The sequence below is a fragment of the Equus quagga genome, chromosome 3 (genome assembly GCF_021613505.1).
Source record: "Equus quagga isolate Etosha38 chromosome 3, UCLA_HA_Equagga_1.0, whole genome shotgun sequence".
NCBI classification, from domain to species: domain Eukaryota; kingdom Metazoa; phylum Chordata; class Mammalia; order Perissodactyla; family Equidae; genus Equus; species Equus quagga.
In genome coordinates, this window is record NC_060269.1 from 4,044,898 (window position 1) to 4,116,986 (window position 72,089).

The 72,089-nt window shown below is 42.4% G+C and overlaps 2 protein-coding genes across 8 annotated transcripts in view; both read right to left on the reverse strand.

The window, feature by feature from the left end:
- Window positions 1-13,619: 13,619 nt before the first annotated feature.
- Window positions 13,620-45,092, reverse strand: ETNPPL (ethanolamine-phosphate phospho-lyase). 3 transcript variants are annotated; one of them, XM_046657092.1, is made up of 13 exons: window positions 44,911-45,092; window positions 40,393-40,511; window positions 39,972-40,131; window positions 37,545-37,619; window positions 36,562-36,652; window positions 35,527-35,643; window positions 33,291-33,373; window positions 32,466-32,691; window positions 31,416-31,570; window positions 30,690-30,779; window positions 30,333-30,463; window positions 29,057-29,124; window positions 13,620-14,026 (listed from the first exon to the last, which is right to left on the reverse strand). In XM_046657092.1, the coding sequence occupies exons 1-13, from the start codon at window positions 44,964-44,966 to the stop codon at window positions 13,955-13,957; spliced, it is 1,443 nt and encodes a 480-aa protein (XP_046513048.1). In that variant the 5' UTR covers window positions 44,967-45,092; the 3' UTR covers window positions 13,620-13,954. The 3 variants fall into 3 exon arrangements, with proteins under 3 accessions (XP_046513048.1, XP_046513046.1, XP_046513049.1); XM_046657090.1 differs by lacking the exon at window positions 13,620-14,026 and adding an exon at window positions 27,361-27,917 and having other exon boundaries at window positions 44,911-45,090; XM_046657093.1 differs by lacking the exons at window positions 13,620-14,026; window positions 40,393-40,511 and adding an exon at window positions 27,361-27,917 and having other exon boundaries at window positions 44,911-45,059.
- Window positions 45,093-68,945: 23,853 nt separating this feature from the next.
- The window catches only part of COL25A1 (collagen type XXV alpha 1 chain), a 440,445-nt gene continuing 437,301 nt past the window's right edge, over window positions 68,946-72,089 (reverse strand). For all 5 annotated transcript variants that reach the window (XR_006887816.1, XR_006887815.1, XM_046655549.1 and 2 more), the window contains one exon: window positions 68,946-72,089. This exon is cut by the window's right edge. The gene's annotated coding sequence lies outside the window, so the exon portion shown is untranslated.

Genomic DNA, 72,089 nt, shown 5'->3' on the forward strand with positions numbered 1-72,089 from the left:
AAATTCCGACAATTACTTTGACAAACTGATTCTATAATGTATAGGGAAATACAAGGGGCCAGGAATCAGTGAGACCATCTAGAAGAAAAATAACAAGGTAGGAGACCCTGTTCTTCCAGATATGAAAATTTCTAAGCCATGCTGATTAAGACAGTGTAGTGTTGCCCCAGGGATGGACAAACAGACCAATGGAACAGAAGAGAGCCTGAAACAGGCTCACACTCACATGAGCACTTGATATGGGACAAAGTGACACCGTAGACCAGTGGAGAAAGGATGGATGTTTCAATAAATGTTCCTTAGACAATTGGGTATCCATATGGAAAAAAAACCAAACCCATATACAAAAATAAATTCTAAATTGATTAAATATTTAAATGTGAAAGGCTGTAAAGCCTTTAAAAAGTATATCGGCATATATTTTCACAACCGTAGGGTTGGGAAGGATTTTCTAAGACACAAAAGCAGAATCAGAACTCGACTGATTGGTTTCGAAGGCCGTTCTCTTTCGGCTGCGATATGTTTTAACAGAGGAACAAATACCCCTGTCCTGTGGCGTTCCTTGATCTTGCATTTCCATTCTTGGAGGAAAACAAGGATAGAGAGACTTGATGAGAAACCTGGCACAGCCTTGGCAATAAGACTATTCCTTAAAAACAATCACCATCAACTTTATCCCTATCTGACTAACTCCACAAAAGAGCTTCTCCTGTGTGCAATATCACGTGGGATGGGTTTAATTCTGCTCTCTGGCAGCTGCTGCTGAGTGGGGTGAGCACCGACATGAGTCGAGAGCTTCTAGAGCTCATCTCTCCTGGGTGTGGGGCTCTGTCTGGGGTCCGCCTATTTGAATGACTTGTCTTTGACTTTAGTTCATGTTGGACGACGCCAGGCCTGTGTAATAATGTCCCAAAGCCCAGGTGCAAGTGGGACAAGTAGGCCGTATAGACAGCGCTGGGCCCCGCGCGCGTCCCCTCGGACCTCACCTGAGTACGTGTGGAAGGTGTCCTACTGCTAGAAGCTGCGACTCTGCCCGAGGGCTTGCTCTCGGTCCAAGCATGCTGCCAGACAGCTGTGGCCAAATTAATCCCCCAGGAGCGGACATCAGCTAATGTTGCATGGGGATTGCAAGGTAAATAAATAGTGAACTTCCTTGCCCCTTAGGGTGGGAAACTCTGAGGCTTTTCTCACTGTCTCCCCAAGTTCCCGGCAGGACGGAGCCCCAGCTGCCCAGAGTGGTACCCGGCCCGTAACACGCACTTGACCGGCTGCCTTCCCTCCCCTTCCCCATTTCCTGCCTCCTTGGGATAAACTACTCGAAACAGTGGTTGTATCAGGGTCTCCTCCTGGGGAACCCAACCTAGGACCGGAGAGCAGAGGGCCCCTTGGAGATTAGGGCACAGGCAAAAGAAGGCAGGTGACTGTCCCGGCAATGTAGAACAAGGGACTGGAGGTCTGCAACCCTGGCTCTGTGCGGACAGCACAGGAACTGCAGTTAGAGGACACTTCTTCCCAAGGAGACCAGACTTAGCTGGACTCACAGAAATGACCATGAGGACGGAGCCGAGGAGACAGAGACTATGACAGCAAGAGGTCAGGATTAGATCTCAGAGAAAAGGAGAGAGCCACTGCTGGGCTGTCCCAAGGAGTACTGGGGTCAGCAATTCAGGTCGTCGGACGGCTAAGCTCTCATCCCTCCTGGTTTGTATGCATCCCCGTAATGTGGGCATCATAGTGCTCTTAGCAAAACCCTTCCATGCTACATCCTTCTGGGTTCAGAAAAGCAGTCCCAATTGTCCCTCTGTCAGTGTTTCTTCAGCAGTCTGTGGGAGAAGGCAGAATCAGGCAGGCCCCCTGCTTGATGCCTAGGAGCGAATGCAGAGAGTCACCCCGGCACCGTATCTATGCGCACCTCCTGTGAGAGGATGTTAGTGAGTATTCTTTGGTTGCACGTAATAGCAGCTAGTAACTTGAACTAACACAAGGGGAAAGGTGGGAATGGCAGGGACTTGACGTGGAGCCCAAGTGCAGGAATGCAGCTGGGCTTGGTGAGCCACTGGGCAAAGGGACTGGAAGGCCCCGGGCTCACACTCTCTTCATGTTTTTCTGCACAACTGCTTCCCTCTGCTGACTGTTTCTCTGCTCCTTGGTGCACAGGGACATGGCAGGGGAATATGGCTAATGTATTCACCACTTCTTTCCTGAATTTACACGTTAGGTATGGTTTCAAATACTGAAAGATCAATGACTGGCACAGCTGGGTATACACTCCTGGTCCAATCAGTGATGGCAAATGGGCTGAGTTTACAGAGCACAAACACGGCTATTAGGGATCCACCTGTGTTAACAAAAATTCCCAAAGAAGGTGGGGGGAGGTCATTAGCTTATACACTTGGAAGATCCACCAAAAGTCATCTGCTATAGACTGTGGGCACATCCCTTCACTTTCCTGGGTCTCTCTTTCTTCCCATTTAACAGGAGGTGTTGGGACTAAACACTTTTTTTCGTCAATTCCAGCCTCAAGCAGAGCATCTGTAAACTCAGTGTCCCTCCTTTTCACATTCTGTGGTATTTTCTGAGCCCAACAACTATTTCTGGTGACTCCGAGGGGAACATTTTACAGAAGAGCTGCCATGTTTTAGCCAAGACTCCTTTCTCTCTCAAATTGGCCCAAGTTATTTTCCTCGGAATTTGGAGCAGACTAGGGGAACTATGAGGGTGGCTCCGGGGCAGGGCAGGTCAGGCAGCCCGGTTTGAGCCCTTCTGTGTCTTTCACCTCTGGATGGAAGAGAGATTGCAGACATCCTGCAGGAGGCAGGTGGATGGTTAGAAATGGATGGGCCCTTCCTTGCAATGTGTCTTACCTCCCTGCCAGATGACAGTAGGTGGCTCATCCTCTTTAACTCTGAACTCTATCCTAGATACTAGGAGCAGACGGAAAGTGAATAAATAGCTTTTCCTCCGTTGACTTCTCATGTGGCTCCTCCCAGAGCTGTCTGTTATCCACTTACATGCCCTAGTGTGCATCAGATTGTTGTGAACACTGTCACGTCCAAGTTGCATCACACCTGGGGCTGCTCACCCTCAGGTGCAGCTGCGAGCCTGTCGCTGACTCTGTCACTGGGGCTTGGAGAAGTGGACGGGGCACTGGAGCTCCTCCCACTCTCCAGATGGCTCCACCCACCCTGGAGGCCGCCCCAGGCTCCTCCACCTTTAACAGCAGCTTCTGTGCCCTCAGGGGAATCCTTTCGGCAAGAACAACCACTGCTGGTCTTCTACGTCAGAAAGCTAACCATGGCTGTCCCAGTGTTTCCGCCAGAATTCCTGGGCCTGGGACAGTCAGACAATCCACCGCTGCATGAACAGGTGGACATATACTCCATTTGCAAGACCCGTGTCACTGCACCTGCTGTCAATAGTAGTAACCAGGCCATACCTCTAGAGCACTTCCTTCTTGCACACCCTCCCTTCCAATTTTCTCAGACAAGCCCTGTCAGATGAAGGACAGCTTGATGTGTGGAGACCTTACTGGAGAGCTCACGATAGCTAGAGGTGGCGGCTGGGCTGTTCTACCCATGGGGCTACGCATCCTCAAGATTCTCAAGGCGGTGAGCTTTCAGCTGGACTCCACTCCCTGTTAACAGGCAGCCCAGTGGTCATTTTCTTCTCTGCTCCGCCTCTCCTCTCCTCGCTCTCAGGGCGAGCCAGAATGGAGGAGGAGGAAGGCAGACTTTCTAACGCCTGCAAGGATACGGACTGTGGTGGACCGGAGAATGGCGGGGAGAGGAGACGCTCCGAGGGCCCCACTATTCTGCACACATCCCCATATGTACACAACACGTAGAACAATTAATGTGAAATGACATTGCTCCTAATACAGTTTGGGAATAATTCTCTACATAGCTATTTCAAAATAATTTTTTTTTAATTAAAAGATTTTACAAATAGATTTTTACATGATGGAATTTCTCAATCTTATCTTTTATGGTTTCTGAATTGTGTAACACATTTAGAAAGGCTTCCTGCTCGTCATGTTTATATATTTTAGAATTCTCCCATGATTTTTTCTATTTTATTTATTTTTTAACACTTAAATCTTTGACCTAAGGGAATTTAGCCAAGTATAAGGTGTGGACTGTGGATCTAACTTCATTTTTCTCCAAGAGGCTGCCTAGTTCTCTCAATTCTATTAAGAAATAGTCCACCAATTACGGACTGTTTGAAGACCAGATGTGTGTTGTCTATGGTTTGTAAGTGAGTTTTTGCGCGTGTTGTACCAGCTATATTTTATATTATCACTATGGGAGAGTAAAAACCAGGCTTACATACATATTACAGGAACTACTCAGAAAAAAAATTCATTCAATTTGCTTAGATATATTCATAGTTATTAAATTGTGCCTTTGGTGAGAAAATGCAGTGAGGACACAAGCATGACATAGGTACATTTAATGAAAATGTTTGAGACAGAGGTGGCAGTAGTTAGCATATATGAAAATTCAGCAGAGATTTTAAACCTCTAAAAAGCTATGTTTTGCACTTTCTTCTGAGAGTCAGTAGTGAGATAAATTGACAAATCAGGCAGAATAGCGGCACAGGGTCGAGTTTGGAGACATTTAAATGTTGGAGGGAGGCAACTTTGTAGGGGTTATCTTACGTCACCAAGTAGGTGGCTTCAGCCAATTCTATTGCTTTGGAAGGATCAAAAATGCTCAGTTCTCTGCCCCCTGTGGGTGTTCCTAGAAATGGAGGGAGTTAAGTTGAACTGGTGATGTGAGAAGGAGTTGGGGTAAGAGGGTGGAACACTCTACCCTTTACGTTTTCCTTCCTTTAAGATATTTTCTTTCAGCTGCCTTTTAAACATAATTATGAGTAACCTGGGGACTAGCTCCCTTTTCGGTTCTGCAATTGATTTTTACCATTTCCTTATTTAATGTTTAATTACACTACAAGATTTTTGGAAAAGGAGTGAGGAGCAATCTTTGAGCCAGTAAAGGCATCAAGGAGTGGCCTTGACACCCTCAGAAGCTCCATCTGCTCCCAAAGCAACCCCAAACTCAAATAAGCTACGGCAAAGCAAGGGGCTGACCTTGCAAAAGCTTCTCCAAGATCAGGATGCTAGCTGTCAGCAACCTGATTGGGATTGCTGCCCCTCAAACCCTCCGTCTAGAAAACCACGCCTATATAGCTCTCTTGATATATGTAATTCTAAAATTATGTGACCAGATTTTCCTAATTATGCCAAAGTCCAGAAAACAAAGCAGATATTTTAATGAGATCAACACTAAAAATGTTCTGAGTAGTGTTAAGAAGAGTTTGTAATGAAAGGCTTTTCTTGTTATTCATTTTTTCATTCATATTCATTCAGCGAGGAATAAATACGTACCCATTAAGAGATGTTAGCTTGCAAAAACAGAAAAGCCAATTTAAACCAGCTTAATGAACAAAAAGGATTTATTGGCTCATTTAACTGGAATATCCAGAGGAAGAGCAGACTTTAGGGTTGACGTTTTTCCAGTGGTTCCACAATGCACTTCTTTCCATAGAGGTCTTACTTTTATCCTCATACGGGTGAAGTGTCTATAGACGTCCAGATCCACATCCTCATGTCAGGAGAGCTCTTCTCTTCCAGCATTCACTCTGCTGGGAACAGCTTAGACCAATGGCGCATGGACTGTGAGCCAAGGAGTGGACAATGCTGATCGCACCAATGTGTGTGTGCGCGCGCGTGCGTGCATATGTTGGATATCCATTTGAAAATCTAGCATTGTTAAGATGAGGGAAGGAGGAAGGCATGCTGGCCAGCAGACAACAAATGTCTAGTACAGAATGTGTGCTTCACTCCGTGGGAGATGAAAATATGAATCAGAGCAACTGGTGTTCTCAAGGACCCCGAAGGGAAATAGTTGAGAAAAGATATATTCCCTGAATCCCCAGGCATCAATGTGCTTTCACTACAGTGTTACCTAACTTTGATGCTGTTATTAAAGTCTCATGAGAGAGAACCTTGTTATGTTTTGTGTGACTTGTGGGCCCTGCTGCCTTGGAATTGCAATACTTACGTAATGAAAACAAGCACACACACACGCACACACACACACACACACACAACGTAAAGAAAGCATTGGAGAAGAAGAGAGAAAAAACTAGAGCATCTAAGATACTAATTCCTTTTGCCTGAATATATTTGTTAATTGTCTGTTCGTGTGTAACAAATTTCTCATTCAGCACTGGGGAAAAGAGAATGAAACATTATATTCTTCCTTCCCAGAGCTCCCTTATTTTAAGACATTCCCATGGATTTTAGGGGTTCATTTGACTTATCTCTCACTTGGAAACTATCACTGTGGTGGACTGAATAATGGCTCCCCAGAGCTGTCCTGTCTGAATGCCTGGAACTGTGAGTGTTACCTTATATCCAAAGGGACTTTGCAGATGGGACTAAATTAAGGATTTTGAGATGAGGAGATGATCCTGGTTTATCCAACTGGGTCTGATGTAATCACAGGGTCCTAATAAGAGGAAGGCAAGAAGGTCAAGAAGGAGGAGATGGGACCACAGACACAGAAGTTGGAGTGATGAACTTGAAGGTCGAGGAAGTGGACGAGGAGCCAAGCAGTGCAGGTGGTCTCTAAAAGCTGGAAAAGACAAGGAAACAGATTCTCCCCTGGCCTCCAGAAGGAACCAACCCTGCCAATACCTTGCTTTTTAGCCCCTTAGGATTCATTTTGGACTTCTGACCTCTGGAATTCCAAGAGGATAAATTTATGTTTTAAGCCACGAAGTTTGTGACAATTTGTTACAGCAGCAAAGGAAACTAAGACTCACAGTACCTCTTCCGCTGCTTCCAGACCCACCTCTTTGCTCTCTACCCTGCAGCGACCTTAGAGAGATTTTTACAGAATGCAAATCTGTCTGCTTAAAGCTCTCCCCAGCCCCTTAGCCTAGGAGGTAATGTCCAGGTTCCATTACAAATTGCCTTTGCCTCCCGGCACGACACTTACCTTCTCTTCCTCCTCTTTTCTTCCCTCTTCCCTTTCACTGGTTCTCACTCTAGACCCTGCGCTTTTGCACATGCCATCTTCTCTCTGAAAAGGGTGTCTATCCTTCTCCGTCTGGTCAATTCCTTTCCTTCAGCATCTCCTGGACTATGAACTGGGCAGAGCTGACTGCTCCCTTTTCAATGTTCCCATCACACTCCCTAGGCACCTCAGTGATACCCTGCATTGTCATTGTGCTGTTTACGTAGGCTTCTCCTGGCAGGGACTAATCCGAGGCAGGAATACCAGAAGAGCCCAAGAAATATTTGACGAAGGCGAGGATGATCACACCTGTGTCATCCTGCCTCCAGGTCTCCAGTGAGCTGGGCCATCTCTCCTTCCTCCCCTGGCACAGCGCAGGTGGACTTAATGCTTCCTCTGGGCTGGCATTTACCAAAGGGACCTACATCTCAGTCACAGGCTTTCAAGCCAGAGAAAATGCCCAGGAGAGGCTGGGGCGGGAGGCCGGGCCAATGGACGCTTTTAGTTTGAATGCAACCCTCATACAGATGGACACAAATATGGAAGAACAGACCCAGCATGGGAATATTTTTGGAAGGAGAGATACACAAGAATTCCAAACCATGGGAAGTTAGTTAGAGTTAATATCTAGCCTCAAACTAATGATTTCAAAGTACTTTGGGAAAAACCCCATGTGAGGCTGGTGGCTCCCTCGTTATTGTTTCTCTCCCTCCCCTGTCTCCTGTTCAGCAGTTCCTCACTTGTGTTCCTGGGATTTTCTCCAAAGCAAACTATCTGCCCCCAGGTCCTTGTCTCCTGGTCGGCTGTAAGGAAACCCAAACGAAGGCATTGTTTAAAACCACACGGCTACACATTGGGGAAAGTCAGGACTTTGATGACTTAATTATGGGGATGGAGATAAGAAAATGTTCCTGCCCTTTCATTTTGAAGTCTCACTGCCTCTCCTAATCATCTGGTAACAGAGCACACTCTGCTTCTCTTCCCCTCAACTGGCAGCACCTCTCTCTCCAGGGACCGTGTCAGTCTACACTCCCAAATTATAACACCCAGAATCGAGCCAGATCAGATAGAACACCAATGTAGGGCTATCTAATGCAAACACGCCATTAGACGAAAGAGTCTGTTTTCTATCCCTCTCGGACGTGACCTGTGGCGCTTTCAAAAAGACACATGGAAACAATCACAATGAAAGGATTTCATGCACTTTTGGAGCAAAGCTTATTTATTCAAATTATATTTGGATCCCATCACATTAGAGGATTTTAGAGAAACTCTTAGGTTTTATTCTCAGAGCTGTAGCTTTTTTATTTAATAATTTATTATTATTTGGTAGAGCTAAAGTGACTCTGAGGGTTCAGTTAGAATTTTGTATTATTCACTGGAGGTTTTTCTCATTGAATATGTAAATTGATTCTTTTGTTTGAGGATCCCAAAGCGGTTCTTGGTAACAATGATAACCTTTCACAGTTTCATGGAAAGGCTAACTACATGTAAAGTACCAACTACAGAGGCTTTATTCTCTATTCTAATGCATCAGGGCCATCTTGACTTTTCTGAGTTTTATTGTTCTATCTTTGAATATCAGAGAAAATTCATCATCTTGCTCCTTTTAAAGCAGATGCATTGGAACCTCAATGGTTAGAATAAAGAGGGTTAAATTAACCTGAATTTATTGTGCCTCTGACTTTAGACTCTGAGGGTTGGGAAGACCCCCCATTTTCTGGAGAATACAATCCTTACCAAACCAGGCTTATTTTGCCCACCACACAGTATGCCAATCACTGAGATGACAAGTTTTGCAGCAAAGAAAGGATTTATTAACAAGGTAGCCAAGTGAGGAGATGGGAGAAGAAGTCTCAAATCTGCCTCCCTGAAAACGGGGATTAGTGAAATTTATGAGATAAAGAGGCAGGGTGGTCTGAAGTGTGGGAATAGATGATAGGAGGTGAGGAGAAGTGAGGTAATTGATGATCTGTGCAAGCCTAGTCAAGCTTCATGGCCCATCATAGGATGCATGTTCACAAAACGGTGGTATTAGCATGATCTGAGGGTGGAGTTTTCAGCTCCCTGTTGTCAGGAGGTCACCTGTGGGTCATCCATGTAGACCCAGTTGATGAGTCAGTGGTCTTAACTGGACAAGGAGTAAACTCTCAGTTCCTGAAAAACAACTTAAGCACGCATGGCCATGGCAACCCAAGTGTCAGAGAGGTTATCTATAGGATGGCCTTTACTAATGCATTATCCAACTACTTTTGCAAACAGACAATTAACTGAGTGTAGTTAAAGCAAGTTGGCCCCTAGCTTCACAGTCATGCACTGCATCATTATGTTTTGGTCACTGACGGACTGCGCATATGATGGTGGTCGCATAAGATTACTACTATAGAGCCTAGGCGTGTAGTAGGCTATACCATCTAGGTTTGTGTAAGTACACTCTGTGATGTTCACACAATGAAGAAATTGCCTAGCAAATGTATCCCAGTTGTTAAGTGACGTGCTGACTGTAGAACTTTGACTCTTGACTCACAAGTGATGACACTGAGGAGTAATGTGGAGTCTCAACATGACACCCTTTGACCCAAATGGGGGTAAAAAAACACCCAGCTCTTGTGTTTCCCATAGAAAGAGTTGATCCTCTGGTTTCCCCATTAAGATGTGATTACGAACGAAGAGTGACTCTGAGCACTTCTGTAGAAGTAGGAGAGTCTCCATCCCTCCCCCACCCATTGTAGGTCTGAAGCCTTCAGCCAGATACACACTCTGTGGGTACGCTATGGACTGACCTGGGTCCCCCCAGATTCATACGCTGAAGCCCTAACCCCCAGTGTGATAGTATTTAGAGATGGGGCCTTTGGGAGGTAAGTAGGTTTAGATGAGGTTATGAGGATGGGTCCCTCATGATGGGATTAATACCCTTCTAAGAAGAGACACCGGAGAGCTTTCTGTCTCTCTCCGTGTCATGTGAGGGCACAGTGAAAAGGCAGCTGTCTGCAAGGCAGGAAGAGAGTCTCACCAGAACCAACCCTTCTTGTACCCTGATCTCGTACTTCCAGCCTCCAGAACTATGAGAACTATGAGAACAGCCTACGTTAGGCTGCCTAGTCTACCATATCTTGTTATGGCAGCCCGAGCTGACTGATACACAATATAAGCTCCAGAAGCACCACTAGCCTCCGTAGAGGACTCAGGTAGCCTCCTTACCTCTCCCTGGATTAATCCTCCTGACAGCCGTGGCTCCTACAATCAAACACACATTGACCAGAGACCAGAAAGAAGGGGTTTTGGCTGCTTCCGTACTCTTCATAAGCCTGTCAAATGTGAAGTACCTGTTATCAATCTGTATATATACCTGAAAAGGGTGAATGTTATTGTGTATAAATTATACTTCATATAGAATTAACCTTGAATTTAAAAAAAGATCAATGCTTGGGAACAGATTTCTATGAGGAAAACCTGAAATATCTGGGTTTATTTAACTGAGAAAAGGTAAATTTGGGAGTAGTTTAATAATACCGGAAATCCAAATGCTGGTGTTCCCTTCCACTTAAGGGTCAGTCTGCACCATTATATTTGGTAAGAGGGGGAAAAAATTAGGTTCAACCATGAGTGGTTTACTTGGCTTCAGGATGGCGTGCAGTGGGCTTTGGCTGCTGTTCCAGAGGACCCACAGAGAGCTTGTTGGTCCACTCAAGTCCAATCCTTTTTAAGGACTCTGATGGGGTGAGTTCTGAAGAAATACCTATTTATCCTTTTAAGCATCCATGAGACACCTGTTGGCAAGTAAGCACAGACACATGCACACATGCTTATATGCATCTCCCAAGGAATGAGAGAAATTCCCAGAAGTAATACGTACTACACACATAAAAAGGAGGAGAATCATTTCCCTAACTGACTCGTAATTTATAAGGTTCGCTCTGTCCTTGATAAAATTGTCTCTTAATTGCTCCATTACTGACCCCTTAATGACAGCTTCCCTGGCTACATGAACACCCCTCTTGTTTCAAGTCTTTCTCTGTTTCCACTGGATATAGAGCAAGAGCCACCTCTGCGTGCCACAGTTTCATTTTGGAGGTTGTGAGGTCCCAGGAATGGGTTGCAAAATTGAGTAGTTCATGGGTTCTACAGAGTTTTGATGGAGGTTGATGCCCATCTTTTTGAAATGGTGAAGCCCTAAGGGAGACAAAGAAATAAATGGCACACAGCACCCAACCAGCCCCTGTGGGTAAGGCATTGGCTAACGTGCCACATTAACGATTTCTGGTTAGTTCTCTCTGAGTGCTTTCTTCCCACTATCCATGTTTCCTTCCCTCCTTTCTTCTATGTTTTAAAATTTATATGTATATGTATACAGAATTGAATTATCAAAATGCTTGGTTTGTAATAGAGCCTCATCATTGGTTCATGCATGGACTTTTACCTTACTCAGTTATCTAATTAGATATTTTAAACAATGCAATAAATACCTGAGAATGTAACACCTAAATTAAAAGCCAGGACCTTGACAGTAGCTGACAGTTAACCGCATGGTCCCTTCCATCAGACCATCCCTGTCATCCCTCACCATCATCCTGTGTTTAGCATGACCTTGTTTGGCTTTCTATATACTTTTTCTCTTAGGATATAAATGTATTGTTAGAAAGTTCATATGTGTGCACGTGTGTGTTGGTGTGTGCATAGCTTTTGACTTTACACAAAGTGGTACTGTGCTGTATGTAATCTTCCGGACTTATTTTTCACTTATTATTATATTGATAAGATTTATCCATATTATTTTGTGCATTGCAGTTCATAATTTTTGAATGCTGTATTATATGCCACTCTGTAATATCCCATAGGTTATTAGTCCACTGAACCACTGAGGGGCATTTGTGTGTTTCCAGGATTTTACCATTATGAACAGCACTGCTGACAAGATGAAATATTGGAGAGGACAGGGATCTCCAGGATCCTTTATAAGTTCCTGGTGAGAATATAAACTGGGGTAACTACTTTGGTAATAGTTTGGCCTTACCTACTAAAGTGGATCATTCACATATGCTAAGCACGCAGCAAGGCCACTCCTAAGTACGCACTCAACAGAAACCGTTGCAACGTGCAACAGAATATCCAAAGCAGTGGGACAATGTATCTGAGAAAAGTTCAGAACCCTCAAGCTCAGGGAATGGGGCTGGGGTGGCGCCTGGGGAAACAAGCAGCTGGCCTCAGAAATCTAGCCCAAAACTCCCACTCCTCCCCCAAGCCCCCAGGCTTTACACCCCAGCGAGAAGCAGCTAGACTGTAATTCCGAGCCCCCGGGGTCTGGAGGAGGAGGAGAGCTGCACAAAGCTGCCTGAGGTCAGTTAGTCCCCACCCACATCTCTCCTCCTGATCTTCTAGACTGTGATATCATGGCTGAGGACACCTGGAGCTGAGGTCTGAGGGCACTGTGTGTCCTCAGGCAACGGGAGGGTAGAGCTGGACAGAACCCAACAATTTCCCCTCCTATTTTCTCCTTTCACCCCCAAGCTGGACTGCCTCCTCCCTAGACCACCCTGCCCCAACTTCAGACACCAAGGTCAAAACACCTCCACCTGGGGAAGTCTCAGATTCCTCTGTTTTCTTCAACCTCACTCTTGGGGAAGGAATCAACAGTTGTTTAGGGTCCAGGTGGGATGTGCGGGTTTTCAAAGTTGGCACCAAGAGCTTACAGTAGCGTAGCCTGGGGCTTCCAAGCACTCTCCTACGTATTATCTCATCCTCTTCTGACAACCATACAGGAAGGAGCCAGCACAGGGGTGATATTCTTATTCTACAGATGAAGACAGATTCTGAAAAACAAGCCTGGTCTTCCCCTTGGTTCAGGGGACACTACCGTGGCCTCTGGGAGCAGGGACCCCCAAGTACCTTCCTCTGGAGAGTTGGCCTCTGCCCGAGGGAGCTGGCTGTCTAGAGATATCTGGAAACTTAGCCCCGACTTGGCCTGCAGCCAAGGACTGCCTGCTATAGTAAAGGCCAGGCCCCCTTGCCTGAAGGTGGGTTAATTGTATGGTGACACTCGTGTTCCTAAGATCCTGGTGGGTTCCTGCTAAGGATATCTTTGCTGCCTCTTTCCCTGACCTCTCCTTTCTCCTTACTTCCTTAATCCATTCCTCCTGAGAGCTCCTCCAATAAATCACTAGCACCAGAATCTGCTTGTAGGAACCCCACCTAGGATACCTTCAATTAATAGAGGGTACTAGTGCACTCCAGATGCTATGGGTGGCATCACAAACTCGGTATATTTGATATCCAACATTTACCATTTCTAATGTCCTTTGTGACTTCTTCTTTGACTCGTGATTTAGAAGTGTGTTGTTTAATTTCCTAATGTTTGGATATTTTCCTATAATCATTCTGTTATGGATTTGTAGATTATTCCATTATGATAAGAGGACATACTTTGTATCATATATCATCCAAAGTTCAGTAATAAAAGCAGAACCACGAGGATATGTATCTATGTATCTATATCTATATATCACTAGGTATGTGTGTATCCTAGCGAATCTGCTTTTCATATATACACACACATATATGTATGTTTAGGCTTATATTTTATTTATACAGATTTGTTACAGGGATTTGACCTTGTGCAACTCTGGTACAATCTCTGTAAGGCAGGACAAGCATTTGGAAAGAGAAGATGGACGTAAGGTGGGGAGAGCAAGAAGCTGGAATCCAAAGCACGGTGGGAGCCCAGGAGGACAGGCTAAAACCCACACCACTTTTTGTTGCCTCTGACCCTAGTGGTGTGGGTGTCATGCATTAGCTGGGCCCTTGATCATAGAACTCAACACGCACCTCAGGTCAGGAGCTGGAGGAACTGAGGGGACCCATGGGAACATGGGTCAGTTGCAGGCCAGTCACTGCCTCACACCAGGGAGGGGAGTCGGCACGCCAGTGATGATGTGTTAGCTGCGAAGTGACTTCTGCTTCACTTCCTCCCCCAAAGTCTCAAGCCCGAATCTCTCTTGTGGTCCACCCTGACGAAAAGCATATGGGAAAAGAGATTCTCAGAGACATAGTTCAGTCAAGGCCAGCTGACACACTCAAAACCACCACAGTCCTTCCTTCGTTGACTTGGAGCCTGTGCACATCTCCTTACACCGTCCTTAATCTCCAAATAAAGACAATAACCACCTCATGTTTCCACCTAACATGACACACTTACACCATACGCAATCAAAAACATACATCCCTTTCCCAGAAGAGAATACAAGGTCCCCTCCCACCTTTCTCAAATTGTTGGGTGATGTTTTTCTCTTGCATTCCAGATATACTTTTCCTTACCCCTAGTGTGTACTGGCAACATCATTTTCCCTTAATGATCAGGATCAGTTAGCCCGATGAGTTAAAGTAACCATCTCTTTGCCTGTTGATTCAGTGGCATGAGGGACCCAAAGTGGCCAGGTGGTGGTTTCAACTTCTAGGAGGAATCATTGTTGTGTCCTTTGGTGGAAGGGTTATTCTCTTTGGAACCAAGACTTCTAGACCAGCAGAGCCTAAAGTTGTTGGGGTAGGAAGCCGACATTTTCCTAGTGGATCACTGTGGTTTACTCCACTGGCTAGGACCTCCAATATGATCATCACTAAAACTGGTGAGAGCGGACCCTTGTCTGAGTGCAAAGGGGAAGCATTCAGCATTTACTCCAAGCAGGAGCTCTGCTGTAGGTTTGTGTGTGGGTGTGGACACATCGATAAGATCAAGGCTGAGGCCTCCAATTCCTGCCTTGTCGCAAGTATTTATCAAAGATATGGGGATCACCAGGGAATAAATAATGCTGTTATTCTTCTCAGATGATAGAATTATATATGTACAATCCAAAAGAATTGACAAACTTTTGGAATTTGCAAGTGAGTTTGCTCAAATCAAAGTCAATATGCAAAAATCAACTGAATTTCTAAACACCAACAGTGGTTGGCAATTTAAATTTTACAAATATGCTATTTACAGTGGCACCAAAATACATCACTATGTCTGAATAAATCTAATAAAATGTAGACTCACGAAGGCATAGATTCCTTGTTTCAGAACAATCAGGAGAAGGTCTTGGATTTTACTCGTTTCTACTTCAGCTGGATGTCCTATCTTGGAAACTGAGCTTTTTTTTCCTTGCTCTCCTTGAGGAACAACCCTCCGCCGCCTAGTCACAAAGAGCCCCATTCAAAGTCTCTATACCTTCTCGCCTCCACTGCCCCAAAGCAGCTTTTCCTGTTTGGTCAGGTGAGTGCCAAGCCTTCTTAGGAGGACGTAGGCAGGAAAACTCACTGCTCTTCAAGGCCACCTGTGATTGGTTCCCCATCCCCAGAAGCATGAGTGGGAAGGACATACTTGGCAGTTAGAGACATCCGCACAATGGGTCCTCAGCTTGGGGAGTAGGAGCTATCATAGTGCAGTGGCCAGGCAGAAGACTCTGAAACTGCCCTTCCACACACCTGGCCTCATCTCTGCAACCAAAATGATAAATCAAAGACAAGTTCACGTTCTGGGCATTGATGGTGGAGACTGGTGCCACTCTTAAAAATCTAAAAGAGTGGCTGTCCCTATCATCTCTCCTCTTAATTAGCTGACTTGAAAGTAGGGACAACTGGAAAATGACAACACACTATTGTAAGCTCAGCCAAGCAGTGGGCCCATTGTGGCCACAGCACTGGACGTGGTGGTGCTGCTGGAGCCAATTGATGAGGCCTCATGTGCACGATATGTGGTCATTAATTTGGAGAATATGCTTATTTTTAACTCAATCAGAAAAGAAAATCAGAAACAGTTTGCACTCCTATGAAACAGACAATATGCTTTACACTTTTGCTCCAAAGCTGTGTTAGCTCTCCTGCCTGTGTCATAACTTAGACTGAGGCCATCTGGCCAATCTGGGCATCCTGGAGAATATCACAGTGGTCTGTCATGTGGATGATGTCATCCTGACCCTATAGGAAGAGAGGTGGCTAGTCTATGGGAGGCCTCAGTAAGACATGTTTGCTCAAGAGGGTGAGAGATAAACCTATGAAGAATCAGGGACCTATCATTTCAGTATGGTGGATGATGGCCACACTACAGGCACACTCCCTGGTGGCCTTGAAAGACAGTGGCAAGGGGAAATCTTCCCCATGGTAGGACTTTGAGTGGCGCACCTGGTATCCACTTGGTGTGGAAGGAGAAGTGTATGGAATCATGAGCAGTGGGGAACGGCCTGCCTGGTTAGCTGGTCAGCAGCGTGAAAGCATCAGAAGGTCTGTGATAAAGGAGGTATTTGGTAGAGGCATATGAATGAATATATGGAGTAAATAGCACATATTAAGATTTTTTGTATCATGTGTTGGTGTCCACCAAAAAGTATCTACCACAGAAGAGGCACTGAACAGCCAAGTAGATAAAATGACTTAGCCAGTTGACACTAGCCAGCCTTTGACATTAGCCGCCTCATGGTAGGCATAATGGGTACATAAGCAGAGTGGCCACAGTGGCAGAGATAGAGGCAACGCATTGGCCCACAGCATGGACTCCCACCTACCAAGACAGATCCAGCTATTGCCTCCTCTGAATACCTAATCTGCCTGCAATAGAGACCAGCACTGAGTCCCTGATATCACACTGTTCCTTGAGATCAACTGGCTGCTTGGTGACAAGTTGACCACATTGGGCTCCTTACACTCTGGAAGGGCTAGTGGTTTGACTGCACAGGAATAGATGTCTATTTGGGGTATGGGTTTGCCTTTGCTTTTCCCACTTGCAGAGCCTGTAGGGGTTTGCACCACAATCCAGGGGCTTACAGAGTACCTGATCCACATGCATGGAATCCCACCCAAGATAGCATCCAAAGGGGGAACCCACTCGACAGTGAAGATGTGTAGGGTGGGCCCATCACCATGAGCTCAACTGGTTGTATTACACTCATACCGTCCAGAAGCTGCCACTCTGATAGGGCATTGGAACACTGTCCTGAACAAAGATGCAACTGAAGCACCAGCTCAGAGAGAATGCTCTGCAAGGATGAGATGCCATCATTCAGACTGCACTCAATCAGGGACCTCCATAAGGCAGTGTCCCCAGTTACCCCTGGATCGAAGGACTGAAAGCGGGAATGGCCCCACTTATCATCAATGACTTGGTGGACAATTTTGTTCTTCTCCTCTCTACAATTTTGGGCTCTGCAGGGTTGGAGGCCTTGGTCCCCAAAGGGTGCACTTCTGCCAAGAGACAGAGCACGAGTCCTGTTAAACTACAAGCTACCCCTGAGCATGTTGTTGTCTCGTGTCTAGGGAGCAGCAGGTGGAGTCACCATATTGGCAGGGTTTATTGACCTTGGTCAACAGGAGGAGGTAGAGCTGCTGTTCCACTGGGGAGAGGCAGGAATATGTGTGGAGCTCAGGTGACATGTTTTGGTGTCTCTTGGTCCTCCTGGCCTACTTGTAACTGAATGGACAAGTGTCGCAGCCCCGGCCTGAGAAGGGAATGGTCTCCAGGGGCTCACACTCCTTAGGATGAGGGTGAGTCACACCACTACTGGGATGTCCAGAAGTGATAGCTGAGGGCGAGGGGACTTTCAACGGTGAGGAGGGGGTGATGAGTACCAGTTGTGGCCCTGAGACTGTTTGCAGTGACAGCAGTTGTGGTTTGCTCCACTCGCCTCTCTCTTTAGGTCTCCCCTCAGGAAGCGAGACCCATGGGAACCAGTGAGGAGCACTCCCCCAACGTGTGGGGACATGGATCTGCGTGGCCCAAGGAGTGGACATGGCAGCTGTGGGAGCGTGTGGCTCAGCTCTCCATTTCCAAAGAGAACCTGTGGCGAGGAGTGCAGCCAGCTGACAGCCTTCAGCGACAACATCTTCAGGATCCACTGCAGCAGTTAAGCTGGATCTGCTCTCCTGGGAGCCCCCAGCCAAGGAGCGAGGTCAGCAGGTGACCAGGGGCCTGGTCGTTTCTGCCTAGCTCAGTTCTCCTGCATGGACAGCCTTGGCACAGAGGCTCCTGAGGTGCCGGCACAGACTTTCTCAGGGCGGTGCCTAGGTCTGACACTCCTCCCCCTCGATCCTCCTTTCTGGTTCTTCTCCTTTCACAGGTGTCAGACCTCAATGTCTCTGCTGATTCCTGCACTCTCGCTCTGTCCTCTCTCCCAGGCCTTACCCCTAATCAATCTTTTGCCCTTCTGACTATCTTGGTGTTAGAGCTATCTCGGGACTATCTTGAGTCCAGAGGACCCAAACTGACAGGGCCTCTATTGTGACGCCACAGACGTGCGGCCGCTCCCGGGAACATCACACACAGGTTGTCTCTGCTGCATTCGGGAAGGAGTAATTTATTTCTCTGTCTCTTTTCCTTGTTACGCAAACCTAACTTACAGATAATGAGGAAGAGTGGAGGGTACTGAAGAACGAAGTCTTAGTTTTCCGCTGGTTCATACTTGGAAACTCCTGACACAGGTCTGGGCTGTTTTCTCCTTCCTCCCTGGCACATATACACCAGCTCCAGTAAGAGGAGACAAGCACCTTCTGAGCACGCCAAGGAGAGATGCCCATAGGAGTGCTGATCTGCACCATGAAAGTTCTAGTTATCTTGTGATTATCTTGCTCCTCAGGAGCAAACCACAGAGGCCTCTGTTCCCTTTCCTCCTTGCTGGCTCCCGGAACCAACCTCAGCATTACCCAGCCAGGATTCTCAGAGTCAGGTATACTTTTTAGCAGTGAAAAGTATTTAGTAATGAGATCTTGCATTTTTATAGCATTTTTATTTGTGATGAACTCAGGAAGCTTTTTACAATTAATTTTCCTCCTAACATCCCTTTCAGTTATCATGAAACAGTCATAGCAAAATTACTCTCTTTTTTATGAAACAAAGAAACCACATAAAGTAACTATTAGGAAAGCAATAGGGAGATAATGGGAAGACAACACTAAAATAAAAGTTTGCCCCAGCCAGATCCTTAGCCTCCGAGTGGACGTCTCATGGCTCCAGTAGGTCACGAGCAGACTCTAGGTTCTAGGTCTCTCGCTTCTCTCTGCCAAAGTCTGTTTAGAAATGTGTGTGTGTGTATGTGTGTGCATGTGACCAGCACACAGTTACCCACTGATGATTAAGTAGCTAGGAACTAAAGTGTTTTTCCTTTTTGCAATTACTGACGATAGCTTTTGGCTGTTTAACCTGCCCATTGTTAACTGTGCTGTTTAGGGGATACGCTACCTGCCTCCCACCAGACTCCTATAGATGACATCTCCCTGGAGACTGGGTCACCATGGTAATGGGGGATTGAGCTGCTTTTCAGGAATTAGGTTCTAATTCCCCTTTGTCCACTCCAGGTTGATTGAGACGACCAACTCATCAACTGGGCCCTTGCAGATGTCCAATAGGTGACCTTTTGACATTAAGAGGCTAAAAACTCCACCCTGAGATCATGCTAATGCCACCATTTTGTGACCATGGATCCTATGAAGAGGCGTGGAGTCCTACTATGCTTGTGCACATCATCAATTACTTCACCTCTCCTCACCTCCAATCACCCACCTCCACATTTCAGACCACCTTGCCACCCATCCCATAAATATCCCTGAGTCCCTATTTTCAGGGAAGCGAATTTGAGGCTCATGTTCTCGCTATCTCACATGGCTGCCTTGTGATTAAACCCTCTCTCTGCTGCAATCTCGTCATCTCGGTGTTTGGCTTTCCGGGCAGTGAGCAAGAATGAACCTGGTGCAGTAAAAATTTGGTGAGCCAGCCAGGAGCTCAGTCCAGACGGACCTTTTTGCCTGAGATTCATCAGCCCCTTGACAGTGTGGAGAACCTGTGGACAAGTCCAGCAGCTGTCAGGAGGGTTTCTCCTGGGGCTGTTCCGGGATTCTTTCCTGGCTTGGCACTGCCGAGTCCTTGGCACATACTTTCACTTTGCAGTAGAGAGATGGTTTCTTGGTTTGGAAGATGTCTTTTTGGTGAGTGACTTCGGTACAAGTGACCACATTCTTATTTCTTCTTCCTTTGGTCTGACTTCCAAACAGGAAGCCTCGTTTTGGCAGGGGACACCCTCTGAAACTTCTGACAAAGGAAGCCTTGGTCTGGCCTTCACTGTGAGGGTCTTGGTTTCAGGGACGCTCAACAATAAGGAAGAATTAGGGATCTGTTCACAGAAGTGCTCTTGGCTTGGGTTGGTTTGGTTTTGGTTCTGGCTGCAGCATAAGTATGCTTTCACCAGCCGTGTCTAAATTCTGAAACAATGGGTAATGGTAATTTCATTCCCACCTGCAGCCCCCTAGGCTGCATTCTTCAAAACTGGGCAACTTTCAGTTATGAGTCCATGAAAAGGAAAAAGATGGTATTTTTCTGTAACACCACGTGGTCACAATCAGAGAGCTCTTGTAATGACTAGTCTTAAGAACTTAATCAAATTTGGAATCTCAGCTTCCTCTCGTGGTCTTTCAGATACTAATGAGAGCTCCACACCTCACCCCCACCCCGGCTGGTTTCGGAGAGTCTGAGTTCCAACCTAGGAGCTCTCCTCTGGTTTTTGCGCACCTGGATGATTCCAGAATCTGGAACCCTGTTTTGTCTCCTCAACACTGAGTATTGAGTATTATTGAGTATTTTAGGCACCCACTGAGTCAGTTGTGGGGACAGGAGATCCGTAATCTGTAAACTGTCTTTCCAGGAACTGTTGTTTGTGTGACCCTTATTTGATAACCTTTGGGAAGAGGCCGGGAGGGCAAGGCCTGATCACCTCTTTCCCTTCTTTTCTGTCTCACTCATCACTTCCTCTGTTGTCACCAAGTTGCAGTTAAGTTCAGGCTGGACCTGAGCAGAACCTAGACCTGTAAAACTGAAACTCAGAAACTTTCTGCTCGGGACTTGACTCCAGGGACCATAGCCCCCAGCCTGCTGCGGGCCTTCGTCTCCCGCCTCTCTGCCTTGCCTTGTGCTGGGGGACTAAGTGCCCAGGCCGACTGGGGCTTGACTAAATCTTATAACTATATGGACGCCTGCATTTGGGCTCTGCATGCTTCTCTGTCTCGCTGTCAGTCAGACACCAGCTTTACTGCCATGAAGAATGCTCCGTGCATCCCCGGAGACTCACTCCTGGGGTGCATTTTAATTAATTGGAAACACTTTCAATTTTGGATGGGTTGTGCCCCAGAAACTCCATCTTGGAGAAAACTTGAGAGGTTTCTCCGCCCTTATGATGTACTTGGACAGGTAGATCAACCTATAACGTTACTTGAGTTACAACCCAATGTCTGAGAAACCAAGAGCAACTGTCCTTAGAAAATCTTCGTAAGACTGGAAATGCAGCTCTAGAGGCAATTCAGGTTCCACCCACTTCCCTTATCTGAAAGAGCTTGCAAATCCTCTGGGGACTATCTAGTGCATCACTAATTCCTAAGACTGAAGGGAAAAAAAGGGAACGAGGCCAAAACACAGCCATAAGAGCACCCTCACCAAAAATCTAGCATCTTGAGTGTCTTCTCCACAAATATTAGTAAAAAGGCTCAAAACAAAATTTGGATTCATAACTAGGGAGCTTTGTATTACTGTACTTGATTCATGGCAGTAATTTTTAAAACAATAGCTGTGGAGACTCTGCGTATGTGTGTCTGTATGTATGTTAGATGTGTGTGATATTTTTACTTCTGGATGGTATGGCCCAAAATTAAGAGTTCTGTTTAATTGGCTAAAAGTAAGCACTACGTAAATTGTAAATATAATACAAACTAACCCAGATATCTTTCAAGTTACCATGATATAAATTAATCTTTGATAACTGAAAACTTATTTAAGATTGCTGTTTTGATTAAAATGGACATGTCCTCAGAGTCATCAGCATTTGATATGATGCAGACATACAGCCTGGGTTTACTAGTCAAGTAAGCCCATGTTATCCCTACTACAAATTTGTCAGCAAAATAATATCTCAGAATGATAACTGATTTTGTCCAATGTCTCATGAAGTTTTGTAGGCAATCTAAATAATTATTGGGAAAGAGTAAACTAAATAGATATGAAAAAGATAAAAGTGTTGGCTGAACTTTTTAACAATAATTATGTATTATGGCGTGTGTATTTAAAATAACTTCCAGGGGCTGGCCCCGTGGCCGAGTGGTTAAGTTTGTGCGCTCCGCTGCAGGCGGCCCAGTGTTTCGACGGTTCGAATCCTGGGCGCGGACATGGCACTGCTCGTCAGACCACGCTGAGGCGGCGTCCCACATGCCGCAGCTGGAGGAACCCACAACGGAGAGTACACAACTATGTACCGGGGGGCTTTGGGAAAAAGGAAAAAATAAAATCTTTAAAAAAAAAAAAAAAAAAAGAATAAAATAACTTCCAAAACCTTTTTGGTAACTTGAAACTTTGAAGTTTTGCTAGGTGAAATTGAATGATAAAAAACTCACTGACTCTCTGGGTCATTTTTTAAATAAGATAAAATACTGAAACAATATAGTTAGACATGTCTAGGTTTATCTACTTTAGGCTTCTTATTACAAAGAAACTAAAAGATGTTGGGGTCTGTTAGTAAACTTGTCTTGTATTTTATTAAAAAATTGTACTATGAAGTAACATGTTTTTAGAAATTACAAAAGGTATTTATAAATTTGCCAAACCACAGAATACTAATGTAAACAACAGTTCATAACTTCTTAGTTTTTAGTTTTCACTAAGGTCAGTAAGGGTTGAAAATTCTAATTAATATGTGTAATTCAAGCTACTAAAATTAATAAGGAAAACAGATTTGTATTCAAGGAAAGTAAGACATGAGTTTTCAGTGAAGAAGGTATAAAGAATGGAAATACTTTTGTTTGTTGGGTTAAGAAAGATAAATTTGTCTTAAAGTACTGGAAGACAAAAAAAGGAAGCATGGGACAAATTTTGAATGTAAAAAGAAAGTTATAGAAGGTTTGTGAAAGAGAAATTCTGAAAGGAGTTTTATGCCTGGTCAAGTTGGCTAAGATTAAAGTAAATCCAATTAAGTAATTGAGTTTTAATGTAAAAAATGAGCTGGTGCAAAAATTAAAATTTGCTTTTCTCTCTCAAAAGGATAATTTTCTTGAACTTTTGGTTTGCTCTTGATAAAGAGGTTATAAAAGGTTTTACTTTATTTTTGAGTAAGTCTACCTACAAGACAGAGAATCTGTGTTGTGTTAAAATAATTTCCTATGTTCAAAAAGACTGTGGTCTCTCTATTAAGATTTTTTCACTATTTTAACTCTGTTTACCCTTGACTGTTTCTGTTCTCACTTTGATTGAATAGAGTGAGCATTGTTTCCTGTTTGACCAAGTGTTTTAAAACCTTTTGATATTTTTGACAAGCTCCCCCCATCCATAAATATTCAAATCCTGAATAAAGTCTTTCTTTTGACCTGGAAGAAGAAAGAGAATTTTTCTGAGGATTTTCAGAGCGCTCCTGAGACTTCTCAAAGAAATTTGCTCTCTCTTCCTATAAGGAGGAAGATACTAAGCTAATTAGGCTTATTTGGTATGTTAAATTACATGGGAAGCATTGTCAAATAAGTGATGATAAACCTTCTAGGGTAGTATTATGTGGGTAAATGTTATTAATATAAGTTTTAAAAATTATATAACATTCCTAAAATTCTGATCTGTCCTGATTGTCAACCATAATTATAGTGATTATCTTGAAGTGTTGTATGTTTCAGAAACAGCCAAGTCTTTTTGTCAATTGCCCTTTTGAGTCTTTTGTCATTTGTAGACAGTTGCTGTTTGATGCTTTTTGCTTTTGTAAATATGTTCTGTCTTCAGAGAAATTCATGGAAAGGATTCTGGCACTTTAGAATACAGGCTTCTGATAAGCTTCCTGATTATGAAACTGAACTGGGTAAGAAATGACAGAACTCTAACAGAGAAACTGATGACCTCATAAAACAGCTAACAGAAGATTAAGATCAAGAATTGATTAGACAGGACTGAATGAACTGATGAGGATGATTATAATTTATATGACTTTTCATTTGAGATATTGCTGATTTTTTTGACATTCTATTTTGTTTCCAGATTTAAGGAAGTCATTTTCTCTCTTTCATGCTAACTATGACATATATCAATATGATAAATTATACCTTTGTAAGCAGATTTGAAACATTTATTTATTTTTATCCCTACCTGATCTCTCCAGGATTTGGAAATTCTTAATGAGTGAGTATTGTTTTCATGGCAACATAGTTATTTGCATAAGTTCAATGAGAATCTGTTCTCCTTATAACAAGACACAATTGGAAACATGGGTTATATTACCAAGGTTTTGACTGGAATGTCGTATTTGAGAGAAACATACAGACTCAGATATGACAAGACACCTTTTGAGGAATAAAGGTTGACTTTTGGAAATAAAACCACTTGGAAATATTGGCCTGAAGCCTTGTTTACAGGGACTCCATCTATCTTACCCAGTAAGTAAGGAAGGTCACTTATCTAGCAGGCACCTGGAACCTTGAAATATTTTGGGGAACCTCGAGAAGAGAGGAATCCACCCAAATCTGTAGGTATTGCAGGTGAAATCTGATGATAAGTCCTTGGCTTGGGTTTTCTGGCTTTGAGAGGCCTTTAAAGTTCAATCTAAGATTCCTCATAAAAAATTCCAGCAAAGCAGATTTAAAAGAGCCTATATTATCAATGGCTATTCTTGCTGTATTTGTGTAAACAATTGGGCAAAGTTTATTAAAATTAAACTTATTTTGCAAACCAGTTAGTCTTAATTTGGCTAACTTTTATAAAAATGAGGATGATTTTAGGGAGACAAATTATGTTTCAATAAAAACTATAGTACACATTCATGGATAGTTAGGTTCTAGTTCTGATAATGGTCTTTGAGGTTTTTGTTTTATATCTGTAACTGGATTAGATCCTGAATTCTTCTAGACTCTTGAAATATCTGGCTACAAATCTCCAAACTAATGTTTTCATTTTTTTCCCATCATTTTCACTTGGAATCACTGAGAACTGAACCTGGCCTTTTTCCTGAAGCCTTGCAAACTGAAGCTCGATAACTTGAAATGACAGAGATTCATGTATGTTGCTGTGTAAGATACCTGAACACCTGATGACATCATTAGGGACGTTTCAAACTGCAAAGGATGCTTCGACTCTGACACTTAGAAATCTTTTTGACTGGCTGCTGCTGGGGCTCATAGAGGTTTATAATTTGCTGGTCTATAATTTGCTCCCACCATTAAACTTGTTTTTCTTTTGGTCCCTCTAGAAATCCTTATTAAATACCTACTTACTTGCTCACACAATATAGGCCTAACTTTGGGAGTCCACTTGCATCACCGTCTTACTAAGAGACTGGTCCAATGAGATGGAACAACCTATGACCCACACCAATAGGATATCCCTGAAGCTTGAGGATGAACAACAATATGGGGAATTGATACTGGCTCAACACAAGGTTGACATAAGGGAAGCCAAACTGTAGAAAAGAAACCATATTGTAACTTTGAATGACCTCTGATTAACTAATCCAGACATGCTCTGTAGATTTTAAGGACCCTCCCAGTTGCTATAAGTTAATAACTTTGTTCTTTTGAGTTCCGTAGGAATGTGATGACCCCCAGGCATGGAGTCTATGCTGATAGCCATCATCAATGACAATTGAAAGATCAGGGTATAGGGCATTGCTCTGGTCTCTGACGCACATCCAGTAAAACAAAAGACTATCAGGAACTGAGACCAGATATCTGCCCCACCTGGAGATCAGATGGAGGCCCCACTGGATTAGGTCTATTTTTCAAGGACAGTTAAAATTTGGGTTGTCTATACTTCTTATCCTTCTGGTCTAATACCGGATTATAAAATGTGACTTTAGATGTTGTTCCAAAACTGTTGAGCAAGGTACAAAATTCTAATCATACAAAATGTCAACATGAAGCTGGGAACAAGAGAATATTTCCAAACGAGTGCTAAACTGGTTCATTCCTCTAACCCAGATCTATGCCCCAGTTCAGCAGGAAGTAGCTAGATGGGTCATTGCCCTGAATCCCTCAAGAATGAGGAATACCAAAGAATAGGAGGGATTGAAATTGGCCAACAGTTAGCCATTGATGATTAAGTAGCTAGGAACTAAAGTTTTTTTCCTTTTTGCAATTACTGATTATAGCTTTTAGTTGTTCCCCTGCCCATTGTTAACTGTGCTGTTTAAGCAATATACTGACTCCCACTAGGTTCCTACAGATAAAATCTCTCTGGAGCCTGGGTCACCATGGTAAAGGGCATTTGAGCTTTTCTTCAGAAATTAGAACCCCTTTGTCCACTCCAGGCCGGTTGAGACCACCAACTCATCAACTGGGCCCATGCAAATGTCCAATGGGTGACCTTTTGACATTAAGAGGCTGAAAACTCCTCCTTTTGATCATGCTAATGCTGCCATTTTGTCAGCACATGTCCTACGAAGAAGCATAGAATCTGACTGTGCTCGTGCAGATCATCAATTACCTCACCTCTCCTCCCCTCCAATCTCCTATCTCCACATTTCAGACCATGTTGCCCCCTCTCCCATAAATATCCCTGAGTTCCCATTTTTGGGGAAGTGGATTTGAGACTCATGCTCTTGCTTCCTCGCATGGCTGCCTTGTGATTAATCTCTCTCTGCTGCAATCTCACTGTCCTGGTCTTTGGCTTTCCCAGTGGCCGTCAAAAACAAATCTGGTGCAGTAACACACGGGCCTGCTCTTGTGTGAGGGGGTGTGCATAGCTGATAACAAACTTGATGGTGAGAAGAGGAAGATGATTGGCTGAAAGTGGATTTCCCAGTCGACAGGTAAGTGACCTGCCCAGGTGACACAGTCTGCGGAGACAGAGCCAAGGTCTCCTGACTGGGAATGCAGTGCTTTGCGTACTGCTGCTGTTCCAGCTCCATTTTTAAGAGTGTTTCTGGGCATACTCCTTATACCCACTCCCAGTCCCCACAGGACTGTGACTGTCTACTCCTAGTTCCCTAACAGGGGTCTGAGTTATTCATTTGCTTTTTTTTTTTTTTTGGAGGAAGATTAGCCCTGAGCTAACATCGGCTGCCAATTCTCCTCTTTTTGCTGAGGAAGACTAGCCCTGAGCTAACATCCGTGCCCATTTCCTCTACTTTATATGTGGGACACCTGCCACAGCATGGTGTGCCAAGCAGTGCCATGTCCGCACCCGGGATCCGAACCATCGAACCCTGGGCCACCAAAGCGGAACATGTGAACTTAACCGCTGCGCCACCGGCGGAGACCCTACATTTGCTTTTTAACGTTTGCTGTATGGGATTTTTTTCCCAAATGGCTTTCGTTTTACCACCGCAACCCCTAATAGTCTCTGCAAAGAAGGGTAAACACTTTGCTAGTGAAAAGTTTTTGGTTTATATCACCTTTTATTTTATTATAGTCCACAAATACACTTATATATAAGTGAAATTATTACAGAATTCATATTTTAAGGCACTATGTCTCCAAAGTTAAGGAATCTACTGTACTTTGCTCTAATTTCAAACATTAAAACGTGAGAAGTAAACCTGCCAACTTAATATTCAACTTGAAGCTTAAATTTAGTAGAATAAATTAATTACGCTTGGAAATCTCAAGTAAGGAATTAACAGGCTTGAGGCTGAACTAATAATCTTGACCTGGTTTGATTATCACCCGGTTTATTCTTATTACTCATTTAGCTTCTTTATTTACAAGTCTAAATGGAATGCAAATTCTCCCTACAGAGGGTATAACAGAGCTGCTCACAGAAGAGGCCCTTCCAGTCAGTCTCTCTTGCTGTAAAATGCTAATCTCTCACGTCTTGAGCCTCTTACTGAGCAGTGAAGGTTTGTCTGCACACAATCTATTTCTCTTTTGGCCAGGATTTTCTTTGGGGTCCGGGGTGCCATCACTGAGCAATTCTGAGGGTGCTTCCTTAGGCATCTGCAAGACAGGGCACAAACTCCAGCTGGCACTCCCCCTCCCACCCGCCAGCCTCTGCAGGGCTCATGCTGCAGGCCAGCAGACACCCACAGCCCATGGGAGGACGCAACACAACACAACACAACTATACTGCCCAAATACTGCCCAAACCCTCATTAGCATCTTCCACTGACATCTGAAGTGCCATGTCCACTTAAAATGTGGGACTCCGAGCCACAATTTCAGAAACGTGTGTTAACTGCTAACTCCACGTAGGTCTTCCCCCGGTGAACCCCTGTTTCTGGAAGCCCCTTTTCAATGCCTGCCCAGTCCTCACAGCTGGATTCTGTCCTAGACAGATAAACTACTCTTGAAGAGCAGATAATCGTTGATTTCCACAATTGGTTTGTGTTGTACCGAGAGACAGAAGCAGTCCTGTTAGCGATTTGTTTGCTCCCATTCAAACGGCCTACTGTTTTCATCAGGCAAAGGGCTTTGCTGACTGCACTGAACCCCAAGGCACTGAGTGTTCCTTTATGCGTGGAAGTCATAAACAAACAACAAATTATGCAACGAAGCCTCTCAAGGTTTTGCCTTTCTGCTTCTGTTTTCCCAGGAGCTCTTTCTCACACCCTGGGCGGCTCAGGGGAGGATGGGAGGCCTCTGCTGGAAGCATGCCAATGCAGAACTAGGCCACTCCGGCCCTGCGGCCACTCGGAAGTTCCACTTCAGTTCACTCCAGGCCGGACTCTGGTGTCTAGGGCCATGCTGCTAACGCTGCTGCTGACCTTAAAGCGTGGAGCAGGGGAGTCCCAGGCAGAGCCAGGCAGCCCTCGGAGCAGCAGTGCGGCGTGTAGGACGCTCACCATCATCTCTCTCTGTGTTTTGCGGCCCCCTTTGCGGGCCGAGGTTTGCTTGGTTGTTTTTTGGTGTGAGAATGATCCTTTAAGAATGGTTCTTTGGCTTTATTGCTTTCAAGTGGTATGACACTGCCTTGAAATTTAATTGTGCACTCAAAATTGCAACAATAAGCCAACCCTAGTGAAGGTGGGCTTTATTCTAAAGGTCACTGTACAATTTTTAAAAAAATTTGCATTCCCTTTTCTTAAACTCCCGAAGTTTTTAACTTTTCCCCTAAAAATAAAGCAGCAGACTCTTACCTTTGTTCTGCACGGTGTGTTCTCAGGGACCACACTCTCCGTTTGGGCTCCGATGGCTTCTTCTAAAACTACATCAAGGAAGATACAATGGAGCAGACAGAATAACATAAGAGTCTTTAAAAAAAAAAGATAAAGCTTTTTGGTATCTATAGGAATACCCTGAAAAATAGAGAGATAAATGTGTTAAAAAATGTGTCACTATTAAAATTGCTGCTTTTAAACTTTTATTGTAGCATTTCAGCATTCTCATGCACAAGCGGCACGGGGCCTGTGTTGGCTATGCCTGTTCACTTTACTCAAAGGAAGTTCTTCGGCCCAGCGTGATAATGCTGAAGCTCTGAGTTTTTTAAGCAATAGTGAGAGATTCGCCCCAGCCCCTCATCCTCCTTCCACCTGGCCCTTCAGGGGACAGGGGACATGCAAGTGGGTGAGGAATCCTACCAGGTTTGGGTGTGAACCTACGCTTGATCCAAAGACAGTGACGCATTACAGACAATTTGGGCTGACTCTCAAATTTCCAAACCTTAATTACCCATTTCCTAAGCTATTTTGGTTCCTGGCTTCTCAGCCTTATCCTAACCCTAAAAGGTGAGAAGGGAGCAGAGAAGACGAATCTTAAAAATATAACTAAAGCAACCACAAACTTTCTAACATTTGACAGTGCTTTCTGTTTTTCAACATAGTTTTACATCTCTGGTTTACCTTCTATCTCAATTTATGCTCATAACAGAAAAATAAATTAACCTACTTATATAATATAGGTAAACAAAACATAAATTCCTATGACGGGCTGTAATTCTGAACAACAAGCAATAGCCCTCAAATGAAATCTACACAAACAATTCAGCATACAGTAAACAACTATTAACCTAAAGCCTATAATTTGTATTAATAACGTCTCACGTATTTTCATGGTACAATGCTGAAATATTATATGCTGCATAATTTGTGGTGCACGGTATAACGCGGACATGCAGTTTTTTTAAACAAGTGAAAATAAACCATAAAAATAAAACCGTGTGCCACTTCAGTAAAAACTGAGATGTGGAGTGGTGTAGGTACAAACAGGAGATTTTGATTCCACTGGATCCACGTAGTTATTATTGCTCAGCTATCTTTTTCTAGTTCTAAAGACAAAGTCATACATTCACTTCTGCCCTCCTTCGCCTCCGTCATGAACAACAAGATGCACAGTCAGGCAGCACCAGGCCGGGGCTGGGGTGGGGAGCAGGGAGGCTGGGGGGCAAGGAGGCATCTTCAAGGTCTGCGCACTGACCTGTCAGAACCCCGTCCAGCTGGTCCACCATAAACTTGGCATCTTCTTTCGTGAAGCACATGGGCGGTTTTATTTTAAGCACGTTTCTGTGAGGTCCGTCGGCGCTGAGAAGCACTCGATTTTCCTTCATCCTAATTAGTGCAGGAAACACATATGAGTGGATACAAATAGTCACTCAGATCATTTCAGAATGGCAAGAACGCACGGCAGGTGAGTATTCGCTAGCAGGAGGCACACACTTAGAAAGTGCACGCATCTTGCCCTCTCCTTATTCGGAGAGATGATGGGAAGGAAGAAAAGCTTTCACGGGGGTGGGCATCCCAGAGCCCAGATACCCAGCGGGTGGGGAGCCCTTACTTGTAGATGACGTGCTGAGCTTCCGCTGTGGCTGGGGTCCTTTTCTGACGGTCCTTCACTAAGTCAATGCCAACAAAAAGGCCAACGCCCCTGGGGGAGGTGAAGAAAGAACTCTTGACAAACATTCTTTGCACTGTCACAAAAAATCAACACTGTCCCCAAACTTCAGTTTAATTTGAAGCTGAATGTTCTTCCCTTTAAGGGTAACTGTTATTGATCCTAATTAATTCAAGATACTAATCCAGTGCCTACGGCTCTTTCCAATTTTTTAACCAAATTAGTTTTTGTCACCCATTTAATTGTAAAAAAAAAAAAGGCTTAAAACAACCTTTTCATGATATTTAGTTTCTCAGCACCTTAATGATGATAAATGTTTATTGTTTATATATATCTACGAAAAAAATTGAGTTTTCCAGGATATCATTTTAAATAATTCTTAATAGATCATTGTGAGTTACTTTAAGTTCTTGCTTTTCATCTTTTGGGTGGTGAAATTACCCCAGCTTTATTTTTTAAAAACAGTATAAAAGTCAGGAAAGACATACACCCAAAAGTTGACAGTGGGGATATCTTGGTTCTGGATTAAGAGTGATTTTTGTTTTCTATGCTTTCCGGGGTTTTCTAGACTTGGTTTTATGTAATTTATTTTAAATTTATAAGATAAAATATAAGCTATTTTCATTTGGAAAAATGAATAACTAGCAGACCCCTTCATGATCAACACACCTGACATCTCCGATCAGTGTGTGCTTAGCCTTCTGCCTGTTCAGTAACTCGGTGAGGTAAGTCCCCACCCTCGTGGCGTTCCCCTGAAGGTCTTCGTTCTCAATCACATCTAGGACAGCCAAACCCACGGCAGAGGACACTGGGTTTCCTCCATACTGCAGAACCAAGACAAAGGAATAGTTGAATTAACGGCATTGCTTCCTCTATGAGATATTTGGCTCATATGTAAGCAAGCGAAGATGCAGTTTTAATAAAACCTTTGCTCGCGATGTTCGTTTCTTAGATTTAGAACGTAGCATGATTCTGTTCATTCAGGATTGAGTGAAAATTCATTCCAAATTATATTCTCTATGCTGCATAATGGGTATGAAGGACTGTCAGGGAATTTCCTGGTTCATCTAAACAAAAGCAGACATTGTATTGGGAATTAAAGATTTCAGAGCGTGGTTTAGTGAGGGGGATACAGCTTTTTGCCCCTGAATAGTTGTGTGAAAACAGCTAAACAATGACATTTTCTCCAAATAATTTATGTCCTTATATTTGAATCTTACTTTTAGTTGTTAACAAGTCCTATTGTACACACTGCACAAACTATAATAATTTTTCTAAGCTTAAAGCTTATGACATTTGGGGGTAAAACCAAGGAAATAAAATTTCCCAAAGATAGAAATTTAGTAAGTCCAATGACAGCCATATAACATTTATAGAAGTGAATCTAGATACTTTAGAAATGTTGGGGAATTTAAATGTGACAGAAAACCAAGAAGATCATATCATCTATGAATGAAATACCATAACCTGTAGAGTTTAGCAGGGCAGCCGCCTATGATTGGACAATTAATAAGAACATTTTAGGAAGGGGAAAGACACACGAGGAAAAATATAAGGAGGATTGTGCCAGATAGAATGAAATACAGTAGATCAAAGTTTGGCTGGGGTCCTGGGGTGGGCAGCAGGAAACACCGAGCTTTATTTTACTACATCGGCAAGAAGTGCAAGAACATGCATTATTTTTCCCTCTCAGCATTAAAGTTGGAAACCAAAATTTACCGTATTGAAATACTCCATCCCAGAGCTGCTGAAGGCTTCTGCAATTTCTTTGGTTGTTACTACACATGCAATTGGGTGGCCATTGCCCATGGGCTTCCCCATTGTGACGATGTCTGGAACAAAGTCTTTGCCATGCATTTGGAAGCTCCAGAAATGTTTCCCAACTCGGCCAAAGCCGACCTGAACTTCATCAGCTATGACCACACCCCCTGCTCCGCGTACGTACCTGAAAGGCAAAGGGGCAGTCTAATGCGTCCAGGCACTGGGAGTGCCCAAACCCACCCACAGAGATACAGATGACTGAGGACTTAGAAGAATGTTGTTAACCTGAAGCCTGTAACCTTTCTCAAAAATATTTCAGTGCTCAAAACCCCCAATGACATTTATGTGATGTCATTGACTTTGACATGTAATCACATGATTTCCAGATTAGATATACTCTACGTTGCTTGGGTTTGTGCTGTTTAAGTAGGCAATACTGAAGTATTTTAAGTGGCAAGAGAAAGAATTGAACAAGTAGTAGTTTTTAGCAGGTTTAATCTTCAAATTTTTACTAATTGGTAAGGCTTGGGCACCAATCAGAGGTTGCCAGGCGGGTCGGGACCAGAGTTTTGGAGGCCCTCCTGCTGAACCCTGTGCAAACCCTTTATTTGCTGGACCTTGGGAAGGTGGAGGAGTTCCTGGAGCCCTGGGGCGGCAGGTACTCTGAAGTGGATATTTGCCAGCTAGTCTGGAAATACTTCAATATTTTAACAACCAGTATGGCCCTACAGAATTGTCCCAGTGCCCTTAGTCTCACCAAAGGTGCCCAAATCAAGTACATACTCTGCCACTTTCTGGAAGTAGCCTGCTGGAGGAATTATCTGTCCGCCACAACTCTGCATGGATTCAGCAATAAAGGCAGCAATCTATACAAGAGAAGATGGAGTCAAAGTCCATTAGGTCCTCCTCCTACCCCCAGAAAAGAGGACGTCTGACAGAGCAGATTATTTAAAGAATGGCTGGGGGGCTGGCCCAGTGGCGCAGTGGTTAAGTTCACACGTTCCGCTTCAGCGACCAGGGGTTCGACGGTTCGGATCCCAGGTGCAGACATGGCACCGCTCGGCAAGCCATGCTGTGGCAGGCATCCCACATATAAAGTAGAGGAAGATGGGCACAGATGTTAGCTCAGGGACAGTCTTCCTCAGAAAAAAGGAGGATTGGCAGCAGATGTTAGCTCAGGGCTAATCTTCCTCAAAAAAAAAAAAAAAAAGAATGGCTGGGAATGGACCTGTGGTAAGTGGTAAATAGGCCATTTGATTAAAAAAAAAAAAAAAAAGATGTCTATGCTGGAAAAGCAATTGATCTGAAGCATTGGTTTCTGAAATTCTAGGGTACCAGTGAAACTACCACGAGAAATGGAGGAGAGGGCGCCTTCTATTTCTCCAAGTTTAATTTAAATGCAGTGTTTTCATTAGGATCAACTGAATAAGACTGATGTTTTGATCAGTCTTTGAGATGAACCTCTAAAAAATTACCCAGGTTCTAACCATCTTCCTGTGTGGCCTGTGTGCTCAGGTTGGTGAAACAGGACGGACCGCCTGAGCCTGGAACCTGCATGAGGACGGGTTGGGTGACCTGTGGCCACACACCTAAGTTACTGTGCTGTATTTCTGCGTCTAGCCCCGAACCAGACTTAACTCAACAGAATGAGGCAATTCATAACAGGAACCTCAGAGAGAGTGTTCCAGGGGCTGCTTCTGCTGCTATGAAAGGAGCAGTAGAAATAGGTAAGACTGAATGAAGAAGAGAATACAAACAAATAGTATGAGATATGAAGGCAAGAGAATCAGGGTTCTCGTCCAGACGTCCTCTGAGGAACTGCATTACTTTGGCTTAAGTCCTTCACTTTAAAATATTTCATTTGTTAGCTATAAAATGAGGCCGTTGGACTCAAGAGATTGCTTTCTAAAATTCCATGATTTTAACATTCTGAGGCATCTATCTTATATTTGCTCATTGCTTTCAGCATTGTTAACATGACATCAATTCAGTAACAACTGAATGCCAGTGTTCTCAAAGAATTATCCAAATCCTTTGAACAGTGAAAAGACCCTATGATCTTGGTAATATAAATTTTTTTCTGGAAGAAGTGCTTACTGTTCATAGGCTACGTTTGAAGAGGAGAAGGGTTTGAACAGCTAGAGCTTAAGGCTACCTGCACAGATATGGCATTGCAAGAAAGGAAAAGCATATGGGATGGGAAGAAAAAGGAGAAACAGTCAAGAAATGCAAATGACTCTCCAGTCATTAAGATAAAAATATTTGAACTGTAAAAGCAAAGGCCTCATTTCTATCTCAATTAAGATTTTTTTTCTTGCTATGTTGATGCCATAAGCCAGTTTAAAGGCAAAGAATGTGTCAAATCGCATTAAAACTCCACCTAAACCCCGAATGGGCTGAGAATTTAATGCCAAGTTGGAGACAGTAGGATGAAGACTGAGAAAGTGGAAACTCTTTCTCCTACTCTGGAGGATTCTGGCTCTGCCTTAGAAGTCCAGGCCCAGATTGGAAGACCACTTTTCTGCCTTGGCTAACCCAGGCTCCGCAGCTTCAGGAAAGGTGACAGTTCCAGGGCAGCATCAAGGATCCCTGTGGGTCTGGAGTCTGCACAGGTCCCGAAGCTCCAGGGCGTCTCTGCTCTTCCTCCCCTGCACCATGTATCAGTGCCTGCTGTACTCTCCAGTGGCATAGTCTGTCCGCGGCTATCAACCTTTCTTGATCCTCTCTCCCCCTACCCCTTTGGACCAGAGTCTGCATCCCACGGGGAAGGTCAGAATTAGGCCAACAGTTCTGCAACAGGCATAGTGATTGCATTTCCAGAATAAATAAAAGTAGATAGTTTTAGAGGCATGACTATAATAATACACCTTTTCAAATATGAACCAAATGAAAATGTAACCAGAGAAGAACAAAAAGGGAATTTGGATCTAATCCTTTTCCTCCTCTTCAATGTATCACAATGATTTCAACCCCTTTTATAAAAAGATGCTAAAATGTTTCCAAAGCTGTGAATACAAACCTTCCTTCCACGGTTCTGCGCTTCTTCAATAATTTTCTTCACTTCATCTGCATAAGCACTGGCTGGGTCTGCATGGTTTTCTCTGTATTTTCCTCTGTAAATATCTGGAGTTGGTGCCTGAAAACATCAAAGGAGACCGTTTCTCAGGGTTTGCCTCTGACAAATGAACTTCAAAAAAAAAAGAGCATGTCAGAAAGGTGACCATATGAATTTAAGTGACTTTAGTTTCCTTTGTTCATTCTCCTTAACATTGCGGAATTCTGTAAAGAACTGAAATGTTTGCATTGTGAACAGGAGCTTGGATTTGCTCCAAGACCCTTATAAGTCAAGACTGCATCCCTATTCACATAAGGAACATATTCAAATCAACAAGTGGGACCATATTATTTGAATATTTCATTGATGAAAACTGCATTAACTATTCTATATTGAAAATAAACCAACACTTACCAACTATATTGCAAATTGTAATCATTCAGAAAACTAGAGTGCCTTAGCACTGATTCCCGATCTTAAAATTTTGAAAGAAGGTACTGATGATTCTCTTAAGAATGAAGGATTGATGATCCTTAATTAAAATAAACACACCAAATGAGTTTTACTGTTTCAACAACTTAATTGGTTTTTAAATTTTATTTTATTTACTATTTTACTTAATACATCTAAATAATAATTTAGCATAGAGAATGAAATTTAATTTTAAGACAGTAATACACACTTGATTCAACTCCAAATTTCGAGTTGGCATTAGTGATAGAAAAAATAACTGAAGATCAAGGGGCAAGAAAAATAAAATGATAGCTGCAAATATCAGCTGTCATTACCACCATACGAATTTGCCTACTGTCAAACTCCTCAATGGAGTTCAAACTCCACCCGGTCATTATCTAGCTCCTTGACTTGAGCAAGCCACATATCTGCTCTGGATCTTTGTTTCTTTCTCATGGCTTCATTTCCATGAGAGGATTGGATGGGATTATCGCTAGGCATTCTTCCAGTCCTAACATTCTGATTCTGGGAGGCTAAGATGCTCACCACATGGACAAATTCTTTCTTGACATCTTTGCCCTTTCGAAATTTATACGGGCTGATCTCTATTAAAGATGATAGGTGACCATGGTAAGCACTGAAAAGAAAAAGAACAGTAAGAAAAATCACTCACAGAAGGATGTTTTTCTAGTATATGAAAAATAGCATTGCATATTATCCAGGAAGAATCTCAACATTGGAGCCAGATTTAACTATATGGGGTCTAATTTTTCATAGCAAGACTGGCCATAAAATTTGTTGAGTTCTCCGTACTCATGTGATAAAACACATGGAAAGCCAAGTATGTATCCTCATAGACAATTTCTCTTTAGCAGGAAAAAAACAATTTCTTTGGATTATATTAAATCTGCTAAATTAGATAGTCTAAATGTGAAAAGTTATTTTCTACAGCTTCATGAAGAACTCCATGTGTGTATATCCTTTAAATGCATTTGATAGCACATTCCAGTAAATTTTAAAAACAACTTTATATCATAGAGTGGCTAAGGGTTTCTGTTTGGGATGGTTTCTAATAGACATCCAAGTGCAAATATTGGCAAATACCAGTTGGTAAGGAACAGGAGGTTTCTTCCAGAAGAACTAAGATTGAGAGGCGATCAGGTGGCTATCAAATTCATTCCTCTCACTTAAAATACAAGTGGCTAGGATGTCCCTTTTCTGTTTCTTGCCCAGAGATATAATTGGGTAATCTGGACAAGAAATTCTAAATGGCCCATGCATAAATAAAAGGAGGAGGGAGGACTCCTTCCAGCATGGCTAAGACGCGCTACAAGGCCGCACTACACGCTCAGAAGGAATGAAGCATCTGCCAGGCCCAAGCTGGCCTGGTACCTTAATACATAACAAAAATCATTGTGCCATATACCCACCCTCCTGTACACGCGCTTATGGTATTAGTATGGACAAGATCAATACAACTTTGTCTCTGAAGGAGCTGCTTGCTGAGAAGTCTTGCATCTAAGACTTACTGGTCAAGGGTGATCACATCTTGGTGGCCTCTGAACTGTCGAGCCAGGCGTAAGGCTAAGTCATTGGCTTCAGATCTATTAAAATAACATAGAGGAAGGGGACAATGTGACATGAGCTCTTTTAAAAATAGTTTCAAGTGTTAATTACAGAAGTTGTAAGATTCCAGTGATTCATAAATGCATAAAGAAACAAGTGGACATCCTCTCCTTGCCCACCCAGCAATCTCGCTTCACCTTCTAGTACAAGTTCCCCAGGTGTCCTCAATAAAGAATGGGGCATGGGGCTGGCCCTGTGGCTGAGTGGTTAAGTTCGCGAGCTCCGCTGCAGGCGGCCCAGTGTTTCGTTGGTTCGAATCCTGGGTGCGGACATGGCACTACACATCAAACCACGCTGAGGCAGCGTCCCACATGCCACAACTAGAAGGACCCACAACGAAGAATATACAACTATGTACTGGGGGGCTTTGGGGAGAAAAAGGAAAAATAAAATCTTAAAAAAAAAAAAAAAAAGAACGGGGCACATAGGAGAAACCCAATACAAATTAAGGATATGCTGCTCATTTCAAACCTGAGCCCAGTTCTGCCACATCAGTCAGTGCCTAACTTTGAGGACACTAAGAAGCCTGCTGTCACCAGGAGGAAGGGAGGCCGTGAGCCCATTGACTCGGCTACTAAACTGTGAGCACAGACCAATATTTGATGAGCTCCTTATCTATAAAATGAAGGTCATATTTTTTCTATCTGATTTAGAGTGTAAATATACTACTCAGACACAAGGAAGAAACCAATCATTTGTGGGGTGTTTACTATCTGCCATACATCACACTGAGTGTTTTGCTTATATTTATTCTCATAACTACTTTGCAAGGCAAGTATTGCCATCTTCTTTTTATGGATGAGGAAACAGCCTCAGAGAGGTTAAGTAACCAGAATAAGTTCCCACAGCTGACAAGAGGCAGAGCCAGTATTCCGACTGAAGCCTGTTTAACTTCAAGATCATTCCTGGTACCACCCCAGGCTCTGCCACCTCCAGTCTTTGGTGACAGCACTCTTTGGGGCTAATCCTTCTTTGACAGTATAGGATTCTTTAGAAGCAAAAGTCAAATATTATCATACTTAATTTATGAAGGCGAGAATGCTTTATAATGACAAATTAGATCCTAAAATATCTTAATCCTTTGCAAAGAAAAAGAACAACGTTCTAGTTGTAAATTTGGTTTAAAAAAATCTCATTGAAAAGAGAAAAGTGAATCACAGGGTCATAAAATTGGACATTTACAGAATTTCTAATAGTTTTAATACATGGACACATATACATCATTTTAATTTTTTATTTTATTTTATTTTTTTTGAGGAAGATTAGCCCTGAGCTAACTGCTGCCAATCCTCCTCTTTTTGCTGAGGAAGACTGGCCCTGAGCTAACTGCTGCCAATCCTCCTCTTTTTGCTGAGGAAAACTGGCCCTGAGCTAACATCCATGCCCATCTTCCTCTACTTTATATGCGGGACGCCTACCACAGCATGGCGTGCCAAGTGGTGCTGTGTCTGCACCCGGGATCCGAAGTGGCCAACCCTGGGCTGCCGAAGCGGGAACGTGTGAACTTAACTGCTGCACCACCGGGCCGGCCCCCATATACATCATTTTTAAAATATGAGTTAATGTTGTATAGACAGGTTTCCTCCCAATACAATATTGCATTGTGAGCAATAATGTACTTTTTCAAAATGTACTTTTTAATGTCTACATAATATTCCATAGAATGCATATATAATAATTTGAATTTGCAGAATTTGAAAGTTGGAACACATTTATTCACTTGAATTTATCCCTTCCTTCTTTGTATTTGTGTTGGGGAAATGTGTTCAATTGTCCAAGAAGACAAATAAATCAAAAATCTTACAAAAGTTATATCTTGTTTAGTAGAGGTTTTTTTCCTTTGCTAAAATTTTTTATTCATGCTTTGAAAAAACCATCCGGGCTCATTGATCTTTAGCTCAGAACTCTGCTGCGGGAAGAGGTGAGTGCCATTTGACTAGTCAGGTTTTTCCACGTGAACACCAGACTTGAATCTTTCAGCCATAGTTATGACATGAGTATCTATCCTTTAGGGACAGTAGTGGGTGTGCTTTCCCACAGAAGCCACGGTAATAAAAACCTGAGTGGCTTGCACATGTTCATCATCAGGCTGTCGTAGGGGCGTCAAAAGCCTCAGATATGCTGTCAGGTGTCCCATCTACAACAAGCTCATGGAGGAAGCAGAAGAACCAGAAGGGCCAGATCCCCAACGTGGGGTCACTTAGCAAATGGCAAGAATCTCAGGAAACGTTTTTAGACATCTGTGCTCCACCACGAATCAAAAAGAGTGTGTGGGAGAGTAAACCAGGAGAGTGGCGGGAACGGGGAGGGTGGGGAGCCCAGAAACTTACCCTGAATTTGTAAAATAGCAGACAGACAGCTGCTCCGGCAGGGTCGCTGCGAGGCGCTTGGCGTACTCCACGATGTTGTCGTGCAAGAATCGAGAATTTGTGTTGAGCACTTCCATCTGCTTGAGGGCAGCTTTGACCACTTCAGGGTGACAGTGTCCCACTAAAGGTTAGAAGACAAAAGCCCAAGACATTAGTTACCATTCTAAAAGTCTGGGAAGCGAGAGGATTCTGAAGTGAGAAAAAAAAAGAGTTGAGCTTCTTTCTCTCCCACATTTTGCTACAACTTTTCCCTGCCAGGACGACCGGCCCGTTCAGCCAAGAACTGCAGCCACTGCAACTCCTGGGACAAATATTGCTGGTGCCAAGACCGCCTTACTGGATAAACATATCGCTCAAGGCTCAACAAAGACAGGACACTGACCGTGGGCGACATTGTTGATACAGTCCAGGTACCGCTCGCCTTTCTCGTCAAACATGTACTGCCGCTGGGCTCGCACTATTTTGATGGGATCCGCAGCATACAGAACTTTGCAAGAGGGCCTAGAGATAAGGACAGGAAACACTTTGGTCTGGTAGGACTGCTGGGTGTTTTTCCTTCTCCGTGAAGGTCACCATCAGTGGAAAATTACAGTTACATAAAGGAAAGGAAAACACCACCTGGGTGACACACGTTTTTAAAAATTTCATGTCAGCCTGGAAACTTTTACCTTAATCCCCATTCGTGACACTGCTCACATTTTTTTACACTTGTTTTATTAAATTTGCCATGATTTGACAACTCTGTTTAGAGGCACATGGATCAACTCTGATACCTCTAATTATGCAAACCAATAAGTAATTTTCCTTTGGGGAATTTTGTTCTACCAGGAAAACAAATCTTTTTTTCCTGACACTTACTGTGTGTCAGGAACTCACAATATTATAAATATTATCACATTTGATCCTCCCAACAATCATATGAAATAGGGGTTATTATCATGCTCATTTTTGTGGGTGAGGAAACTGAGGCACAGAAAAATTAAGAAACGTGTTCCAGGTTACACAGCCAGTAGACGAGACAAGCAGAGTTGGACAGCAGACTGTCTTAAGCCACAGCCCAAGGAAGGGCATGCCTGCTGCTTTCTCTCTCTCTCCTTCTAATCTAATCTATAAAGAAATACATAGTACTAAAAGCTAAATACAACCAACTCGGTGTTAAATACAATGAAGAAGACTTTATATAAGAGATCATTTCCATGCTTTTTGAGTGGTACGTGTTTTGTATCAAGTGGATTTTCCATCCTTAAATAATGAATCCAATTATTCCACTAACCTCTTAATCCACTCTTTTGAGCATAATAAAAAGTCATCCAACATACTAAAATCAATTGTATTTCTGTACACTAACAAAGAAATAGCAGAAAGAGAAACCAAGACTACAATCCCATTTACAATTGCAACAAAAATAATAAAATACCTAGGAATAAATTTAACCAAGGATGTGAAAGACCTGTACACTGAAAAGTATAAAATATTGTTGAAAGAAATCGAAGAAGACGCAAAGAAATGGAAAGATATTCATGTTCATGGCTTGGGAGAATTAACATGGTTAAAACGTCCATACTTCCTAAAGCAATCTGCAGATTCAACGCCATCCTTATCAAAACCCCAATGATATTTTTCATGGAAATAGAACAAAGAATCCTAAAATTTATATGGAACACCAAAAGACCCCGAATAGCCAAAGGAATCCTGAGAAAAAATAACACAGCTGTTTGTATCACACTCCCTGATTTCAAAATATTCTAAAGACTATAGTCATCAAAACAGCAGGATACTGGCACAAAAACAGACACACAGGTCAACGGAACAGAATCCAGAGCCCAGATATAAACTCACACATCTATGGACAGGTAATTTTCAACAAGGGAGCCAAGAACATAGAATGGAGAAAGGAAAGTCTCTTCAATAAACGGTGTTGGAAAAACTCGACAACCACATGAAAAAGAATGAAAGTAGACCATTATCTTACACCATACGCAAAAATTAACTGAAAATGGATTAAAGACGTGAACGCAAGACTTGAAACCATGAAACTCTTAGAGGAAAACATAGGAAGTACATTTTGACATCAATCTTAGCAGTATCTTTTTGAATATCATGTCTCAACAGGCAAGGGAAACAAAAGAAAAAATAAACAGATGGGACTACATCAGACTAAAAAGCTTCTGCAGAGTAAAGGAAACCATCAACAAAAGGAAAAGACAATCCACCAGCTGAAAGAAAACATTTGCAAATCATATATCCGACAAGGGATTAATTTCCAAAATATATAAAGAACTTATATAACTCAACAACAAAAAAATGAACAATCCGATCAAAAAATGGGCAGAGGATATGAACATTTTTCCAAAGAAGATATACAGATGGCCAACAGGTACATGAAGTTCAACATCACTAATTATTAGGGAAATGCAAATCAAAACTACAATGAGACACCACCTCAAACCCATCATAATGGCTATAACTAACAAGACAAGAAACAAGAAATGTTGGAGAGGATGTGGAGAAAAGGGAACTCTCATACACTGCTGGTGGGAATGTAAACTGGTGAAGCCACTATGGAAAACAGTATGGAGATTCCTCAAAAAGTTAAAAATAGAACAACCATATGATTCAACTATTCCACTTCTGGGTATTTATCCAAAGAACATGAAAACACTAATTCAAAAAGATATATGCACCCCTATGTTCACTGCAGCAATATTCACAATAGCCAAGACTTGGAAGCAACCTAGGTGCCCATCAAGAGACGAATAGATAAAGAAGATGTGGTATACATACACAATGGAATACTACTCAACCATAAGAAACAATGAAATCTGGCCATTTGTGACAACATGGATGGACCTTGAGGATATTATACTAAGTGAAATGAGTCAGAGGCAGAAAGTCAAATACTGTATAATCTCACTCATAAGTAGAAGATAAAAACAACAACAAACAATCACATAGAGACAGAGATTGGATTGGTGGTTACCAGAGGGGAAGAAAGGAGGGAGGAGGGCAAAAGGGGTGATTAGGTTCATATGCACCGTGATGGATTGCAATTAGTCTCGGGGTGGTGAACATGATGTACTCTACGTAGAAATTGAAATATAATGATGTACACCTGAAATTTATATGTTATAAACCAATGTTATCACAATAAAAAAAAAAAGAAACATCACAAAGGTTTGTGAAAGATCACATTTAGAGACTAAAACAATATATTAATTTTGGTGATTTTGCTCGCACAAAAAATGCCACATATATTGGAGGTAGTTTAGAGGGTAACTGGATACTTATATATTAAATCGATATGCAAGTTTTTAGGAAGTATTTTGATTATTATAAATAGGTAATGTTAAATGTTAAAATTGCCTAAGATTAAGCATCATCAGCTCAAATAAACTAATAGTGAATGAGAATTTTTATTGGTTCAAACTGAGCTGTTAGTTTATACCTAGGAGTTAAAACCCAAAGAAAACCTTTGTTAGGAATGTGGACTGAACACTGCAGACTTCCCCTTGTCACTCAGACTTTAGATAGAATTCCTGCAGGCAGTGCACGGCTACATTACTCCTTTCACAGAATTTGTTCTGCTCACATCAGAAATCATTAGGTTTTCATCGGAATCTATATAGGATTGAAAGCTAACATAAAGGAGTGGTGATTAGAAAAAGAGAGGGGGTGATGGGGTCATGAGGGAGGAATCTGACCACTCTGACCCTACTTCGGGGTGGAAAGAGATCTAACTAGGCTCCTATACCATCTAGAAACCTCCCGGGTGGAGATCAGGAGATCTGGGTGAGAACTGCCCAGCACTTCTCCCAAGAGGATGCTGGTTCTTTTCTTTCCCTGTCGCCTAGTCCTCTCTGGCGCCCACTCGCTGCAGCACTTGCTAATTACCTGAGCACACTGCAGACTGCTGATTTTACAGAGGCTAGGGGGTCGCAAAGGGCCACAATCTGCACTCATATTTACATGCACCTTTTTAAAAACCAGATCACACTTATTAATCTCACTTGCTCGCTCCTGTGAAGCAGAATGTTATTCCTACTTTCATACAAGAGGAAATCAATTAGACATAGGTCACACAGGTAACATGACACCCTCTTAGAACCAGAGCCCAGGTCTGACTTAATGCTCAGTCCAGAAGGCTCACCAGTAGATTCCCAAGTTGTTCATACCACGGGCAAAACAAGGTGGACTGGAGAGAACACTGCAGTTTTAAATTCAAGAGAAGGCACAGCTTGGGAGATCAAGGTGGATAAGTGGCATCTTACCCTTAAGAAGGTGTTTTCAAAGTTTTTCTACTGGCTGGATTAAACCTTTACCTCGTAACCAAGCATGCAAGAAGAAAAGGTTAACTTTAAACAAAAGTTATCAGAATTTGTTTTCATAGCCATCGTCAAAAATATTTCTGAGTTCCTAGTTTTGAGAAACTTTCGAGTTGGTAGGAGTAGCGGACAGCTGCCCATCTCCCTCCCAGCGCCCATCCCTGGAATGTTCTCCTTCTAGGGCTATTAACCCTCACGGGTTAAGTGCGCCAGCCGGCCGGCAGGCCCCACTCCTCCGCCAGCGGCAGACACCGCGCCGGGACCCCGCCGGAGCGTGCTAGGAGGCAGCCCCGGCATGCAGAAGCGCGGCTGGGCGGTGCGGGCGGGCAGCGGGGGCGCGCGTGCGCAGGTGCGGCAGGCGGGCGGGCAGCGGCAGCGCGCGTGCGCAGGTACGGCAGGCGGGCGGGCGGCGGCGCGCGTGCGCAGGTGCGGCAGGTGGACTCGCGGACGGCGCGAGCTGGTGGCCGCGTCTGACACCTGGCAGGCGGCGCCCTCGCGGAGCGTCGGGCGCCTGCTCGAGGCCCCCTGCGGCGTTATTTCGCCCTGTCTGCGCTCTCCTCGGGGCCGGGCGCCCTTACCCAATGTGCTTCCTCCTCAGCGCCAGGGTGTCCTGCTTGCTGTACAGCTCGCACATGGTGGCGGGGCTGTGGGCGCCCCTCCGAGCCGGCGGACCGCCTCAGTGCGGACCTTTCCCCCTGCTGTCTCTCGCCGGGTCCCCAGGCCCTGGGCGTTGGAGGTTCCCGGTGGCATCAACTAGCAGGGTCATCTCCCTTTTAAGACTTGCTCAGCCTTTGCCCTTCGCCAAGCCCCACCCTCCTCTTGCCTCCGCCGCCTGGGGCCGCTTGGCGAGTCCCTGCACTAACCACTCGTTCGCCTCCCGCCCCCGCGCCCGGTCCAGCTGGCTCCTGCTCCTGCCTGCTGATGCCCACCCCCCTCCCCAGCCCTGTCCCTCTAACCTGTCTTTGATTCTTCTCACTCTGCCTGGTCTTGCCTTTCTTCCTCCTCTGCCTATGAATGCCTTCCTTCCCAGTTTCTTTCTTGTTTCTTTTTAGTGTATCCATTATTTTCTCGTAAACATTCAAAGATAGGCGCTCTCTGGACATATCAAGACTCTCCCGTTGGCTCCATTCTCACATTGAGCATAACCTATACGAACTCTACAAAAGTGACAAGTCACGTGGACTAAGATACTATCAGGGGCTCAGCCTATTTCTTGTGAGTGATTGATAATATATACAGTTTTTTCAAATATCCTCTGTAGTAATAGTTACACTTCTAATTTATCTAGTGCTGCACAGATTAGAAAACATATTCATGTGACTTATGTGGTTCAGTCCTCAAAACAACCCGAGGGATGGGCATGGGAATTATCATTCTATTAACATATGCCTACCTGGTGGTGCACTTGGAATTCATTCCTAGGTTTCTTGACTTCCTTTAGGATGATCTTCACACACTCATCAAATTTGAAGTTGAATACATGGACATGGGAACTCTAATTAACTACAACATTAAATCATAAGTTATTTTAAGAACTAGAGATCATCTGGGTTAAGCTCTCTGTTCTGTAGATAAGCACCGTGAGGCACAGGAAGGGTCAAGTCTTATTCAAGGTCGTGCAACTTCTTAGCCATAGAGTTTAGATTAGATCATTTCATTCTTCCTATGTTTTGAAAGGCAGCAGAGAAAACTTTTTACCTATAACACACTTGATAAATGTTTGCAAATAATTTTCTCTTGAATAAAGTTATTTACCTTAATGCACTGGGAGAGGAATAGAATTGCGTTGTCTAGGACAAGTTGAGAAGTGGAGTCCTAGGAGGAACAGCGTGTTAAGAATTCTAGGTGTGATAAATGAAGGGCAGAAGGCACTTAGGAAACTTGCAAGGAACCCCAATCACGTAATCTCCTTCTAGTTCCATACTTGAAAGATGCTGCCAAATGTACATTTACTCTCAAACCAGCTGGACCTGGCAAAGTTGCAGATAGTCATGCTCCTTCCATAAACGTCCTTTAAATATGCTTTAACATACGTTCTCTAAATAATGCTGGACGAAGAGTCTTGGGTCCTAGATCTGGTTCTTCATAAGCTAGCTGTGCTTCTTGACCCTTTGGAGGCCAAATTTCTTTGTATTTTTTAAAAAAAGAAAAGAACTCTCTCTGCTCAAAGCATCACAAGTAGAGTTTAAAAGAGATTATGATTGTGCCATGTGCGGCAGGATTATTGTTAAAATCTCAATGCTCCTATCTTCTTGCTGCCTTTTTCTTTTTAACCTATCTCTTAGCAGATTTGACCATTCCTTTCTCCTTGAAAGACTTACTCTTTTGATTTCTTAACAATGTGACACCTTCCTGATTTTCCGCTTCTCTTACTCAACATTTAAATACTGGTATCTCTCAGGGTAGGGTCCTGTGACCTTTCTTTTCTCTGCTCTCTTTCCCAAGGTAAGCCACAATGATTCCCTTGGATTTAGAACCCATGAGGGTGCCAAATTTACTCCTCCACCGAGATCTTTCTTCTCAGTCCCAGACTCTCATATCCACTTCCTTTCTTGACATCTCCACTTAGAGGTCTCATGGACACCTGAGACTTAATGAGTCCAAAGTGAAAGCTTTGATCCCCACCCCCACAACTATTGCCTCCAATAAGCCCCCCATCACCAGAGATTTATTCATTCATTGAAACATATCAAATACTCAGTGTATGCCACTGAGTGTTCCAGTTGCTGCAGATAAGCAGTGAACTAGACTGCATGATCCTGTCCTCCGTGTCTCCTCCTCCAGGTCTGCACCGCACAGTACAGAGCCACTAGCCACAGGTCATTCTCAAGGACTTGGCGTGTGGCTAGCGGAACTGAGATGTGGTGTCAGTGTAAAATACACACTATATTTTGAAGACTTAGTACAAAAAAAGTAAAATGTCTCATTAATTTTTTATACGGGTTACTTGTTAAAATAATATTGTGGATACATTGGATTCAGTAAAATATATCAAAGTCAACTTCACCTCTTTTTAAATGTGGCTGCTAACAAATTTAAAATTGCATATGTGCAATACTTTTCTGTTGAACAGCATTATTGCAGAGGGACAAAATAAACAGGTCAACACATCGATTAACATGGTAATGGCTTAAGTTGCTCTAATTGTGGTAAGGATCTTGAAGGAAGTAAACTGAGCGCAATGATACTTAACCAGAAACCTAGGAGTCTTGGTTAATTCTTATCTTTTCCTCATTCCCACGTCAAAGTATTTTTAAGCCCTGTTGACTCCACTTCAAAATACATCTTAAATCCATCTGCTACCACCCTATCCGCGGCCACCCTCTGTAAGCCTTCTGCATCTCACCCAAGACCTATGCAAAGCGCTCTGTAACTCACCGCCGTGCTTCCCACCCTGTGCAGCATGACCAGGTCCTTCCCTCCTTGAAGCCCATCGATGACTTCCAGCTCGCTTCTCCAGGCTCACTTTAGGACCAGCCCTCTCCAAGACACACATCTCACCTGGTCTCCCTTGTCCTTCATTACTTCAAGGACATTGCATTTGCTTCCGTTCAGTTTAAATGTCACAGACAGCCTCAGAGAGGTCATTCCTGACTACTGTCTCAGATAGTTCTCAATTAATAATCCCAAACCTGCCCCGATCCTCTGTCATAACCCCCTCTTCGCTCGGTCTTTATCCGTCTTGTTCGTCACTGTGCCCCGGCACTAGCACAGCACTTGGCATGTGGTAGACTGATAAACATTTGTTGACTGACTGACTAAAAGGGGAAACACATTTAAAGACTTAATACCTTGTTTCGAAGATGAAAGTTCTTAAGAGCCGTATAGCCTTTGAAGCTGATCTGTCTACATGCCTGTTGACTGGCAAGTTACATTTTAACAATTTCTTTAGGAGAGAGATACTTAGACTCATTATCTTTTATGGGAAAGCAAGTTACTGGTGCATAAAAGATCATTTTCCCATTGTTTACCTTATTTCACAATGTGGAATATATAATATTAATTAAATAGCAAGGACCATCTTTAAATAAAGGACACACAATAGCACCAAAATATAGGTGAATAAAAGTCAACAGTTCACCCTGTACAATGCTTTGTCAAAACACAAATTCTAAGGTATTTCTTGGGCTATTGTCTCATATGCTTCTCCATTGTCTGACTATTTGGGAGGAATGGGTCCTGGAGCACCTTTCTTTCCCAAATGGTGATGTCTGCTCAATTTTGGTCCTGACCCTATTGATTGGCTCACCCATTGAGTGAGTTCTGGCCTGAAGGTCACAGATTTCTCAACAATCTAGGCTTGGCCAAACAACTCATACTTATGTGTGATTGATTGACATGAGAAGGCACAGCCCACACGAGCTTGGGACAATAAGAATTCCACTCAATAGTCCAATAAGAAGAGTCTGAATGGCAAGTTTTAACTTTTTTGTCAGCAAGAAACATGCAAAGGTGAGTGAGCTGTATGTCCCCAACCACAGAGGTTCTCCAGCTCAACGACACTCAAGATGGAATGTGGGCATTTGACTAGCTGCTCACTATTTCCTCTTCCCGGTCCTGCCCTGACCTACCCCACCCTTCATGAGGTTTGTCTTTTCTGAATTCATACATCATCTGGGACAAATGCTGGGTGTGGTGCTTTTCTGACATGACGTTGTCAGCACGTGCGTATAACTATGTACACAGTGCCTCACTCATGTCAGGAGGAGCCTGACCCGCCCTCCCATCCCTGGGAGTTCCAGACCACTTTAAAGGAGCCATTTGACCACACTCAATATGTGTATGTGTGCCTCCTGTATACTGATAGCACACCAGGATCATACAACCTATTCCTCTCCTGCCTCCATCCTGAAGTTCACCCTAAAACTAAGCCCAGACTTGAGTTTGTGTGTGGCGGGGGGAGGCTTCCTGTGGGGTTGGAGTCAGACTCTGTTTGAAATACCCGAGGCGCATCCTACTCTTCCTGGAATCTGTAGCCAGGCTGAAAGCCACATAAAGACTCAGGGAGCTGACTACTGACACCTGTAGCTGGTGATGCGATGCCCATGCAGACAGGGATCCAGAATATGGCTTCAGTTTATTTCTAGTGAGTTTTCTCCTATTGTCAAAGGGGTCCAGAATATGCCACTGTGGCATAGAAATTATTTTGAGCTGTAGGCATCTGAGAATCAACAGATACAGGAAGAGGCTTTTTTCCTGATCTCCCCATATCTGCCTAAAACCTCTCCAAAGAACTCAACTGTCTTGAATCCCCCTTGCAGCTTCCTGACCAGGGAAGATGGACTCTTATTACGTGGCTAAGACACCACCTGAACAGACACTGTCCCTAAACTATCATATCTGCCGTCTGTTCTCCTAAGGCCCACTTATCTTCCCTAAAAGTCATTTGTTTGCTCCTAAGTGTCATTTCTTGCCCTCCCCTTCCCCTATTAAGACGGTATATAAGCTCCAAATTCTAACTGTTCATTACATTTTTCTGTGTGCTTCACCATAAGCGAATAAAAATTTGTCTTTTCTCCTGTGAATTTGTCTTTCATCAGTTTAATTTGAGGGCCCCCAAGAACTGAACCTAAGTGATGAGAGGAAAAGCTTTTCCTCCCAGACAGTGTCAACTCTCTAGAGCAAGTCGACAAACCACAGCCCACGGGGCAAATCCGCCCATCAAGGGTTTTCTTATGGCTCATGAGCTTAGAATGGTTTTTACATTTTTAATGGTTAAAAAAAATTAAGGGAAGAATTATGTTTCATAACATGAAAATTACACGAAATTCAAATTTCAGTGTCATAAGTAAAGTGTTATTGGAACGTGGCCTTGCTCCTTCGTAATGGATTGTCTGTGGCTGCTTTCGCTCTGTAACAGCAGAGTTGAGCAGTGGTGGCCCACAAAGCTGAGCATATTTGCTCTCGGGCCCCTTGCAGGAAAAGCACGCCCACCTCTGCCCTTTGCCGTTTCCACGTTTCGGTCTCCTCGCAGTGTTCCTCGCCGTCTTCTCCATTTCGGTTCAGCTGTTCTGTGTGGCCCCCCGGAGTCTGAACGTCTGAGCACAGAGCCCTTCACCTTTGTTCTCCACTGTGTGCCCAGCGCCTTGAGCTTTGTCCTCCACATGACGGTTGCTCAGTAGGAATGAGTGAATAATAGGACGACATTTACTGAGCACTCAGCATCTGCCAGGCGCACGTGAAAGTCTTTTAATCCTGACAATAACCCGCCGGATGGATAGCATTTGTAATGGGCCGAATTGTGTCCCCTCAAATTCGTATGTTGAAGTTCTAACCCCCAACACCTCAGAATCTGACTGTAATTGGGTATAAGGTCTTTAAAGAGGTAAAAGAAGGTCATTAGCATGGGCCCTGATCCAATATGACTGGTGTTCTTATTAGAGGAGGAGATTAGAGCACAGACATGCACAGAGGAGAGACCACGTGAGGATCCAGTCGGAAGAAACCAGCCCTGGGACGCCTTGATCTCAGACTTCCAGCCTCCAGAATTGTGAGAAGATAAACTTCTGTTGTCTCAGCCTTCACTCTGTGGTACTTTGTTACGACAGCCCAGCCAACTAAGACACCATTATGATTTCCTTTTTCAGACAGCAAAACTGAAGACGGAAGAGGCCACAGAGCTGCTGTGGGGTAGTCAGTACAGCATCTAATGTCCGCGTCCCCTCTGTTCTGCCCCACTGCCTGGGGCCTCCCTGCTGGGCGAGCCACCTACCCTCCTCGCGAAACTCCTTTCTTAGAATCCTGTTGATCTCTCCTCTCCCTGCCAGTCTAGCCTCTGCCAACACAGGGTTAAGAGGGCTCCTTGCAGGTTTGGCTGGGACTGAAGCATCAGCTGCTTTTCCTGGAGAATGTCTGTGACCGGGGGTCACAGTCAAGCCGAAAAAGCCTTTCTAAAGCCGTCAGTGCAGCAGCATGGCTGATGTGTCAGCTCCTTTTGTGTGAAAGTGTCCACAAACGTCAGTGAGCCTCTGTAGTCACAATTTGGGCGACACTGCAAGAATAGACGTGGGACACGGGAGTGCCAAGACGTCCAGGCGGCTGCCAGGGACAGCTCCCTGGGAACTGGCGGCCTGGGCACCGCCTGGCTGCGAGAGCTCGGCCAACCAGCCTCCTTTCTTCCTGGCTTGTCGCAGAGACTGAGGGATACCTGCAGGCCAGCAGCGGCCGAGGTTACGTAATACGTATGTTCCGTTTTTAAAAACGAAAGTAGAGGGGTGTCCAACTTGATATTGTATGTCTGGTATTATAAACTTTTAAAAAATTAAACATACTGAGGTTTCATGACATTCGATTTTCGTAGCCTTGAAACGATTCCCGGCTCGTGGTTTTCCTGATGAAAAGATCTGTGATGGGCTTTGTAGCTGGGGCCCATTGCCACCGCACAGGCGGGCGCGCCTCACCCGGGAGGAGAGCCCCGAGGGGCGGAAGGCACGCGCCGTGAGCAGGTGTCTGGACGTGGAATTGTAGGTCTCAGGACGGGGTCTCAGATGGGAGGGGCCGCGAGATGCTCCTTCAGAGATGGCGGGCCCGAGAAGAAGGGAGGAGGGGAGCAAGGGAGACACAGCTGGGGCGGGACGGTCGGGCCCTGGATGGGGGCTGCCTTCCACACGGGGTCCACAGGGCAGAGACGCAACGAGGGCTCGCAGAGGCAGAGGCGGCCAGGAGGAGACAGCGCCCTTGACCGCTCCTGGGCTCTCCCCGAACAGAACGCACAAAGGGCTTCGTAGACTCTAGTTCCTAGATTCCACGGGCGGGAAAACCCCACCTGACGTGCGGGATGCCCCTGCAGACTTTGTTTTCCAGACCTGTCTCTGGTCTGGTCTTTGGCACCTTTTTTTTCTTGGGGGAAACTGGTAGACAGAACAAGGTTTTGGAGACAGATTGACCTAAATTTGGAACTGAGCTCTGCTTCCGTTGCTTAACCCATTCGAGCCACATTCTGTTAGCCATAAAAGGGATTTCACAGGACAGGATTCTGGGGAGGTTTAAATTAAACGACATATCACACGCGGGTTAGAGTTCCGGTCCTGGAATCGGAATGCTCCGTCCAACTCCTGGTTCCACCGTTTGCTGGCTCCATGATTTTTGGGTGAGTTGTTCAACCTCTTCTTATGGAAAATAGGGCAGATGGTAGGTTGTTGGGAGGACCAAATGGGCTAATCCCGTAAAGCAGCGCGGACAGTGGCTGGGTTACGGCAAGCGCTTCCTAAGTGTTAGCCATACCGCCGTCGTTAGCATTACATACGTAAAATGGTCTTGGACGTTAATTACTGACTTTTGCTCTTTAACTGTCTAGAAACACAAGATCTGAGAATTCCCATGCTATTGACAGCTCTTTTTCCCAGAGGAATTAACTAAGAGAGAATCAATTGATCACATACATCAGCTATGAAGGTTCATAGAAGCTTTAAAAATCTCTCTCCTCTCTTTATCCTTTATAAAGATGTCTGGCTAAAGGGGTTTAAAAGGCTGTTGATACGTACGTATATTTTATTGGGAAAAGAAAAGGTAGTCTCATTTGTTGGGTATTTTCTTTATGGCTTTTGTTCTTACATTTCGTTAAGGAAATTCTTCTAAACTGATGCCATACAAATATCCTTCTACAGCTTGTTTTTTTCTTTTTAGTTAGAATTTTGCCATTTTACGTTTAGGTCATTGATCCACACGGAAATTACTTTTCTATGTGCTATGATGCAGAAATATTATTTTATTTTCTTCCACATGAGAGGCAACTGTCCCAGTATCATTTCAACTCTTTGACGTTACAGGTGATAAAACTGAGGTCCAGAGAGGGGGTGTGACCTGCCCAAGGTCACACAGTGACTCAGTGGGGATTGTGACAGGGACACTTTTTTTTCCTTGCCTTTCTTTTTTTTGACTTGACAAATACAGATTTATTTTGATATTACATAATTCTTTATGAGTTAGTAAAATTAACACATTTTACATACAAGGAGCTGAATTTTTTTCAAACTGAGGTATAATTGACATATTAGTTTCAGGTGTACAGTGCAATGATTCTATATTTGTATATACTGAGAGGTCACCACAATAAGTCTAATTAACATCCATCACCGCACATAATTACAAATTTTTTTTTTCTTGTGATGAGGACTTTTAAGATCTACTCTCTTAGCAACTTTCAGTTGTGCAATACAGTATTAACCATAGTCCCCATGCTGTCCATTACAGCCCCAGGACTTAGACATTTTATAACTGGCAGTTCTACCTTCTCTCCTTTTCCTATTTAAAAGATTTTTATATCAAAGCTCACATGCAGAAACAAGCTCATTTGCAAGTGTACCAGAACCTGCTAAACTCCAGTCAGAATTTCCTCACTTGCTAAGAAAAGCCTGATTTAGGGCTTGAAAACCATGACGATAACATGAAAGCACTTTTCTTCTGTTTGGGATCCATGAGTTCAAGACCTATTTGGTAGTTCTTCTTGGTTCCCTCACAACACTGTCTTTGTGTGGCTGTCATAGAATTGGTTTCATGCCGTCCATCAGGGCATTCCAACAGGCCGGTTTTGCTTATCTGGATTGCAAATACCTTGAGGATGGGCGCTTGTTTTCTTCCTCTTATTCTGGGACTTTGTATGTGCGCTGTGCTAAAGTGTTTTTCACCTGAATAAAGTGTGGGGGTGGGGAAGATAGATTGAGAAAGAAGGAGAAAAATATTAAACAAATTTCACTTTTTGAACATAAATAATGTTATATTAATTGAATTTTTCGAACTTGCTATCAATTTAGTGAAGGTGACTTTTAAAAATGTAGTATTACTTTTTTAAAAAGCACTTACATAATTCATTTAATTTTTAAAAATCAAGAATTCATTAAAAATCAAGAATTCATTAGAAACTTTGCCAGTTTTCAAATAGGCAGGCCTTTCCGGGGCAGACAATTTGTTTACAATTTATTTATTTTAATCAAAATATAGATCTTTATGTTAATTAGCACTCATATTTTTGGATTTTATCAAATATACATCTTTCCTTGGGTTTAATGGGAAAACCTGCTAGTTGTGTCTCTAAGGTTTTGTTCTAATCCCTGTGTTATTTGGATTTGGGATTTGGAGAAATATTTAGTTGGCTTATTTGTTTGCTTTTTTAAATTGAGGTAGCATTGGTTTGTAACATTATATAAATTTCAGGCGTTGTTTGCTTTTGATACTGTTTTCTTAGAAACAAGAGGCGCTCATTCGACAGATAAGATGTGTATGTAAAAGAAATGCATTTCAATTAAGTGAATTCAATTTGGGGTCACTGACACAACCAGAAGGACTTGCAGCTACAATTCTTTATTGTGTGCGAGTTTATAAGGAAGCTGGGCCCACGGGCATTTAAGGACACATAACTTCTCTGGGCATTCAGGGTCTGCCCTCTATTGGTGAGACGTGCTATAAAAAAATGCCTTTATCCCTCAGAATTCTGCAGTAGGCCGAAATAAATGTTATTGATTAGGAGTAGTGTTTATGGGAAGTCAGGTATGAATAAGGTAGACAATGCTTTAAAAACTCAAAGTCAGATTGTAATTTTCTTAGTCTAGTCTACAACCTGTAGTTAATTTAGGAAGAAGGATTGGGGGAGTGCTAAAGGAAAATAGACAAATTATGGGCAATTTTCAGGTGCACATTTAGAAAAATATTTACTATGAAATCTTGACTCAATTGAGGGGTTGAACAGCTTTATTGAGGCAGGAGTGAGGCCACTCCATTTCCTCCATGTCCCTAATACAGGATTCAATTTACCTGACTATGTCTCCATCCTTTCTGTATACCACTTACCCCTGAATAGTAAACCTGGTGCTCCTGTTAGTTGCTAATGAGGATCCAAATATTTTAAGATACAAAATTGTTCATTGCAGAATACCACCAATTTAAGGGTTTCTAATTTACAATGAAGTTATAACTTCATGAAACCAAGTTATCATATAACTTCATTAAAAAATTAAAGATCAATGGGATCATTAAAAATAACAGTGCAAAAATATGAAGGTTATGTACTATTTAGCATTCTTTTGATCTCTTATGTAATCTTTTCTTTTACATTTAAAAAAATTAATATATGTGAGAAGTATTGAAGAAGGAAAACACATTTTCATTTATTACTCCTATGGAGTAAATGCCACATTAGTGGACTCTGGAACTTCATTGGGTTTATATGTTGACATTTTCATAATTTGAAACCTGTCTTTGGTGATTGCTATTCAAAGTTGAGAGTTATCTACCACTTTGTGCCAGTTTTTTGACTTCAGCACAGTCTGAAGTAATATTCCTGTGTTCACTCCATGAAAATCTGTTATTAATAAGCAAACTCAGAGAATACCAAAACCAAAGTTTCTTTCCTGCAAAGCCTTCTCTTTTTAAAAAGCATCCAGCAGGAACAAACAATGTGCTATGTGCTAAACCCTTTATTTCTAGAGGACCAGCACTGCTCCCAGAAAATTACTCACATTTGGCAGCAGTTTGCTGGGGACCATGGTTTCTGGGGTAAAAAGCAGAGCTCCCAGGGGATTATCTATAGCCAACTTATTTTTTTTCTGTTCTATCCTCCCGGTGTGGATGGAATTATCTCCCCCAAAAGAGGTTGCAGTTTTCACCCCCTGTCCCTGTGAACGTGACCTTATTTGGTAATAGTCTTTGCAGATGATCAAGTTAAGGTAAGATCATTAGGGTGGACCCTAATCTAATATGACTGAATCCTTATAAAAAGGGGAAATTTGGTCACAGAGGCAGACAAGTAGAGAGGGAAGACCACATGAAGACACAAGGAGAAGCGTCATCGACCAGCCAAAGAACATCTGAGGCTGGCTACCGGAAACTGGGAACCTTTGAAACCACCCAGATGCCTGTTTTCTGTTTGTATGTTTACTTTGTGGTTCCCTGTATGTACCTCAACATCCATTCACGTCTTTTATCTCTCATTCCCTCACTTCGCTATGAATCTGATTTTGGTTTTCTGAATGTTTGAATGTTGCTGTCGTTAGTGTTTCCTGGAACACACAGGAAATAATTCCTACTTATACTTCACCGACACTGTGTTGCTTTTCTCCAGGGAGGTTCTGCTTGTTCAAATTTTATGTGTGAAGGTGCCCTCAGCACTACAGAAGACAATACAATATGAATTCGAAATATAATTGTTCTTAGGAGATACTACACAGGAAAGTGATCTGACCACGGAGTACTATTAAATGGAAGCTTTTATTATAATTACCAACCTCACATGATACTTGGCAGGTACATGTGTACTTTGAGTCCTAGCTCCTCCCTCCTTGTGAAAAGGCTGATTAATTGAGGAGAATCTTAGGGTCGTTCCACAGTGAAATGTTCTAACTCAGAATATTTTATGCATTCACTACATTTATTCTGATTATCAGTTTTTTCTAAGCATCCCTTTTCATTGTCTGGTTCACATCTCTCATTAGTGACCTTAGTATAAACGGTTGAAGATTCTCAGAGTGTGGTAAATGTGTCAGAATCAGCACTTTGATCACAGGGTGACGCTTGCTCTTCATTTTTTCTATCTTAGTTTTATCCTTGCATTTTTTGGAATATGGATCAGCTGCTTCTGGTTCTTGCTGTGTTTCCTGTGGTCCTGAGACCCAAAAGCACATATAGATAGTTAATGTAATTAATAATTATTAATTAATGCGGCATAAAACTTGTATGTAAATGTACGTATTTGCATGTAATATTTACACGTATATTTACCTATATGCGTGCATTTGGCGTCAGGGTCTGGAGTTACATTTGAAGTTTGCATCAGTGTAACCACTGTTGTTGGCTTCTCTCTGCTCTCAGATTTACTCTGACAAAGAAATCGATTTTATTATGTGGAGGGAGAGGTATACTGGACTATTGCTCGCTTTTGGAAATGAGAAACTCATCAGGAGATAGTGACCCGATTTACTATGGGATTGGATGTGTGTGATGGAGGGGACGGAAACATTTCTGGCAAGTCTGATTCCTAATTTTGGTTCCGGTCTTAGAGAGGAGGGGGAAGTTCACCCTTTAGTTCCCATGTGGACCAGTTCCAGATGTTGGGAACAGACATTTGGGAGACCCAGTGGGCTTTTAGCCTCGTCTCATGAATCCAGCCACCTCCCTTTTTAGCATTCTTGAGTCATAGAGTGAGAAATAGTGTTGGTTTGGCCTAATGTTTCTCCTTTGTGACCAATTGTACCCGGAACATTCCTCTAACTCAGATTCTGGCTCTGCTACTTTCTAGCTGTGTGAGCTTGGGGAAATTACTTAACCTTTCTGAGTTTCTGTTTTTCTAATGTGTAAAATGAGAACAATAAAGTAGGCAACTCACAGGGTGGTTCTAAGGATGAAATGAGCTAATATATGTGATGGCTTAGCATAATGCTATGTGGTAAGCACTCACTAAATGACATCTATTACTATTATCTCTTTACCTATATAGATCATAAGTTCTTTTGTGTCCTATTTTCACAGAGCTTGGCAGCAGCCCTCAGTAACTCCCCTGAGCTGAACTGGCCGGTTAGAGTTTGGTCACACAGAGCCCACATTAAATAGAGCCAAGGAACCAGTTTGGACATGTTGGTGGATTGCTTAAATTCATGCCACTGGCCTCAAAGGACCTTGGACAAGATGATTTTCCTGGTTCATTGCAAAACTATCACTGGTATTAGAAAACAGCTGAAGCGCATGTGAGTGAGAGCGTCCCCTCTGCAGAGGGAGCATCACCAGAGTTACTTATTGACTCTGGCTGTGCTTCAGGGCAGGCTAGATCTTAGTGCAAATGCGAATATCTGGAAGAGAGCACAGCCCTACACTGAGCTGCTAGGCAGTTACGTGCCAGGAGAAAGAGTGTTACGGTTATCTGGGGCAATATTTTTCAGTTAACATTTACTGAATGTCACTAAAAATTCTGCGTTATTGAACTTAAACAGGAAAAGACTAGCTCCTACAAAGCCTTTTGCTCCAAACTAGGTGTTAATAATCTCTTTGTCTTTGTTAATATTACAGTATACTGTGTAGGGCCAGGCTTGGAACACGAGGTCAGGGTTATATAAGTGTTCTGGCATGTGGAACTGCTTGAGAAAGACTCTTGGAGTTCTAGCTTCTCCAGTGGTTTGAACACACAGTGTAAACAACAGGTGAAAATGTAGCAAAATGCCTCTATTTCAATGGTTCTTACATCAGATGTCTTTTGATGGCCCTCCTGTAAGTGTGCGTCGATGGATAAAGAAATTGTGATATAGCTATATGTGTTTCTATTTATCTATATATCTCATATATATGTATGTATACATATACACAATGGAATATTATTCAGCCATGAGAAAGAAGGAAATCCTGCCATTTGTGACAACATGGATGAAGCTGGAGGACTTTATCTAAGTGAAATAAGCCAGACATAGATGGGCAAACACTGCATGATCTCACCTATATGTGGACTCTAAAAAATTTAAACTCCTAAAAGCAGAGAGTAGGATGGTGGTTTCCGGGGGCTAGGGAGTGGGGGAAAGGGGAAGCTGTCGGTCCAAGGGTACAAAGTTTCAGTGATGTAAGATGAAGAAGAGCTGGGGCCCTAACGTACAGCATGGTGACGCTAGTTAATAACACTGTATTATATGCTTGAAATTTGCTGAGAGAGTAGATCTCCAGTGTTCTCACCACACACACACACGGTAACCATGTGAGGTGATGGATGCAATGATCAACTTGATTGTGGTAATCATTTCACAACGTATCAAAACATCACATTGTACACCTTAAATATATACAATTTTTGCTTGCCAGTTTTACCTCAATAAATATCGGGGGGAGAAAAGAAGAAATCTACCTATCTTTCTCATTAGTATGTCTATCCGAATTGGTGCCTAGGCCTGTATACACCGTGTATACAGGTGCTTGTGTGACAGTCAAATTGTCACTGAAATGCAAGAAAAAGCATTTAGCTTTTACGAACAAATGTTTCACTTTGTTAATATAAAATGGAACCTTGTGATCACTATAAACTTTCCACTAAGATGATAGGCCCGGCTTTTGTTCCGAAGAGGAGACCAGCTGGTGGTTTCTTGAGTACTGACTGTGGGCCCGTCTCTGACCTGAGTATGTGCGTGTGTCGACTCATGAAACACGTGTATTAACTCACCACCTTCAGGCAGGTGCTGTTATCATTCCCACTTTACAAATTAGGAAACTGAGGCCCGCTGAGGTTAGATAACTTGCCTTACAAAGTGGTCAAACAGAGATTCAAAGACAGGCCTTTTGGCTCTAGCAACTGAGTTCATAAACACTAAACTACTTGTTTTTTGAATGCCAAAAAGAAAGGAAAGAGCTTAACTTAGAAGATAATGATGAGACTTTAGAATAGATTTTTCTCCGCTCAAAAACATCCCACGGAGAATATATATTAAAAAGGCTTTTGTTTACACGGTGTGCTTTTTGGGGTTTTCCTGCTCTATTTCTCGGTGATAGGACAATGTTCTAAGAGTGAGGAGGTTCTAGTTCTGTGCTCTGCTATTAGCAACTGTGTCATTTTGGCTAAGTCACTCATCCTCTTTAAATCCTTTACTCAAATGAAAGTATTAATATACTATTATTCATCTTATACAGTCAGCGGGAGAGTCAGATATAATTGATATGAAAGTGGCTTAAAAATACAAGGTGCTACGGAAATATAAAGTGGTACTGCTGTTTATTGTCATTAGTCACATATGGAGTTACATCCTCTCAGAACTCAGAACTGGTCAAGGCACCGAGTGCCTCCCAGAGGGCAGAGCGGTGGAGCTGTAAAGTGGTAGAGCTTTCCAGACCTGGGATCTTTGTCCTGCGTTAAAGTCCTCGCACGGTCACTCATTTACTGGATAGCCAGTGATCCAGCTTCTCTGAGTCTCAGCTTTTTTATTTGTAAAAGACGGAGAACAATATTTACTTTTCAGTGTTATGAGGATTCAGTGTGACAGCATGTAATAACAGTATCCTGTCACACGCTCTCTCAGGAAATCCTCAAATAGCTTAAGAGAAAACATAACAAAGTGAAAAACAGCTTTCCAGATGAAATCAATAAAAACAACAAAAACTATACACCATGATATTTCAAAGATAAATAGAAGTCAATAAATATTTAAGTATTACCATAATGAGAAGAGTTTCAAGTATTCTTACTAGTATAGCATGTGAAAGGGATGAATATAAATAGCATCTTTATTTTATCAAAAAATATCAGTGCTATGTTTCCTACTTTTAATTTTTAGAAGATGCCAGTACTACAAAATCTGATAATTTGTGGTTTCTTTAGGTTTATCTATATACACAATCAATCTGTGAATATGGCAGTGGGGTAGGCAGACTAGTGACCCCCACCCGCAAAGATGTGCATGTCCTAATTCAGGAACCTGTGACTGTGTCATGCTTTATGCCAAAGGATAATTAAGCCTGCAGAGAAATTGTTTGTTAATCAGTTGACCTTAAAATAGGGAGATTATCCTAGATTATCCAAGTACACCCAGTGTAATCACAAAGGTTCTTAAAAGAGGAAGAGGGAAGCAGAAGAGAAAGAACCAGAGATGGCAGCATTGAAGGATTTGGCCTGACGCTGCTGGTTTTGAAGGAGCCAAGGAGCGCAGGCAGCCACTACAGGCTGGAAAAGGCCAGGAGACTGTCCCCGAGAGCCCCAGAGAGGAGGGCTCTCCTGCCGGCACCTGGAGTTTAGCGCAGTGGGATCCATTTAGGAATTCTGAACCATGGAACCATAAGACAATATATTTGTGTTGTTTCAAGACACTAAATTTTGGTAATTTGTTACAGCAGTCATAGAAAACAAATACAGGCAGTTTTGTTTCTCTCTTTTCAGGCTTTTTACCTTGTTTTTTCTTTTCGAATTGTATTGGCTGAGACTTTCAATACAATATTTAATTAGAGCAGCGATATTAAATGTTCTTTTCTTGTTCCCAATTTTAAAAGGAATGTTCCTAACTTTTTGTCTGTAGACCATAGTGATGGTTTCACGTGTGTATACTTATTTCCAAACTCATCAAGTTGTATACATTAAATATATACAGCTTTTTAATGTGGGTCATACCTCGATAAAGTGGTTAAAAAAAAGAAAGATATTTGTTGTAGGTTTTTAATATATTCATACCTATATCAGATTACAGAAATTCCATTCCATTTCAGTTTTTATCAGGAATACCTATTAAATTTTATCAAATGCTATGTCTTAATTTCCTCTTATGTTGTGTATTTCCTCCCTTTTTATTTTTAAATATCAAGAACATAACATAATTAGGCTTTTTTCCTTTTTCGTATTTTTGGGAAAGGTGATAAGTCAGGGAGGAAAGTACTCTTTCGAAATTAACGAATCCTTTAGACCTAAAAGTAGAAAAGATCGCTTTCTTCCTGTGGCATTCTCAGAGCAGCCCCAAAACTGTTAGATAAATGAAAGAAGAGAAGGTTAGCTAACCATGCCAGTAAGTTACGGACAGGAAATTATGGGCAGTAAGTTTAAAACAGCAAATAGTGAAAACTATGTAGGTAAAACCATCTAAGGATAACTTCTCTTGTCAAACATCTTTACCCAATTTTCCCATTACCACTTGCTTTTATGTTTGTTTTTATTTTTTGAAGAGAGACAGAATAGTCTAGGAAAGTCCACAGCTGTTCAACCTCCAAATAGCTAAGATACAGATCTTCCTTAACTTAATGATAGGGTAATATCCCAAAAAACCCACTGTAAACTGAAAACATCCTAAGTCGAAAGTGCATTTAATTCACCTACCCCACTGAACTTCCTGGCTTAGCCTCGCCCCCTTCAGCGTGCTCAGAACACTCACGTGAGTCTACAGCTGGGCAAAGTCCTCTAACCCAAAGCCTGTCTTATAACACAGTGTTGACCGTCTCATGTGATTTACTGAATACTATGCTGAAAGTGAAGTGAAGTGGCTGGGTGGGTGCAGAAGGGCTGTAAGTGTGTTGATTGTTCACCCTCGTGATCACAGGGCTCACCGGGAGCTGTGACTGGCCTCTGCCCAGCATCATGAGACAGGATCATACTGCATGTTGCTAGCCCTGGGAAAGATCACAATTCAAACTCTGAAGTACATTTCTACTGAACGCGTGTTGCTTTTACACCATCATAAGGTTGAAAATTCATAAGTCAAACCATCTTAAGTCAGGGACTGTCTATATTTGATACTTTGTCGTCTACCAAACATTTTAGTCACAGTGGAGTCAACAAACTGTTTGTTCCACAATCTGACAATTTCAGTACTCCTATCTTCTCTGTCAGTGACTTGATATATTGGCTCAGTATAAACATGGCTCATCTTCTTTCCTTGTTCTTATATTCCAATCGCCCCTTTAATTTGCAAGTACAACTCATAAGCAAGAAAAGTTTGTTTCTGGTTGACTACCTATTATGTACTCTGCTGAGACACATTTCCCAAGTGGGACTTTATCAGTCTTGGATCTTGTCATTGCCCTTGAATGATGGATTTGGGTCAACACTGAAATCAGGTTCCAATTCAAGCTAAGAAGTGAATCCTAGTACATCTGAAGGTGGAGACATGAGAGGGGATTGAGGGTAGCAACGGAGATGAAAATGGAGAGTGGAAAAAAGTGCCAAAGAGTGAAGTGTTACCAGTGAAGACAGCTTTAGATAGAGTCACTCCTTGGAACAACTCCTGTGGTGGGAATGCCAGCCGCAAAACAACACATGCTGGCCGCCTGCTGACCTGAGCAATGGTATGAATGAGTTGGAGCAAATAATGCTGCAAAGCAGCATTTTCCAAATGATGTTCTATGGAAACTATCCTTGATCCCTTGTGTCAACATTCCAGTTCACATTCCTACATTTAATGATCTGATTTGTGGAATACGCATTACCATTTCATAGGACATCTGTTTTCTGCAGAACACAACTTGGTCCAAAAGAAGTGAGGAATAGCCCCCTAAGTCTTTTTTGCTCTTACTATTTGGTGTTGATCCTACAATTTGTAAGAGAATAAAAAGGAAAATGTCTATAGAATTATGTCCTTTGTATTGAGAGATTCCTCCTTATCATTCCTGCACCGATGCAAGCGTCACGCACATTTTAACATGACTTATATGCTCATCGCTGCATCGCATACTCTCACACCAAGTTGCTCATATTCTCCTTGGATGGCTTGTTCCATAGCCCTTTAGATAATTGCTTTCATTCATTTATTTATTCAACAAATATTAATTGAGCGCCAACTACATGTCAGGCATTGTGCTGCACATTAAGGACAGAAGAGCAAACACAACAGACACACCTGTCTCTGTGGGACAACACCATGTAAACAGTGTTACAACAAATGAAATACAAGATGCAACGGAAGTGCAGAGGAGGGGGTGCTAACCAAGATTTGAGGATCTAGAGAGGATTCCTCAGATGTAGCAATGTCTAAACTGGGACCTGAAGGATAGGTAGAAGTTAGGGAGGTAAAGTGGATTTTTAGGTGAAGAAGGGATGAAACAGTGGCAGAGAGAAGATCTGGAAGTGACAGAGGAGAGTCTGGTTGAAGAATTGAAAAATAAGTGGAGTTTGTCTAGATGAAGTGCAGGGAGAGAATGACGAGAGGTAAGCCTGGAGAAGGAGCTCTGAACCGAGTGTAGAAGGATCTTGTAAACCAAAATAAAGGATTTGAAATTTATCCTGCGAGAAACGGAGAACTTCAATTTTAGGAGTTTTAAGCAGGGAAAGATCAAGCTTGCTACAGTGTAGGGCAGGACCAACTGTTGCAAGACCTGCTACTGGAGTCATCCAGGCAAGAGGGACAAGTTACCAGGCCTTAGGTTGTCGCCATGGAAATGCTACGAAGGTGATAGGTCAAGTATATATTGAGCCAGGAGAATCAGCTGCTCACAGGGAGTGACTGGGGATGATGAGGGGAGAGTTGAGCCAGCTGTCATGGGTAGGTTCTGGTTTTGCCAACTGTGTGACGGTGATGCCATTCCCCGAGGTTTGGGGCACAGGAGGGAGAACACGATCGGGGCAGAGGGCAAGTTCAGTTTTGCACATGCAGAGTTTGAGGTGCCTGCTGTGCATCCAAAAGTTTGCAGTTGCAATCACAACTGGAGCTGGGAGAGGGATTGGGGCATCCTGATTAACGCACAGGACTTCAGGAGGTCACTGTGGGAGGGAGGAGTAAGGTGGAGTGGTGGGCACAGAGCTCAGCAGTGGATTGAGGAGTGAATGGGAGGGGAAGAAGTGGGTATGGTGAGTGTAAAGGCAACTTCCTAGAAGCTTGTCTTTGAAGAGGCGCAGGAAAGAGAGAGGGCAGTTCTTAACGGGGCACGTGGCATTGAGGAAGAGCTTTTATAAAAATGGAAGATACCTCAATAGATTTAAATGTGTTTAGGACAGAGTCTGAAGAGAAGTAGTAGTCATAACAGAACAAGATCCCTGAGGCGCCTGGGGTGGAGATGGCACCTTTGGGGCTGAGGTTAGCCTTACCAGGAAGAGCTGCATCATTTTCTATTGTAAAGAAGGAAAGGAAGAAATCAAGCGTGTAGACATGGGCGGGCACATTTTCAGCCTTGGTGGAGGGATCTGAGGGAGTTTCTTCTGCGGACTTCCTTCCTTCTTCTGTGAATGCAAGATCAGCCACTGAGAGTGAGGGGGTGCAGATTACAGGAGAGTGGAAAAAGTCTGAATTACCCACCTTAACTGGGGAAACACAGAAAGACGGTTGTTGGTAGTTGTCAAGTACACAGGTGAATTTGAAGACTTTGAATTTATAGTGGGACCAATCTGTATGCTTTATGATTTCCGCCTGTGGCACTGAGTGGACTGGACCAGGTAAAGATGCAGACAAGGTGGACAGATGGGTTATTATAGGATTTGGCTTTTACCAAGTGGGCAAACGGAAGAACAACGGGATAATGGGAGTTATTGCATCAGTGTAGATGAAACTTTGAACTGTGTAACCTAAGATGGAAAGGAGAGGAAGTGGAGTTGTGTGGGGTCTGGTAGGGAAAAGGCTAAGAGAGAAAGGGAATGGAAGTCATTGGAAGGTTCAAGAACAGGTATAGTGGAAGTTATTGGGTGGGAAGTTCTGGAAGGATAGGAGAGAGGGCTCAGAGTGAAATGTTTCAATATATTATTCCAGAGTCACAGCAATTCCAGGGGTTGACAAAATCAGTGTGTCAGGGAGCCAGCCTGTGGCCAAGTGGTTCAGTTTGTGCACTCTGCTTCAGTGGCCCAGGGTTTTGCAGGTTTGGATCCTGGGTGTGGACCTAGCACAGCACATCAAGCCATGCTGGAGCAGTGTCCCACACAGTAGAACTAGAAGGACCTGCAACTAGAATATACAACTATGTACTGGGGGGCTTTGGGGAGAAGAAAAGAAAATCAGTGTGTCAGGGTAGTGGGTGGCAGAATTGGAGGGTGCAAAAAGTCATTAGAGATGAAGTCTGAGAAGATAATGGACTAAGGTATTGGTTGCATTGCCCAAAGTGACATTTAAGTCACCTCTGATTATGGCAGCACTTGGGGTGAAGAAGATCACTGTGAACCACATACCGAAGTCCGTAATGAATGAAGGGGAATGACTGGGAGGTCAGTAGATGGCTGCAACGAGGAACAGCAGAGCATGGTAACCACCAATAAATATGAGTCCCAGAGAAGGAGGGCTTTGTATAATATGGATGGAGAATAAATCATCTGGAACTAGCAATGAAGAGCAATGTGGATGCTCAACTTTTCTTTCCATCTGTAAGATACGGAGGGGATGTTGGAGAATTAGCAGCTTCCATTTGAGAGAGTTGCTGGAGAGTGAGCTCTGAGTTTTAGTTAACAGTTATGAGGAGAGAAAATTCCCAGAGATTCACAAGAAAAGAAAGGTTGCTACCCTTATATTAATGATCCTAACATTCCATTAAGATAGACTAGACTACCAGTGGCTCTCAAAGAGTGGACCCTGGACCAAATCCATTATCACCACTGAGGAGATTGATAGAAATATAAATTCTCAAGTCCTGTCCCAGACCTGCTGAACCAGAAACTCAGGGCGTGGGGCCCAGCAATGCGTGTTTGCAGAAACTTTCCAGGTGATTCTGATGAATGCTGAAGTTTGAGAATTTCTGGACTAAATCTAGCTTCCTAACATAGAGAGGCAATGGAAAGATAGAAAACACAAATTGAGAGAAAGATTTAGAAGGCAAACATTTGAGGTTTAAATGGATGGCAACACCATGCATACTTCGCAAAGGTGCAGTTAGTCCCATAACAAGATCATGGTTCTCAGCTCACTGGCCTGCTCGAAACTACTCAACAATCATGAAGTGTTTCCTGCTATTGGCTCCTTTTCGCCATGGGGGTCATTGAAATCCTCTCTACTCTCTTTAAACTTATCCTCTATGGCCACTTATCAGATGACATTGCACCCTACTTCATACAAAACATATTATTTTTTTCCAGTTTTATTGAGAACATATTCTTAATTTAGACTTGAAAAAGGTCATAACACATCTTCCTTTACTTTAAGAACTACCTGGAATGCTAGGAACTAGCTATGTGGATTGCTTTACTCATTATGTTCATTAATAAAATTGGTAAGTCCAAGTGAATTTTGTTGCTGTTGCAACTTCTGTCATTCACTTAAAAGGATTTATTGGGAACCTACTATGAACTGGGTTCATGCTTGGTTCACCTTCTAGTGGAGGAGGCACACAAACATACAATTATTAACACTTAGATAAGTGTTTTAGCAATGACAAATAAATTATCGGAACAGAGAAGATGAAGCATCTAAACTCAGGAAGGTGTTTAGTAAGTTGACACGTGTTGAGTCTTGGGAGAGCAAGAATTCTTTAGATGGATGGTGGGGATGGGAATGGAGACTATTTTAGCCTAGGGAGAGGCCAAAGGGATCTTCAAATAGTTTAACGTGGGAAAACCTGTGGGTAAGGGTTGCTGACCAGCAAAACATGAGGCTGTAAAGCTGGGCAGCCTGGGATCATGAAGGGCTTTGCTTTCTAGACCAAAGTATCTACACGATAACGAGGGACTCCTGGAAGATTTTAAGCAAGGGAACGGCATGATTAAATTTCCCCTAAGAACTGTTTTTAGTGAAGTTGGTTTTGGCACATGCACTTGGCTTACACTGGGGAACATTATAAAAACCTGCTGTTATACTCATTGTAGGGGTGCCCTTACGACAGTGCTCTCTATAAGAAGTCTCACATGATAAATTTCTTATCAATCAGCTTTTATTCTTTTGAGGAAGGAGTATGTTTTCACCTTATGGGTGATGTAAACATGTTACTGACTTCTCTTTTTGGTCACCAAGAAGCTCAGAACCATATGATTTTATATCTTTTCCTTATAACTTTCTTTGTGCCCTTGAACTTTGTTTATATGTGGCTTTCTTGGTTATTTTTAAATTTATATATTTTAATTTCTTTATAAGTGTTCATTTAATTTGTCTCAAATTCTATGTGAAATGAAACCTGAGGATGAATTCATAAATAAATAAGACACGGCCATATTTGCTTTCTTTGAATCATCCTCCTCAGGGTGATGAAGTATGAGGTGGAGGGGAGGTAGTTATTAGAGGCAAGGGGGCCAGTTAGAAGACTCTTTGCAAAGTCCAAGAGAGAAATGGGGGAGCCTAACCAGGGGAATGGTAAGGGGATGAGGAGAAGAGGGGTGGATCTGAGAGATATCTATGAGGTAGAATGGAAGGAAGTTGGTGATGGATTGGATGCTGTATGTGGGAGGGAATGGGCAAGTAATGAGAGGTAGGCAGTGGCCAGAATGATTCTGAACCTTTTATCTTGTTTGCTTGGCTGGCAGGTGGGGATGGAATTTCACTCTAATATGGATGTCTGGAAGGGACCATCTGTGAAGGGGAAGATGATGAGCTACCAGTGGGACATCCAGGTGGACACACCTGTAACTGTTGGTCTGCAAGTTAGAAGAAAATCTGCAATAGGGATAGAAACTTGGTCTTTGTGAGACTGAACGAGCTTTTCTGGAGAGAAAGAGTGTGTGAGAGAAGGGCAAAAGCAAAAGAACATGTAGGTCAGAGCCTGAGGATCATCTGCTAGTGATCAGGTTGAGGAGAGAGGTGGCAAAGGACAATGGGAAAGAAAAGTGGGAGGAAATGAGCGTAGGGACACGGACATGAAAGCAAAGAGTGTTTAGGAGGGTGGCAGGGGTCAACGGTGTCCAATCCTGCTGGGAAGTGGAAGAAAGATGAGGACTGAGAAGTGTGCTCTTTTAGTCAGGACTTGTAAATCAGGTGACCTTAACGGGGGCATCCAGTCATTCATTAGTCAGTATATTTAAGCCACTGCCATGTACTATATTCTAATCACACAATGATGACTGATTTAATGTGGTAGAGAGAAGAGTCAATTGGGACTAAGGAAGTTTAATTACTCAAGATGTAGAATTCTGGAAGACAGTGAGTTGGAGGGGAAGCTTTGTCTGGAGTCATTACTATCTAATAAACAGGAAGTACTAGTTTTTAAAGAAAATCCCCATAACTAAGAATGTGCACTACATTGAGTGGTGGCATTGCAACACTTCAGAAGCGCAGAATATAATTCTTTATGGACTGTGTGTAAATCAGAGAAAACAGGCCAAGGTGTTCATGGAACATCACTAAAGCTTTATAACAATACAATTCATTACCATTGTTTGGATTAATATTGTAATAATTACACACTTTTTACATTATGAAAATAAGTCATAAATAGTGTAAAAATAATTCTGAAGATCAACTTCTCACAAACTAGGAACCCTGAAAACAAGTTAAAAAAGCAAATCAAAACATATTAGAAACTGAACACAATGCAAGTATCTCCAGACTGCAAACCAAAAACCACAATGCATCTTTGATCCGGCAACATCAGCTGGAGAAATTATCACGAGACTGAAGCAAGAAATCAAACAGGGAGAATTCAGCCTTTCAATTATTTACACTACGGAGAAAAACACGTTTGTGCCATATTTACAGTGATAAGACACAACACATTCTTAGAATAATCAGTTACATGAGACTGGCCCATAAAACATTAAGAAAAATACGCAGTGTAATGCTTGCCAAAATATTTTTTTTTTGCATTTTCTTCTTCTTTTGTATTTACGTGATTTTTTGGCAATATAAAAATAGCTGCACATAGAGATGAACTTTAAAATGTAAAAAATACAAATAAAAATATAATATTTTCTAAAGGAAAATCAGATACATACATCTTTTAAAAATGGTAAGTGGCATGAAACATTTACAACAGTATAAAGAATATTCACATAAATGTCAACAATATGTAAGACATTCCTTTGTGAATCCAATTTCTTAATATTTCTGAGATATGTGAGAATATCCACTGCATTTTGAGAAATGTTGATACTTTGTTAAATTATCAATAAATCAAACATAATAGGTCAGGTTGAAAAGGTCTTCCTATTTCCAAAAGAACAGTTCTGTCAATAAGCAGCATAGGGAATCTTATACATTTAAAGAAAAAATCAGAAATGCCATTAAAATGTTTCAGTATTGGATCAGCAAAAACAAAATCCACTAAAAATTTAAGCTGGAAGAGTGTCTCTGCCACGGCATGGCATATAGTAAATATAGCCAAAATGAAGATATTTCAACAAAAGTGGGAAAAAGTAGGGACTGAAAGTCCTTACATTCGAAAATAATTCAGCAGAATCATAATTGGTCAAGTATGTTAATTCCACTAGGAATGAATGATTTCAACATGTGATTGTTCTTTATTATTATTATTGAGAACATAAGGTAAGGTTGTTATGGACTTGACTTTCTAGAGGCTGCAGGATTTTTCTTTTTTTGTTTTGGTAGAAATTAGAAAAGTTCATTTTTGGTAATGTTAATTATTAATATAACTTGATTATCAAGAAATAGAGAAAAACGAGGTTTCAAATATCAATATCTGCATGTTCCTATGATCACTCATTAGAAGATATTAAAACACCACCCACCAAACAAGCATAACTCATTTCTGGGTAAGATAATACACAGTGGCAGGAAAAAAAAGGATGAAAAGTGGTGTTAACTTTTTATGCTACGATACTAACATTAAAGAAAAAAAACACCTTGGAAAATTAAACACATTTTTTAAGTGATAAAAATATAAGATACCAGACAATTTTCCATAGGTACTGACATGCTGATTTGACCGTTTTCCCACCTAGAGTTTTATATATATATATATATATATATATATATATACAGTAGACAAAGGACATGTAGAATGAACTACTGGATGTGTAAGTTCTTACTGTGCCATCAGAACATCATGCACAGAAAGTAAATTCAAGAACAGACTTTTTCTTTTTGGTAAAAATTCAAGATATTCTCATTTTTTCTATAAAAACAAATAAGAAAGAAAAATCCTTCAAGACTGCTTTTCATAATGAAGATGAAAACTAGAAGAAAAATATGGGCACACTTGTGTCAGATACTCTATGAATGTGTCCAGACTTGTCTAATGCTGGTTTTGTCATGCGTAATCAACTTATATAAGCTAACAGATGAGAATGAAAATTGAGAAAAGCATATGGCATACGAAATGAACACGAAACAAGAGGATCCACGATCCAGGTAAACACACATCAACCTACAGGTACACTGTTTCGTTTTGTTTTACATCAAGACAGACTGGTCATGGAACCATCATTATAGCAAATACATGAAAATAAAATCACACACTAATAGTTTAGGAATGCTATTAAACAGAGAAATGAAATTATCTATAGTAGAGTTGCATTGTCCATAAAGAAAAGGAAAAGAAATACATTAGCACCAACCTGAATGGAAAACAATTTTAAAGCTAAAACCCATATCAGTTTGGCATCCTTAAAAGACGCTTATCAGAAACAGAACCTGATCTTGACTGGTTTCCAATGTGTCTTTCATGTATTTTTTTCTCAATCCTCTATCTATCCAATAATATAAATTAAAAGAAAGAAATCTTTAAGAAAAATGTGTATCTGCCAACACATATATCAGCAGACATAATTCATTAGTTCATTCATCAATTACTTGAGAATTCTCTATATTGATGACAAAATGGATGGCTGGACATATCTTAGTAACCAAAAGTTTAAGATTATCCATGGTGGTTAAGACCTGGTAATTCCACTAACAAAGAGGAGTACCATCCCCCTGTTGTTTTTCCCAAAGAAATAAATGTAACGGAAGTTTACAGCTTCCTTTAATCACGGAATAAAAGTCAATGTTGTCAAATCAGTTATAGAGCAAAAAACTCAATATACACATATGACAAAACAGTATTCTTAAAGGGCTGTGTTCAAAAAAATGTTTTTTGTCCATAAAATGTTTCTCTTTGATGTTGAGGTATTCTCTTTTGAAGCTGTGCAAGTTTTAAATAGTGATCTATCTCCATCCCTCTTTCTACTAGAGGAGTAGAAAGACAGACAGGTAGGAAGAAATATAGCCACCAGATTTTTCTCAAGACACCACTGTTTGTTTTCTTGAAGAGACTAGTTTTACCCCCTTTAGTTCATTTCTTCAAATTGCTTAAGACAAGTTGTTTCGGACACTAAACAATACCTTCTCTTAACCATGTCACAACAGAAATGGTCAGAAAATGCCCTCTGTTGTTTTAAAAATGCTAAATTGTCTTCAGAGTGTGGAATGTTACTAGAAATGTTACTAATTAGATTGATCGAATGGTTTGAACATCTTTCCAATCTTGAAAACTTAATGGAAATAAGAAGGCATTTTGTATAATTGAACATTCGGTTATATAACATGAAAGAGAT

Bases quoted from the DNA above. Each gene is read 5' to 3' on its own strand.
- ETNPPL (XM_046657090.1), bottom strand. From the start codon at position 44,966: ATGTGCGAGCTGTACAGCAAGCAGGACACCCTGGCGCTGAGGAGGAAG. The intron at 40,512-44,910 runs GTAAGGGCGCCC...CCTTATCTCTAG, and splicing joins CTGAGGAGGAAGCACATTGG to GCCCTCTTGCAAAGTTCTGT. The intron at 33,374-35,526 runs GTTTGTATTCAC...TCTCTTGTATAG, and splicing joins CGCAGAACCGTGGAAGGAAG to ATTGCTGCCTTTATTGCTGA.